This window comes from Phoxinus phoxinus, assembly GCF_949152265.1.
Source record: "Phoxinus phoxinus genome assembly, chromosome: 7".
Classification (NCBI taxonomy): Eukaryota; Metazoa; Chordata; class Actinopteri; order Cypriniformes; family Leuciscidae; genus Phoxinus; species Phoxinus phoxinus.
This window is the reverse complement of record NC_136882.1, coordinates 6295075-6366614: the sequence shown is the minus strand read 5'-3', so window position 1 is coordinate 6366614 and position 71540 is coordinate 6295075. Positions and strand designations below refer to the sequence as shown.

Below are 71540 nucleotides of genomic sequence, written 5' to 3'. Positions count from 1 at the left end.
AAGGACGTTGAGCCTAATTCAGTAAGAGATGAGACAAGTTGCCTATACTGACTGAATAATATATCGAGCTGATAAATCCAGTTTGAAATATACTGCAAAATGGTCGGAAAGACCAATATCAACAGGAGTAGGCAATTCTCCTGTAATCAGTAATCAAGTAATCAAGGAATTGGTTAGATCAATATGTGTATTAAAATCTCCCATAATAGGTATTATATTAAATTTAAAAACAGCAGAGACAATAAAAACATATAAAAATAAAAATAAAATAAAAACATAAAAACATCCTTAGTATATGGAGGTCTGTAAACTGTCACAATGACAGTAGATTGTGAGGCAGAAACACTCAAAACAAAACATTCAAAGGACGTAAACTTTGGTAGAGACACAGTGCTGAAATTAAGTTTAAAGTTAGATAGCACAATGATACCCCGGCCTCTACCCAAAAGTCGATGAGAATCAAACAGTCCGTACCCAGGGGGAGTAATAGTGTTAAAACAGAGTCCATCATTTTGTTTATGCCAAGTTTCTGTTAAGAACAATATGTCCAGGTTGTTGTCCATAATAATATCAGGCATGTGAGATGCCTTATTATTCTCAGATCGAGTGTAGAATAGCGCTGTGTTTAATGGACAAGAAGTCACTGATGAGGGTGTATTAAAATCCAAATGAAAATCCAAACTCCAAATTTATTAGATTAACTCCCCAGTAAAAGACAATGTTTTGGCCTTCCGCCGCGACTTGAAAACCAAAAAATAGAAGACGAGGATGCAAAACAATAGCCATGACCAGAACTTCGATGAATACATCTCGTCGATCACAACAACCCACCATTACGGCAGAGATGATACGGAGAGATGGAACGGGAGATTGACAGACGGATCGGTGCAGCTTCTGCAGTAATGCGGTCGATGTACCGGTCTGTCGTGGTGAAGAAAGAGCTGAGCCGCAAGGCGAAGCTCTCGATTTACCGGTCAATCTACGTTCCTACTCTCACCTATGGTCATGAGCTTTGGGTCATGACCGAAAGGACAAGATCCCGGATACAGGCGGCCGAAATGAGCTTTCTCCGCAGGGTGGCTGGGCGATCCCTTAGAGATAGGGTGAGGAGCTCGGTCACTCGGGAGGAGCTCAGAGTAGAGCCGCTGCTCCTCCACATCGAGAGGGGTCAGCTGAGGTGGCTCGGGCATCTGTTCCGGATGCCTCCTGAACGCCTTCCCGGGAAGGTGTTCCGGGCACGTCCCACCGGGAGGAGACCCGGGGAAGACCTAGGACACGCTGGAGAGACTATGTCTCCCGGCTGGCCTGGGAACGCCTCGGTGTCCCCCCGGAAGAGCTGGAGGAAGTGTCTAGGGAGAGGGAAGTCTGGGCATCTCTGTTTAGACTGCTGCCCCCGCGACCCGGCCCCGGATAAGCGGAAGAAGATGAATGGATGGATGGATGATACGTGTCTTTCCAGATTAAACTTTTTGAACAACTGGCCCCAGATGTTTAAGCCAGATGCTAAAATCACACCAACAAGAAACTATGCTTCTAACCACAGGTCAAGAGCTTTAGTTCCAACCATTCAACTTTGCTAATGTTCGTTGGCACTACAGTTTCAGGAAACACAGACTCATTGAACAATGCTGATAATGACAAAACTTGCGACCATACAGTTGTCTACGATGCTTTCGCGAAAAGCACCCCTGACTAACTGAAGAAGTTACTGGAGCTTTAACCATTATGATACTTCCTTAAAAAAATACATTTCAGCACAGCACTTTAACAACCATAATGAAATGACTCTTCACAACCTTATGACAAATTAACCATGGTTTTATTATAGTAAAAGTGCAGTAACTATGGTTTTTGGGCGAATTAATTACTATTTGTAGAACTAAAGTTTTACTAAAAATGCCATGGTTAAACTGTGGTTAGTGTAGCAAAACCATGGTTAATTTGATTGTTTAACAGATTTGACTAGTAACTGATTTATTTTCTTAAGGGAATAGATGCTTTAGAATGTTAGAGAGCTACATGGCAATTTTTCTGTTCAGTAAAATAACTTACTCACCTGTAGAGTAATAAAAATTAAAATATTTTTGGAGATGGCACTTTTACAACATTTCAAATTCTGCCATTTTTACTATCTCCAAAAAGACAATTCCAAAATTACTCAACATAATACAGGTATGACTGTTAAATGTAAATACATAGGTACACTTAATATTATGTGAAATACATTGATTTGTGTGGATGTAGTCTGGCACAAACAAATAGCATGATTGTTGAAAACAACTTTGCAGGTAATACAGAGTGATTGGAGATGTTATTTGAGGGGCACAATGTTCCAATGGCTCTGCATGCTGATAAAACCATAAAGGGAAACACTTGCCGCCCTACATGAAAACTGTCCATATATTCCACATTTCTTGGCTCACCAAAACATCTTCCCATTACATATTCCTTCTCTTGTACCTTAGCTTACTTCTTAACAACACATATTTTGCCCTCTGAGACCCATGCTCAGCATGGATGCAATTCCTTTGGGGGAGTAAAGAGCAGAACACCGCTTGATGGGTCCACTTCTTTAATGCAAACTCCATGGCTACTGGCAACACTGTGAACCTCACTACTCAGTGTCCTCGTATTGCCAGGATCAGTCACAGGGCAACCCAATCTCCATGTCATGATCCTGGAAGCTTGTGTCGTAATCCACAGGTTAATTAGAGAAAATGAAACAATAAAAACTGCAATCAGACAAACAAAGCAATGTGTATAAGTAATAGATTGATCTACACAAAAGCATATTTAGTAAATTGGTTTGATTATTATTAGATATAACACTAAAGCTTCACGAACACCGCACTTATGTTAAGTACATATTTGGGAAATGCATTTCCTGCAAATTCCTCCATCAATGTCAGCTTGCTACCTCCGTAAAAATCTTCTGATATGTGCAGTACAACCGCTGCTCTGCTTAAGTGATATATCTGTTAGACAGGCTATTAACGAAAGTGTTTTTCTTCCTTTTTCTTCAAAACAAAAAGTTCCATCGTAATGACATAAGTGAGTTGTCTTTGTCTTTAAGAAGCAATATACTGCTCACTGTTGATATACGCTTTTCCAGCTGATGACACTCAACTGTGCACTCCCCCCCTACAGTGTTCCGCTGAGGAAGAAATGAAGCATTATACCATGGCATTGCATGAATGCCTCTCCTGAGTGGGACCCATTAAGCTCCTGAATGGACACAACCTCTGTTTTTCTCTGCCTGGGCCAAGTATCGCTGAAGCAGAATTTTGACGGGTCCATCTGCCCTCACTGCAATGTCAGGACTCTCCGCTGAACTCAGATCTTGCTGAACAGGTTCTGCTGAGAGATTCCACCATTGCCGTTACAGAGTCACAAAGGAAGAAGAAGTGGAAACCTCAGGTGGACTTCAGGGAAGCTCTCACCAGCTCAGTGCCCACATTCCCCTCACCCTCCTGAACTGGCCTCCCTTCCTGTAACTTTTGCCTGAACTAGTCTCATAAATTGTATTGTGTTTTGTTACTCTTTAAACAGCATTATGGTAAAAATGGAACACTACAGCAGTCTTCTTATCATTCTGTACATGACTGCTTTTTTCTTTGGGGGTTAGCTAAGGTGCTCCCCATTCCTCTTCCTCCAAATTAACTGACAGAATTGCAGTTTCTCTCAGTTTAGCCCAAAACACTATAGTGGTGATCTCTCCATATTCACAATCTTTTTATTTAGCCACTGTCTACAAAACTTTAGATCCATCACTGGAAGCCAAAAAATAACTCCCTCCTGCTAAACATTTATCCTTTGAATTATTGAGCCTGAGATACAAGTCTGAACAGTTTTTTAAAAACTATTCCTACTCAAGCAAGGTGGTATTTGACTCTGGTCAAGCTTATCCTGTAGGAACAGACTGGGAGTGACCTTGGATGGTAGTGACATGTCCAGTGAATTATGGGTGTTGAAGATTTCCTACCTATTTGACAAAAGGGTAGACAACAGCCCATTTTCTCTGTTTTCTGTCAAATGGACATCTGTCACACCATATGAACTCACTCTAAAATCTCAGTCAGAGTCTGGTATCGTCTTTGCTTACCTGGACTACACAAAATGCTCTGTTATCTGTAGAGTACTTACCTCAACTCCAGCATTGATTCCTCTCTGGGTGTTGCACTGTTTTCCACCATGTTGTCTCCAACATCTCAATCACTCTTCAGTTAAGTCTACAAACATTGACTGAACTGTTACTTACCTGTGTTTTCTATGTCCTGCAATAAAACTCCCTGCAATTGACCGTTCGCAAAGAACCTTAGTTACTGTTGCTATGTCCGACAAGCCACGCCGCTCTCACGCCACACCATGTTCTCACGCAGTGAAAAATACATCGCGGAGCAGAGAGGACACTGACAACATGCTGACAGACAGGACAGACCAGCTTACTTTTCGCTACTTTTGATATTAAACATATTAAACAAAGTCTCAGCTTTCAAATTTTGTCATTTTTTAAAAGAAATGTAAACAATAAATACCGTTTTGTGGCTCTTTAATGTGCCGTGACAGATCGCTGTGTTGCCTCAGTTAAAGCTGCTCGTGAACCGATCATCTCTTCCTTCTAGTTCATTTATAGCTTCAAATAAACATGAATGAACATCAGAAGGAATGTTGTTTTAACCGCAGAAAGGAGTCAGTACACTCTGCTTCTCAAGTTCAAATCCTCCCATGTTAATCTACTAACTCTCTTGACTGCTTTGTCGGACAAAATGGCGGATGGCGAAGTATGATTGGTCAGATCACCTGTCAATCAAGATCCCTGCGAAGGGTCAATTAGGTTTGCTGATATCCCCGTATCTGTGCGGTCAGACCAGACCAAACCATGGACTCTTCCACCACAGACCCCTTCCTAGAACTGGTACAAGCACTCTCTTCACCCTCCAGTTCCAAAGCTCGACCCGATGGAAGTACCTCCTACACCCAGCATGTCGAATCTCGTTTCTTCGATTTACAGTTCTGCCATGGTCAATCCAACTCCCTACTCTGGAATGGTGGTGTGGCGAATTGGCAGAATTGGCTGCTGATGGTTGTTGTGTTATTTATGAAGAATATGGCAAAGTTATCATCTGTTAGAGCTGATGAAAGAGGGGGAGGAGGAGGACAAAAAAGAGAGGAAAAAGTTTCGAAAAGGATGTGAGAGTCAGAAGAATTGTTAATTTTGTTGTGGTAGTGTGTCATTTTAGCAGTTAACATAGTAGGAAAACATGGTGCAAACAGACCATGGTGTAAAACAGCAAAAAAAAAAAAAAAAAAAAAAAAAAACTCAAGACACCAACCCTCTTAGCTGCATTGCAACAATACTAGATCCATGACTTCAAGAACATTCCTTTGAAGCAGAGAAAAAGCAGCAAAGTGTGCCAGAGAATACAAGTGATGAGGCACACACTCCTTCACTTTCTGACATGTTTAATGAGATTCAGAAAAGCCCCTGATCCACACCAGCGCTACAAAAAGTGCAGCTACACAACAACTGGAGATTTATCTAGCTGAACTATCCTTCATTAGAAGCGACAATCCCCTTGACTAAATGTGCATGAACAAAGATCGCTTTCCATTACTTGCACAGATTGCACGCAGATATTTATCTGCCCCAAGCACCAGCACAGAGAGTGAGAAACTATTCAGTAGGAGTTCCATCCATGCGCTTTCTTTTCTGTAAATTCTTCCCAGCACAGCAGAACTATGATATCGGCAACTGGGAACAGCTAGCCATCAGCTGGTGCTGAAAGAGTGGTGTCACTAGTTTGAGGGTTCCCATCATCCATTTCTGATCACCACCACCTGAGGACCAATGGGAAGCCAGACGGCTTAACCGTCACCAGGCCCAGGGGGCTCTTTCCTCCACGCAATTTGATTTCACTGTTACTTACCCACCAGGTCCAATTGTCCTCTCACATTTTTATGCTTCTCTCACCATTCCAAGCCCAAGTCTATCCTACCTTCCTGAGCCATCATGACCCCATCCAATGGACAGGATTAATTCAAGGTGAATACAATGCTTCTATGCTATAAGTGAAAAAAAAATTGAGATTCTGAAACCTCTCTGATTGGTAGATCTCACATCGGGTCCTGGCGGGTCGTGATTCATAGTTTTCAGTCATGTGACTGGCACAGAGACCTGGGCTGGGTTTCCCGATAAAGATGTATCTTAGCTCTTAGAGCGCTCTCTACGTGCAAGGTCACGAATGCTCGCCGCAATTCCACGCGCGTTTCCCAAGAATGCACTTAACATGAACGCGCAAGAATGCTACTTAAGAGTCGCTGTCCATGTCCGAAGAGCTGAAATATAACCTTATTTGGAATCGTATTCTGAACGTTTAACCTAATAATCGTCATCTGTTGTGGATTAGCAATCAAGACAAGTTTATATAAAGCACTTACCTACAGGCGGAGGCACTGACAAAATGGCTGAACAAAAAAAACAAGAAAAGATACCTTTCAAAAAGATGAAATTAATGTCCTTTTAGAAGAGATAGAGCGAAACAAAGATGTTATTTTTAACAGATTTAAAGGACACCAGACAAATAAGGAAAAACAAAACATCTGGGAGGACATTGCTACCAAACTAACTGCAGCCAGGGCTGTTCAAAGGTCAGGGAAGGAGGTCCCTGGAGGCAGCTGGAGAGGGAGAAGCTAGATGTCTTGAAAGACATTAGCCAATGCCTTCAAGAAGCCAATGAGAGGGACAACAACTTTAAACAGCAGCTCATTGAGCTCAAGAAGGCCAAGCTGGCCTTAGAAGAGAGGAGGCTTGCACTAGAGGAGATGAGTTTTGCAAGGCTCTTAATTTCTATGCCAATTGTCTTGCCAGAAGACACAAGTAATGTGATTTATTGTTCAATGAGGATTCATGAGGTTTCAGTCATTTCTTGTGCAATGTAAAATGTTTTCTATATGTAGTTACTCATCCCACTGTACAATGTCTTTTGCAGGTCCTGGGGAACTGAATGACCCAAATTAATAAAACTATGCAATGTTGTTTATTAATGAAGCTAGATGCAATGTTTTAATGTCCATGTGTTTGTTGAACCATGCACACAAGGCCTAATGGTGCGTTCACAACGGACGCGAATAGCGCGTCAGGCGCGAGTGATTTTAATGTTAAGTCAATGCAAAGACGCGTTACGCGCGTAAAAAAATCCTGCGGCGTGTCAAGTTCGCGTGAATGACGCGTTTGACGCAAATTCGCGTCTGCCGCCCGAGTTGAAAAATCTGAACTTCTGCGTCAATTCGCGCCACGTTAACCAATCAGGAGCCTGCTTGCTTCACGTGGCATAAAGTGACATAGGATTATGATTGCTCCGATGTGGGACTGCAGGTCATCAAACTGGGCGCGGGACAGGCGGAAGTACCGCTGAAAGCGGTCGTCATCCAGGCGCAGTTCCTGGAGCAAATGGTGAAAAACTCGCCAAACTGGGTTCGCCTCCGAAGGGTCTGGTGGACCCAAATACGGCGACGATGATCCCTACGCCACCGTTCTGCTCTCCAGAGCAAATACAGAGTGGTGACTCTCTCGATAAATGATCTATCAACAGCACACATATCTTGTAAAAAGATGGCCGTAAACGGGTTTCGAAACTTTTGCCTAATTTTGCTTCAAACTTATGTTTTTACACGCGTCAATTCCGCTCTTGACGTGCGAATGGACACAAAGTGGTCAAGCGTATAACTAGAGAATTTGAATTTGACGTGCTATTCGCAATTGACGCACAGTTAGGCCATATGAAATACTATAATTATTTTTATGAGTTCTTCCAAGTGTTTCTGAAGTAAATGGCTAATGGTTGATGATTATTTTCAGACATAAGCATTTAAGTTTCAATATTATTAATATATAAAGTCTATATATTTAGCGTGATAGATATCAGAAATATATGTACAGTATGTACTTCATCTAGCCAATACATTTCTACAGGTACAGACAAAAAAGACATGTTTTACCAGTTCTGTTCTATGTATTCATATTTATAAGAAGCACAACTTTTCATCATTATGAACAGAGAATAGATTAAAGGAAGATGTAAATTTCTAAGCATGCCATACCTTCACTTTCTTCAAGGTAGGGCCTAATGTGATTACTGAAATTGGTGATAGGCAGTGGGATATGTGAACATTATCACAGCCTGATAACCTTACATGGTTCCTTCAATTAAGCTAGGATTAGTATAGAGTTTACACCTCACTAGACTTGCAGAGGAAATCATGGCTGCACTACAGCGTGTTCTTCAATTGAGGGTCAGAGAAAGACAAAGACAGAGACGACCACGAAGTATATTGGTGACTTTAAATGCCTTCATCAGACAGCATCAAAACCCCTTGGATATCCTTGATGACATGGCTATAATTAGGCGATACCGTCTGCCAAGAGGACAAATAGCCCAACTGCTAAATAGCATTGGACCTCAGCTGATGCGTGCCACCAGGAGAAATTTTGCCTTGTCCCCTGAAGTTCAACTCTTATCAGCCTTGAGATTTTATGCAACAGGCAGTTTTCTCCAGGAACTTCGTAAAGGGCTTGGACTAAGTAAGGCATCAGTTTCAAGAGCTGTTCAAGCGGTCGCCAATCCATTACTTCCACTAGCTGAAGAACACATTAAATTTCCAGTATCAAGAAAGGACATCACAGAAATACAACAGTATTTTTTAACACATCACATCCCACAGGTCATTGGAGTGATCGATGGTACCTTGATCCCTATCCTTACACCATCTGTGGATGGCCATGTTTATATATGCCGCAAAGGCTATGCATCTATCAACTGCCAGGTGATCTGTGACCATAAGGGTTTGATCTCAGACATTGTGGCAAGGTGGCCCGGAAGCACACACGACTCCTTCATGTTCACCAATTCATCTGTGGGTCAGGAGGCACAAAACTCACAGGGACAGTGGAGGCTGCTTGGGGACAGTGGTTACCCACTGAGGCCATATCTCTTCACGTCTGTGCTAATCATGAATAACAGGGAGAAAATTTTCAACGAGGCACACCGTGTTGCACGTAGTATTGTGGAACGCACAATAGGGAGCTGGAAGATGCACTTTCAGGCAATTCACCAGTCCAGCAGTGGTCTTTTGTTCGCTCCACAAAAGTGCTGTGCGGTAATAATAGTAACAGCTATGCTGCACAACATTGGGACCACATGATGGCCAACCAAGAAATGCCCAGTACATGGCTGGTTTGCGTGCACGTCAGCAAGTCATTAGCAGTTTTATTTGTAATTCATCCCTATTTTGCCCAGTCTTTGAAGCATATTTCCCACATTACTTCTTTTATGATTTTTTTGTTCATTCATTAGATGTGTATTTCTATATTTTTCTTCTTCTTTTAATTATTTAATTATAAATTCATTTAAACAAGAAAACGAGTACAATAAAATGCACAATAAAGTATACAATCAAAACCTTATATTGTACTCACGTTGCAGTGTAATCTGTAAAGATAAAAGTGTAATCTGCCGGTTGTCCTGCAGGTGACCTAATAAATCTGGGCCCGGTTCCCCAAAACGTTCTTATCGCTAAGTAGTTCTTAACCTATTCCTTAACCCTCTCTTAACATTATGGCACGATTCCAGACACGTTCGTACGCTAAGTATATCTTCTGTAAGTCACACTTTCGTAAGGTTGGTCTGGACCATTCGTAAGCTCTCTCTTAGCGTTGTTTGAGCTCAAGACGCTAGTCGCCGCCACTGTGCAGCAGTCTTTAGAAATCAGCGCAGCGCAGTACAAGTCAAACTGGTATGTTGACATTGTTGTGGCTCAACAATGATTTTATGTTATGGACATTTTAAGACTAATAATAAAATATGTTTGCAATGGATAGAGGCCTATATGAAGTTGACTTTATTTGGTATAAGATCATGGTGGTAATTAGCCTAGGCTATTTCGTAATGTCATTAAAGCATTTAAATTGGCGACACTTTTTAAAATCTGGCAAACAATTTGGCTCTAAATGGCTAAGATCTATAAATGGGTAAGCATGGTGGTGTCCAGTAAGCGACCAACTATGGCAGCGATCAAACTTGTATTGAATCAAAGATGGCGCCGGTGTTGGAAAGCCGTTTAGTCCATGTAAATGTTTTTTATTCGGCAAAACCAACGCTATCTCACGACCAATTCGCACAAATTTGTACGAGTGATTAAAAGGTGGCTAATTCGTACGAATTTGTACGACCTCACTCGTACGAATTTGTACGATTTGTCTAAACCCACGTGACGGTTGGGTTTAGGGGCGGGGTCAGGGGTCAGGGGTAGGTCATTCGTATGAATTCATACGATTTTGGCAAATCGTAAAATATGTACGATTTAGCAAAAAACTTACAAATTCGTACGAGTGAGGTCGTATGAATTGGTACGAATTAGCCACCTCGTAAAATTCGTACGAATTGCCGTGAGATCGGGTTGGCAAAACTTAAGCCCTTTTGACATTTTGCCTGACATCCTGCCAGGATCTTGGTGTGCCTGACGACTGGATCTTTCGCAGCGTATTCAAAGATGTTGTTTGTTCACAGCCAGGAACAGCACATCTGTGGCATCGTAATTTCCCTGTACACAGACCCACTCGCTGTCCGTCGACTGAACACTAGTGAGGCGCGCGGCGCGCGGGCGCAACAATGATACGAAATGAGCGTAGTTGTCTTGCGCTTAAAGCGTAGTTGTCTTTTGCCGGAGGCGGTCTATATGCAAACGCTGGTACGTCACTTCGTACCGTGACGTCACTTCTTACCATGGATCCAGAACGAGCTGTATTTTAGAGCTTGATTAAATAAATGATTCGTTTATAATGGGGAGGACGTCTTAAGCTATGAAACTTGCAGGACGTTTTAATGGTACAAAGACCTCTTATATACCAAAAGATCAAGGCAAATTTGGTTTCTCATGTCATGACCCCTTTAATTAATAGTCTATATTTTACTGATAACTTAAACTATGTTAAAATAAATGTTACTGGAATAATTTGAGGAATGTTTCATTTGCATAGAACGTGTTGTCTTTCTTAACGCCGTAATGCACCTTCGCGTGAAGTGGAAAATCGATTCCTGAGCAATCGATGCCAACTAATTCAGCACCTTCACCTTCACCTGACAGCGCCTTTGTAACGTCGAACGTAAGAGTGTTAAGAAGCTTCCTAAGGGACACTTCGGGGAACACACTTAGGAACATAAACTACTTTGGTAAGATATATCTTTCAGTCTTCTTAGCGCTAAGAGTGAGCGTTATCGGGGAACCGGGCCCATGACTGCGTTTCCCGAAACCTTCTTAACGCTACGTCGTTCTTAAGATACATCTTAAGCTGTACTTTATCGTTAATACGTGTTTCCCGAAACGTTCTTAGTTAAGTAGTCTTACGTTCGGAAGGTTGGTCTGGGCCGGGTTTCCCGATAACGATGTATTTTAGCTCTTAAGAGCGCTCTCTACGTGCAAGGTTACGAATGCTCGCGGCAATTCCAGCGTTTCCCAAAAATGCACTTAACATGAACGCGCGAGAACGCGTTTTACGTGCTACTTAAGAGTCGCTGTCCATTTGCGAAGAGCTGAAATATAACCTTATATGGATTCCTATTCTGAACGTTTAACCTAATAATCGTCATCTGTTGTGGATTAGCAAATCAAGACAAGTCTATATAAAGCACCTACAGGCGGAGGTCTTTGCATTGACTTAACATTGAAATGACTCGCGCCTGACGCGCTATTCGCGTCCGGTGTGAACGCACCATTATGGTGCGTTCACACAGGTGTTGCACCAAAAACTGTGACCCATCAGATTCTGTGACCCAAGAGGGCGCTGCTGCACATCTTATGCTCGTGCGTGGCAGATAATCAAGGACGAAGAAGAGCGTCTACGTAAACTGCGCAAGAAAACATTACATCTATGAATGCAAGCCGCTGCTGAAAGCTGTATATTCTCAGGTTTATATTGCTTCATAATGAGAAAGTAACGTTAATCCGCTGTGACAAATTGTGAAATGTGATTTTTTTTAAAAATTCTAATTCCTTCTGACTGAATGCACGAGTTGCATTTGTAATTTACATGTTTATCTGAAAATAAATATCTGAAATGTTTCTAAACATGTATTATTTCTTTCTGATTCAATGCACGAGTTACATTTGTAATTTACATCGGGGCTGTATTGTATTGTACAGAGGTCACAATATATGATAGGCAGCCATCAAAATATGTGACCTCAGTGTAACTGTCTATTAAATGAGTCAAACGTCTAAATACTGTTTTGGGGTTGATATAGCATCCATTCAGACTAATATAGACACATGTTTTATTAATTAGAGTCATCACAGACTCAGTACCACATAGGTCACAATATATGATAGGTCACAAAATATGATAGGCAGCTGTCAAAATGTGTGACCTCACTGTAACGGCCTAATAAATGAGTCAAACTTCAAAATACTGTTTTGGGGTTGATATAGCATCCATTCAGACTAATATAGACACGTGTTTTATTAATTAGAGTCATCACAGACCCAGTACCACATAGGTCACAATATATGATAGGTCACAAAATATGATAGACAGCTGTCAAAATGTGTGACCTCACTGTAACTGCATAATAAATGAGTCAAACTTCAAAATACTGTTTTGGGGTTGATATAGCATCCATTCAGACTAATATAGACACATAGGTCACAATATATGATAGGTCACAAAATATGATAGACAGCTGTCAAAATGTGTGACCTCACTGTAACTGTCTATTAAATGAGTCAAACGTCTAATTAATAAAACACGTGTCTATATTAGTCTGAATGGATGCTATATCAACCCCAAAACAGTATTTAGACGTTTGACTCATTTAATAGACAGTTACAGTGAGGTCACACATTTTGACAGCTGTCTATCATATTTTGTGACCTATCATATATTGTGACCTATGTGGTACTGGGTCTGTGATGACTCTAATTAATAAAACACGTGTCTATATTAGTCTGAATGGATGCTATATCAACCCTAAAACAGTATTTTGAAGTTTGACTCATTTATTAGGCAGTTACAGTGAGGTCACACATTTTGACAGCTGTCTATCATATTTTGTGACCTATCATATATTGTGACCTATGTGGTACTGGGTCTGTGATGACTCTAATTAATAAAACACGTGTCTATATTAGTCTGAATGGATGCTATATCAACCCCAAAACAGTATTTAGACGTTTGACTCATTTAATAGACAGTTACAGTGAGGTCACACATTTTGACAGCTGTCTATCATATTTTGTGACCTATCATATATTGTGACCTATGTGGTACTGAGTCTGTGATGACTCTAATTAATAAAACATGTGTCTATATTAGTCTGAATGGATGCTATATCAACCCCAAAACAGTATTTAGACGTTTGACTCATTTAATAGACAGTTACAGTGAGGTCACACATTTTGACAGCTGTCTATCATATTTTGTGACCTATCATATATTGTGACCTATGTGGTACTGAGTCTGTGATGACTCTAATTAATAAAACATGTGTCTATATTAGTCTGAATGGATGCTATATCAACCCTAAAACAGTATTTAGACGTTTGACTCATTTAATAGACAGTTACACTGAGGTCACATATTTTGATGGCTGCCTATCATATATTGTGACCTCTGTACAATACAATACAGCCCCGATGTAAATTACAAATGTAACTCGTGCATTGAATCAGAAAGAAATAATACATGTTTAGAAACATTTCAGATATTTATTTTCAGATAAACATGTAAATTACAAATGCAACTCGTGCATTCAGTCAGAAGGAATTAGAATTTTTAAAAAAAATCACATTTCACAATTTGTCACAGCGGATTAACGTTACTTTCTCATTATGAAGCAATATAAACCTGAGAATATACAGCTTTCAGCAGCGGCTTGCATTCATAGATGTAATGTTTTCTTGCGCAGTTTACGTAGACGCTCTTCTTCGTCCTTGATTATCTGCCAAGCACGAGCATAAGATGTGCAGCAGCGCCCTCTTGGGTCACAGAATCTGATGGGTCACAGTTTTTGGTGCAACACCGGACGCGAATAGCGCGTCAGGCGCGAGTCATTTCAATGTAATGGTGCGTTCACACCGGACGCGAATAGCGCGTCAGGCGCGAGTGATTTCAACGTTAAGTCAATGCAAAGACGCGTTACGCGCGTGTAACGCGTCTTTGCATTGACTTAACATTGAAATCACTCGCGCCTGACGCGCTATTCGCGTCCGGTGTGAACGCACCATTACGCGCGTAACGCGTCTTTGCATTGACTTAACATTGAAATGACTCGTGCCTGACGCGCTATTCGCGTCCGGTGTGAACGCACCATTACGATGCACTTGGGGATGTACGATTACTCCAGAGTACTCGTAGTTCTGCGAAGATTTTCAAGTGCTACTTAAGCTACGATGCTTTTGGGAAACAGACCATAATATTAAGATCAGTCGTACGATCGTTTTTACGATCAACTTAGGCACGATGCTTTTGGGAAACGCAGCCCTGGGGTGCGTTTCCCGTACAACTATATAGCTCACTGCTTAACTACCATAGTACGATGCATCGTTGGAGAAATCAACTAGCTAGTCACGAGTGTTTCCCGAAACCGAATGTCGTAAAGTATCGTTCAACCACGTTGGTTTATGACGTCTCGCACGTGGTGGACTAATAACTTTTTTTAATTAATCTGTTTGAGATCGAATTAACGCTAGATTTCGTCATATAAGTTACATATATGGCATCTGAAGACCATTTCAAATTTTTCTCAGTTACTTTGCTTTATTACCAGACTCAATATTTGGCTCGTTCTTACATAGTTGAGCACGTTCGCACATGCGCAGTCTTCAAAAACGGTGCTTTAAATCTCTTGACAAACTAAAAGACGTAAATTACATTTGTATGTATTCTAAATAAAAAATACGGGTTGTACTGAATGTCAGCTTGCTTATTTTGCTAAAGATAAGGATTTATTCAGTCTACATCTCATGTAAACTAGAAACTATGCTTCTAACCACAGCTCCAGAGCTGTCGTTGCAACCACACAAGTTTGAGATGCTGTTTGCGAACGTTCGTTGGAACGATGGTTTCGGGAAACACCAAATCGTTGAACTATGCCGTTAACGACGGAACTTGCGATCATAGTTGGCTAACGATGCTTTCGGGAAACGCACCCCTGGACCACTTAGCTTTACCTTATCACTGTTGCAGGTTTATATACGAATACAATTCTAAAATTTTAATACAGTGTTCAATTAGGCTAATTCAAGTGTTTTCATGCAAAGAATAAAATTGTCATTACACTGATTGTTGTTAGATTTTTAATTATAATATTATAATTTACTTAATTATATTATTCAAAGGTACCTCAGCTGGCAAACCATTAAAGGCTTAATAGTCTATTTAAAGGGAATGATTGTGGTGGGGAGTTTGGGCAGCGATACAGCGAATAGTTGTTCTAAAAGACGGCGCTGTCCGCGGAGCGCTTTCAACGGCCAGTGATAGTTAAACGAGTCCTAAATGCAATTTCAACTATTTCTGAATTGCTTCTTTTATAAAGAACACCGCTTTCTCACATAATGCAGTGAATTAGCCCCTGCACGAGAGAATAATTTATTATCGAGCCATCCATGGGTGCGTTTCCCGAAAGCATCGCCAACTATGGTCGCAAGTTCCGTCGTTATCAACATAGTTCAACGATTTGGTGTTTCCCGAAACCATCGTTCCAACGAACGTTCGCAAACAGCATCCCAAACTTGTGTGGTTGGAACGAGAGCTCTCGAGCGGTGGTTAGAAGCATAGTTTCTAGTTTACATGAGATGTAGACTGAATAAATCCTTATATTTAGCAAAATAAGCAAGCTGACATTCAGTACAACCCGTGTTATTTATTTAGAATACATACAAATGTAATTTACGTCTTCTAGTTTGTCAAGAGATTTAAAGCACCGTTTTTGAAGACTGCGCATGTGCGAACGTGCTCTACTAAGAACGAGCCAAATATTTAGTCTGGTAATAAAGCAAAACAACTGAGAAAAAAATTAAATGGTCTTCAGATGCCATGTCTGTAACTTATATGACAAAATCTAGCGTTAATTCGATCTCAAACAGATTAATTAAAATAAGTTATTAGTGCACCACGTGCGAGACGTCATAAACCAACGTAGTTGAACGATACTTTGCAACATACGGTTTCGGGAAACAGTCGTGACTAGCTAGTTGATTTCTCCAACGATGCATCGTGCTATGGTATATAGTTGTACGGGAAACGCACCCCAGATCAACAAATGCAGCAGCATTGCCACGGACAGCGCCAGGTAACGTCGCACGTAAGAAGGTATATCTTAAGCATCTTCCTAAGGTAGGCCTATGGTTCGGGGAACACGCCTAGAAATGGTATACAGTTGGTCAAGTTATACCTTAAGAGTCTTCGTAGCGCGCTAAGAGACAACGTTATCGGGAAACACAGGCATGGTCTAGGCCTACACAAGGGTTTTGGATTGTTTTTAGATTCTTTTTTTTTTTTTTTTTGATTATGATGAATTTTTTTCAAGCGTCGGGCAGTATAGTGGGAGATTTTATGAATATCCCACATCAGATTTTAATGGAATGCAGCAATCACTTAATAAATATTAGCATTGTGAAAGGTATGTCCCATGATCCATCATTCTTTCTTTTACAGGTATAGCTTTACTGCTGTGGTATGTCAACAAACTACAGGCTTCTTGTGAAGGCACTACAGAAAAATAATTGCAGGTTGTCTGGTTTCCCTTCCAGCTCTACTTGTGTGCTTTTGAGTGGCTCACTGGGCCCAAAATCCCCAAAGTTTGGTGAACTCAAGTACATAGTAGAAGCGATATAGATCTATGAGTGTTCTAGCGGAATTGAATGGTAAAATGCATTTTTTTTCTCCTCTTTCACAACTTTATTGTCTTCCTCACTTACACTCAAGGGCAAGAAAGTTAAAAATAAACCATTGGAGCCCTCTAGGTATGAAAATGCTATAATTACATTTTTTTTTTTCTTTGAAATGGTTCACCTGTATCCCAATTACTTTGACAAGACAGTTTACTCCTATAAAAAAGGACCAGTAAAAGATAATAGTGGCACACCTTACTTTTTTCTTTTTCTTTTTTCTTTTTTACATTATATTACAGAGCCACCTAGTGATTGAAATGTATTACAGCAGCCATTTCTGACATTTATCAAATCATGGCCTATCACGCACATCACTAGTTCAGCGTTTTTTTTTTATTATAAAGAAATGAATAGTTTTATTCAGCATAGACATATTACATTGATCAAGTAAAGACATTTAATTTCTACTTTAAATAAATGCTGGAATTTTGAACTTTCTATTTATCAATGAATCCTGAAGAAAATGGCTCATTGTTTCCAAAAAAGATATAAAGCCGCACAACATGTTTTCAATATTGATGATAAAAATAAATGTTTCTCGAGCATCAAATCAGCATATTAGAATGATTTCTGAAGGATCGTGTGACTGAAGACTGGAGTAATGATGCTAAAAAATTCAGCTTTGAACACAGAATTTTTTTTTTAAATGATACTGTAATATTTTCTCAATATCACTGTTTTACTGTATTTGATCAAATAAATTCAGCCTTATAGTTACACATTCACACAGTAAAATCACATGAGAAATGTAATTTGTCTGACAGAGCATCAAGCACATGCCTAATATGGTTATGACTATAATATAACGTTTGGTCTAATATGAGACATTTCCACTGCTGTGCTGCGCAAGTAAGTTTTTGATTGTATTTTAATACGCTTTAAATAAATAATTATAGATTATTAAATGTATTAAATATATAAAATATATAAAATAGAAACATAGAAAATATTTAAAACTTGTTAAAATGCCTCAGACTTAAACTAGGCTTCCTCACGGACACGTAAATGCGTCTCTATAGCACCCAGCTTGTTTATAGTGCAATTTAAACGCGAAAATGAGTTTTTACGTGCATAGGATAGCCTACACAGTTTTCGCGTGCATTTGATACGCACATCATTGCGTGTAATACACACGCACCCCACACCCCTAATTCTACCCAAACGTATAATACACACGCACCCCACACCACTACTAAACCTATCCTAACCAACCCATGCTTATCCTATGCACGTAAAAACTTATTTTCGCGTATAAATTACACGATAAACACACTGCGTGCTATACAGACGCATTTAGTGTGATCGGGTTGCAAAACTACACTGTGGTGTAGTCCAAGTTCAGCTTAACTATTTGCATGTCACATGGTGACAACTATCCAATCGGGTACTAGGTTATCTGACCTATGTATTTAGTCCGGAAAATAAACATAAAAGCTTAACTGTCAACGGAGACTGTTCTCCGCTAACAGATTTATCGGGTTTGAGTCCATATAAGACGATGAGTTAAATTACAAATCATATACACTGTGTGCAACTAAATATGGAAGTGCTAGTGGGATTAGATGAGGAGTTCAGTGTTTACCCGCACTCGAGCCGGTCTGCGTCAGGAACGCTGTTCTCTTCAGCGGAACGACCGACTTCTATAAACTCCGAGTCTCTTACTCCTTACGTTTCGTTTCCAGCCCATATTGCCCCAAATTCCTCAGTCACTTATGGATGTAATTTCGGAAACAGTTGTTGTTATTGCTGCAAAGTACCACAGAACGCTTTGTTTCCGCCTAGTTTTGTGAAACAAAGTGCAAATGGACAGTCTGAACCCGTGGATAATGGTGATGCCTCCAGATGGTTTAAGGAGTTCGCTCTCTACCAAGGTTATTCCTACCCAAGAATCCCTGCTTGTATTGATTTACCTATAGTTCACAGAGCAGGAGATCACACACACGAGACTTGTTGGACAATGGAAGACCACCAGCCATGGGACTGGTCAAACAGTTGCAGCAGCAGTCAACTTTATTGCTCCAAAGACCAGACGCAGAGCCCGCATATCTGGAAACCATCATTGGCAGGTAAAAGACTTGAGTTCTGCTCTGTGAATCACTCCTCGCCTTTCTTCATTAGTTGGGTATAAAGTCAGAACTATTTTTGGGACACATTAAAGAGGCGCAAATCATGCACAAATTCTCTGATCGAAGGATCAAGAGATTTTCTCATCTTGTGTTCATTGACAGAGGATATCCTCAATTTAAAGTATTTTTTTATTTATCTATAGGCTACACGCTACGGTTTGGCACCGCCTAATGCCAGTATCAATATAATGAAATAAACGAATCATTGAAACCAGAAGTACAGATTTAGTAGCCTACGTTAACCTGAAATTATTCATGACTCAAGTTAAAAAGCAAAGGCGTTGTTTTAAACCTGATTTGAGATTATTTTAATGCAAATCTGCATGTCGCTTTTTAGGGTCAATTGCGATTTCCTAAATGTTACATCATTGTTAATCTTGGAATAATGTAAAGGTCTTGTAACAGATTGCTTGATTAAAATGACTTGTATTTCCCCAGAGGGAAGCGTTTCGTTCTGTCGGCGCGGGAGAAAGAAACGGGTTCCTTACACAAAACTGCAGCTCAAAGAACTCGAGCGGGAATTCACCAACACTAAGTTCATTACTAAAGAGAACAGACGGAGGATCTCTGCTTCTACCAGCCTGTCTGAAAGACAAGTAACTATATGGTTTCAAAACCGTCGAGTCAAGCATAAGAAGAGACCTAACAAAGACCTAAACGAATGTTAATCCTGTTAAATATTAATTCATGCAATTGCTGATGATAGGCTATAGGGAAGAGTTCTCTTTAGTAATGGCTATATGATCTTTTTCAAATACCTATGTTCTCAAAGTCGCAGTTCAGATGTCCAGCTTTGAGTATTGAGATTGTCATTGTATGTCAGATATAGGCTAAAGACAAATCTTATTTTTTCTAAATAATTTAAATATTGTTAAACCATTTTTTTTGTAATTTTGTAGCAGTATAGCCTGATTTCTACGCTTGATCCCAGACCACTGTTCTTTCCATGCTTTCAAAATGTGCAGATTGTGTACCATATTTGTTTATATAACCAGAGTTTGCAACCAGAATGCAACACTGACGTAAATAAACGAAGAAAGAAAGAAGAAAAAGTTTCATGACATATTTCACATGTTCGACTTGGGGGAAACACATTTGTTTTTGTCGGTGTTCTCTTTATCCCTCTACAAGTATAATGAAGTTGTTCTATACTGCAAATAAAATAATATCGTCGACATATTTCGTTAATTTCAACAGTACGACCGTGACTGGTTTTCCCGTAACACAGTAAATAGCACGAAAGCCGCAGTCTTTTGATTGCATTTGCCTTTGCATTATTCAGAGAGATATGCATGCATTTTATTTTGTTTATTGTCATTGCAGCAACACTATACATTCAACAATGAAGCATTTGCCAAAAAGCGCTTTCCCATTCCATGCCACGTGATTGGTTTGAATTTAGTATTTGACAGTCGACCTATAATTTTATGTTGGCCTACTTTGATTATAACGAATGAATTGGATTGCTAATTCTTAATAGAATGGATTTCACAACTGTTGCGACTTGCAATGGTGCGTGTATTTTTTTACAATGATGTCCGAATGAGTTAATGTGAAGAGTCAATATTAGTCAGGCATAGGCTTAAGCACGATATTCAGACTTATTACGTTGGTTATTTATCGATAGATTGATAATCAATTATTGTCTTTTTTTTTCTCGAAAAACAAGACAATTAGCAAGAAAAAAACAACACAATGCACAATTTTCGTTGCCGTTTTTTATATATATATTTGAATCATCTTTTGAAACTGGGTGTTCTCGTTGACCTTGAGACACATTGTTAGACTAAACCTGGACTTCAGTAGGTCTCATGAATAATACTTGCCACAAATTCATGAAGCTGCGTCGCCATCTATAGGTCAGCATGTGCTTTGCATTAAGATAATTTATAATCCAAGAAATAGTTTGTATTAAAAAAATTTAAGCATTTTGAGATTTTTTTTCAACTGCTATGAACATTTAAAAGAGAATATGGCGCTGTGATTTTTTTAATAAATATGTAATATAAAGGTAATCTTTCACAATTGGGAAAAACGTGCAATCCAGAAAAGACTTCCATCGCAGGACTGAGCAATCTCAACACAATAATAATAAAAATTCCTAGCGGTTTTATGTTTTGCCGAATTGGTTGGCGAATTCGTTTAAAAGTTTAAGTGCCGTCGTTCTTACACCCTTTGAAGAACATTTTTATAGTTCTCTGTCATGCTGATTTCAGCTGTTAAAACGACGCTGTTTCATCAAAGTATCGGCCTTTTTAATCGAATTTTAAAAGAATTAGACTGTCAAACGGATGTTTCTTCTTCTGTTTATCTGTCTAATTAAATGCACTTGGACTTGTTTTTGGTAAATCTGCGTCTGGACTTTGACCTTGAACTATACTGATGTAGGCTACTACCATATCCTTTCCATGTAGGCTTAATATTTTTTTAAGGTTGAACGGATGAGAGTTCTGTGTTTTCAACACGCAACAGAACGTGACACAGTCTAAAGCAATCCCATTTTAAAGGTTTTCATGCATTTACTGGACTCGTAAAAAGTGGGAGGTTGTACTGTCTCCACTCTTTCCGGAAATTGCCTGTTTACAATAGTCATTTTGTCTGCTCCTTCATATGTGCACTTTCTTTAAAACGTGTTTCGGATCATTTGGACAAACCTTTAGGTAAGATAAGAATGACTTGCATATCCTGAACTACTCTGAAATGTTAGAAACCGGCAACAAAGATTATTCGACGACATCTAAATGTTTAATTTCTTTCACCGACAGTCCTCGGCACCTCAAGACCAACTATCGCCTTGAAAGTTTCTCCTCAATGTATTTTTTAAAACGAATTTAGATATCAGCCAATCAATGGCGAAATCTTAAAAAAATACATTTTGAATTAGTAGCTATTTAAAAATGTACAATACTGTATCAAAGTTATAAAATATCAAAACCTTTTTCGTTTAAACCAAAAATGTGTAAACATGTGTTCGTGAGCTTAACGTTTACGGATGGTCTTTTAAAGTTACGCTTAAAAACAGTAGACTTTTTAAATTAATTATAAGCTCTATTTGGCTTTATCCCCGTGTTTATTTCACATTTATTTGTGTAGCGCTTTTCACAATACATATCGTTTCAAATCAGCCTTACGGAAAATGCATGTTTCTACATTACAATTCAGAGTAATCTGTTATCAGAGGTGACCGTGTCAAAGAAATGTCCATATGTCAGAAATGTACAGTTCTGAGATAATACACTATAAAAAAGTAAGCAGTTGACTTAACATTAAAGTAAATATACTTCATGCGTAATTGAAAAACTCAGTTATGTGAACTTGACAATTCCCCTTAACTTATTATTTTCTTTCAATTACGCTTGAAATTTAATAATTTTAAGGCAACGGGTTTCTTCACTTTTTAAGTTAAGTCAACTGATTACTTTTTACAGTGTACAAATCATGCAGTTAGCTGTTTTATTTTAGCTGAATTAATTTAGACAGCAATGATCTCATTAAAGTAGTTATGAAGTTGTGATCATAATAATTAGGCTACAATATATAGAAAATTTGGCAGTTGTGATCATAATAATAAAGCTACATTATATAGAACATTTGGCAGTTGTGATTATAATAATTAGGCTACAATATATAGAAAATGTGGTGATCACAACATGATAATATAGGCTACAATATATAGAACATTTGGCAGTTGTGTTTACGAAATAACACAAACGCGGCTCTTTTGAAAGTCAGCCATTTCCTCAGAAATGCAGCATTGTAATGTTTTTTATTACAAATTTATGATTGTGTGTGTGTGTGTGTGTGTGTGTGTGTGTGTGTGTGTGTGTGTGTAAACAAAGTAAATTATAGCATAGTCGTTTAACAATTAAATATTTATTTGTATTTCGTTTTTCACAATAAGCAGCTTTGCAGGATGTTGCACCACAACAGAACGTTATGTATTTGTTTGTTATGTATTTAAAGCTGCTAATTAAGTTTCAAACACTTGAAATTGAAAGTCAGACTAACACAATCCGTGTTTGTCCCCGTAAGGCTCGTGTGGCACGAATCTCACTCTGTAGCCTTGATTGTTAATTAAATATATCTGAATGCTTATGTGAGGTATATTTTAGAGAACTGTCAGGGTTTTCTGACTACCTTTTACATTACAGCAAAATGCATTTTAAACAAATAAGAACAATTAAGGACAAATGTATATTATTGTTTTTTTTTATTGATCTTATGAAAAATAATGGCTGAAGTTACAGTTGCATCAGGAAAAACTGTTCAAGGAAAATAAAGCTGTTCGTTATTTCATATGCGTTTCTTTCTGACTTTGCAGCACAACTAGTCACGTGGGCGTGGCTAAACATTTGGCTTTGCATATCACGTGATGGTGCATTAACAAATCAACAATTACCTTGCTCGTATTCTTTAGGGGTAACTAAAACAGTTTTAAGACGCGTTCGGGCGAGCTCGTGAGAAATGTGCGAGCACAATCTCCTGAGCTCTGGCTATGTTGCTCCCCTTTTGAATTTTCACTCTCCCGACTCCCTGTACCTCCAAAACCTGCGAGGCAATGGAGTCCATCTATCTGGCCTTCCGCAGATGTCCTACAGTAGAAGTGAGGTGTGCTCGCTCCCGTGGACTTCTCCAAATGCGTGCACTCCTCCGGCCCAGAGCCGCGCCTACAGTGGCTTCGCTCAGCCGTTTTTCAGCAATTCAGCCGCTGTGAGCGCTAGCCTCAAAAAGGGCTCACTGGAGGAATCCGGGAGGTACTACTTCCAAGATGTCAGCCACAAATCAGAGGAGCCAAGTCGACCTAATGCAGCTTACGCAGGAGAGCAGAGCTCTGTCAGCAACGTAGTTTCAAACTTGGAAAGGCGACAGCAGAGCAGGGTTGAGCCGATTGAACTGACCTCCATTGACCAGCCAGTGACCGATGCTTCAAAGCCTCCAGTCCAACCATCACTGAGCAGCCAGACTAGGTCAGCCTTCCCCGATGGTACGCAACTTCTTCCTTGACCCTGCCTATGTCATTCTGTGACCTTGATTTCAGCGTTTTTTACTATGTAGACTTGTGTTTATTGTGTGAGATGGCAACACGATCTCATGAAAAGGCGTATCTATAGCACGAATTGTATTTACTGTGCAATGTATATGCAAAAAAAAAAAGAAGTTTTTTACGTGCATATGATACGCACTGTAAACCCATGTGCACGTAAAAACTTTTTTGCTTATAAATTACATGATAAATACAATTGATACGCACTTTCATGCTTGCTTTGTTCAGTTATAGACAAGCTATTTCAGCTCCTCTTCATTTTTCCAGAACTTTTGTTTTCATACAATACTGATTCCATATGCTCCACGATATAGATTATTAATTGTACGGGGTCAACAGAGTTGTGTTTGTCTTTAGATGGAGAGGCTGATTCAGTAACCTGAATAATGATGAGTGTATACTAATTTTTGTTTTCTCCTCCCCAGGACTACCATGGTGTCCCTCACAGGTGAGATCAAGAAAGAAGAGAAAACCTTACACGAAGCCACAGTTAGCCGAACTGGAGAACGAATTTATGCTAAATGAATTTATAAACCGACAGAAGCGAAAGGAGCTTTCGGACAGATTGGAACTGAGTGATCAGCAAGTGAAAATCTGGTTTCAGAATCGCAGGATGAAGAAAAAAAGACTTATGATGCGCGATCATACCTTCACTATATACTAGTTTTTTTTTTCCCTTCAACAATTGTAGGGTTTGTTTTTTTTAGGTGGGGACATCATTCATACAAGAGACTTTTCTTGCCAGTCCACCAAATCTGAAAACGATTTTCTCACGCACCCCCATGAAATGTAATTTAATGTTTAAGTTGAATATATTGAAATTGATATTTATTTGGCATAGAGTCGCTGCATTTGTGTCTGCTGTGTGTTTTTGGTGGAAAAACGAGAATTCCAAAGTTGTAATGTTAGCTTGCTTTATATAGCCTAAAATATAATGCTTTGTAGTTTAGAACAGCAGCAAGTTTAGAGTAGAGACGTGAATATTTAATTCATGAAAACATTTAAAACTACACTGGGCTGCTTACATATACCTGGGAGTCATTTTTAATACATTTTGATAAAACCTCATTTGTATCTTGCGATCTGAAAACGTACATTTTACTTTTGTTGCGTTTTTAATCAAAACTGATGTGTAATATTTATTAAGTGTTCCTGTTCCATTATATTAAACGTCTGCATTCTTGTGTGATATTTGTCTGTTTTAACTCAGTGGGTGATATTAAAATGCGCTAATAAAGTCCAAGCTCAAGTTCGATCTTTCTTCTGTGAATCTATAAATGTTTATATTTTCTTATTGAATTAAACCAGGAATTTAAATAGAAAAATAAGTGCTGTAACTGTTATGCATTACGGGTGTATATTTGTATAAGGGACGACTAAACTTAATTTTAACAGTGAATTTACATTTACATGTATAGCGTAGACTTACACAATGTGAATATGTGTTATTAATGTAGCTCTTTTTACGTTTGCTTTAAGAAATACGTTCAAACTATGGTCAAATGTTCTTATTTCTACAAATGAACTGATTATTCATTGGAATAATTTGAAAAGAGAGTATACGGAACAGGTAAAGACGTATTATTATCTTGGTTGCATGTAGCCTATGCGTGATACAAAGACAAAACTCGCCTATAGCAAATACGAAAACTTGCCTATATTTTAACACCAAGCATGATAAACATGTGACACATGGACATATGTGATAATCCCATGTATTATATACTTTGTAATTCCACATTTGTAATGCACATATTCTGCTTTCTATAGGCCTACTTCACTTTCTGTTTATTTGCTAGTTTTTTTGGTAAACAATATAGTACAATTTTAGGATATTACATTCGTTGTTACACTGGGTTGTTTCAACCCAATTTTGGGTAAAATATGGACAAACCCAAACGTTGGGTTAAAAATGTAATGTAAAAATTTAACCCAACAGCTGGGTTTGTCCATATTTTACCCAATTTTTTTTAGCATTTTTTAGAGTGTAGGCGTGCATGACAATTCGGATTAATCATTTAAGAGTAGTTTGACAAAAAGTACCCTAGTAGTAATGAGTAGCCTAAATAAAACCAGATAAATAAATATTTATTTTTATTATAGCCTATAGGCCTATATATTTACCTAACAAAATCTTTACTCTCTGCAGACTAAACTCACGATTATAGGCATGGCTGCACTGTATACTTTCTCCAAATGTGTTTAAATATTTTCATTAATATCAGGTAGGCCTATTATAATTATTTTAATTTAAAATAAATATTTTCTACCTATCAATGAATGAGTGAATGAATCAATCAACTAATCAATAATACAAAGGTAAGTTTGGTCCAAGTTATTTGTCTTGATAGTACCTTTAAAAGTTAAACGCAAGCGGAGAGTAAATATATTGTGGGCTCTGCCAGACGTCCTGCGACCGCTGTAGAAACTGGGGGCGCCAATACAAAGTTAAGGTCAAGTTAGTGGCTTTCTTGCACTGACTTTCTTTCTACTAAGAATACTTTGCGCATTTAAAAAAAAAAGTTAGCAAGAAGCAATTTTGAGCTCCCAGCCTCTCACATTGATGCGCTACTACTTAATAGCATACTATTAAAAAAAATTTAGCTTCATATTATTGTGAAGATTGTTTTATTTTCTTTCTTTCTTCCCTTTCTTCCCCCTTTTTTTTTTTTTTTTTTTTGCTGTTTAAAAAAAATCTTTGGACATCGACTGGTAAACGGATTCATATTTTTTTGGGCTCTAAAATGTTTGGGTTCTAGAACAAAGAAGCAACAAATGAAAAAGTCTTAAGTAGGCTATGGATCGCAAGATACAAGATAGGCCACGCGTTCTTTGTTAAAAACGCGCGATACAGTTTCTATTTACGAAAATAAAAATTAAATTGTAAAACTGAAAATTAAAAAAGGTGTTTATTGAGTGTTACCGCGCAAATTTACGTTCTCATTTCGAATCCACGAGCTGTGCTTAAATTAACTAAAGATAACATTATGGTTAGGCCAGTATTGGCATGGTACCAGATTAAAATAAAATAAAAAATAAACCAGTTTTTTTAAAACACCAAGCTGTACAAAACAATATAATAACGTTGGTTGTTTATTTTTTTAATAACCGGTGTTAATTATTATTTAATATTTTCAACGCCGGTGTTGTGTGTTATATTATAGGCTAGATATAAGACATGTAGAAATCTGGAGAAAAATTAACAAAACAAAAACGGTAAATATGCAGTTTTCAGTCTCTCGGTAGGAATGTAGCAGTCACTGTTTACCTCCACCCAGGAAAGTACACCATAGCACATCCTTTTGTCTGTGCAATAAAATGATTTGGCTGACGGTTATTGGTGATTGCCGGCTGCGCATTGTCTCAGACCACAGACGTTCAAAGCCAGAACAGTTGTTTTGTACTTGGCAGTGTGAATCAGTGTATCTCTTCCTTTTGATAACTGTGTTCGCTACAAGCTTTACTACTGGAATACTAAATCGGACTAAATGCAGATTTTACTTCAAGCTAAAACAGAAAGGTACAGTTCTAAATGTTATTACACTTTATTAGGCTAAACATTGCCCTTTGTCTTCTTTTTGGAAAAACATTCTTGTACAATGTTTACATCGTGACTAAATGTGTACTTTCCGTAGACTGTGTAGAATAAACAGAAAATCTGTTTTCACTGCATCACAACAAAGAACTCTTTGGTAAACTGCATTACATTTCTCTCGTTTTCTGTCTCACCTCTCAAATCTTATTAGCTTTTTCCATTTCTTTTTTTCTCTCCATTATTTCCTATGACAGCCTAGGTATAACAGGATATGAACTTTAAATTTCCCAGAATTTCTGTAAAATAGCATATTACAGGTTTAGAAAAGAGATGCAGGAATTATTATAACACGCGTATAAAACGTGTTTAACAATGTACCGTGCATTTTCATTTTAAGGCTTGCAAATCTCAATTTCCGGGTAGGCTATAAGGAGAGAGACTAAAAGAAAATTGCAATTTTGCTTCATAGTCAAAGTTTTCTATCGGCCGTGAGGTTAAGTGGTTGGGAAACCTAGAAAAATATAAAAATAAAGCAATTGAATAATACAACTTAATGTCGTGCATTTGAAAAACATTGTTTAACGTTGCGATTAAGGTATTTTATGTAATTACATATTGCATGTTTTTAAACAAAATATTTGACGTGGTATTTCTGTGATTGTTTACTAATGCCTTGGAACACATGGGGGAATTAACATGGGAGTTTCAAAAATGTAGGCAACCAATGACCTGCCTCATGCGGTTACCTATGAGTCGCTCATTTAATGACTGATATTGATATATGGTAATTTTTTTTTACCAGATCACATGACACAATTACCTCAAGAATCGATCAAGATGAATTGCACGTCAGCGTACGTTTCCGATTTTTTCTTCCTCGCGAGTCCTATCCACACGCATATGGTGCAATAGATGGGCAAAGTTTAACAGTCAAGCTGACGATTTTTCCTCTCTAAGGCTAAAGCGAGCAATGACCGACTACGATGATCGCGGCAACTGTGCATCTAATATGTATTTACCGTACTACGTTCATGATTTCTCGTCGGTCTCATCGTTTTTACCACAAACAACGTCGTGTCAAGTCAATTTCCCCTATTCTTCGAACATAGCGCAAGTCCAACCTGTTCGTGAAGTGACTTTCAGGGACTATGGACTGGATCATCCGAGCAAATGGCATTACAGGGGCAATTATGCTTCGTACTATTCAACGGAGGACATAATGCACCGAGATCTCATACAGTCAACAAACAGAGCGGAGATTATTTTCAAAAACGATTCCGTGTATAGCCACCATCACGGTGGTAATAGCTCCTCGTGCAATTTCTTCACCAACGTCGGCCGAAACGGGGTACTTCCACAAGAATTTGATCAGTTCTTTGAGACTGCTAACTCGGAGAAGCCCAACCCTGAGCAGTCCGAACAAAAGCCAGATACAAGTGTCCCCGGAGATGCTGCATGCAATGTGTCAACAGATAGCGCGGAGCAGACCAAACAAGACCCTACAGAAACCCTGGAGGAGGAATCCTCGATATCAACCTGCGATGAAGAAAAGAACAACGGCTCAAGTAGGTTCACGCGTAAAGCTTTTATGTGGCACTTTATAAGCATGCAAAAGTTTTTATATAGCTTGTAAGATTCTCTTTGCAGTCGTAAAAATATTTACTATGGGGAAGGCGCTTTCGTCGGATCATAGGCTACTCAAAACATTTCGTTTATGAACTGTTGTAAAGACTGTAATGATAGTCACGATTCAAATCGAGAAAGACCGCACTTTCTTAGATAGAAAGCCTGTTCTATTTTAGAAACCTTCAGGCTGTCGCTTGTTTCAGTGTTATGCAACATTATCACCAAAGATTTTAACTTAAAAGCGAAAGACTTTTAATCAAATCGAAAAAAACACCGACGGGTTACTCATGTGCGCGTGCGTTTGGACGCGATGTGTGTGTGTGTGTGTGTGTGCGCGTGCGAGTGTTGGCCGTTTGCGTGCATGTGTATATTTCATGTAGCAGTGTTAGTCTCGTTGTATTGCCTCTGTAAACATACTTTCGATTTCCGAGTGTTTTGTCTGTGTATGTGTATGCGGATTAAACTAAAGTTTTGCATGAAAACAAATTAGGCATTAGTATCCGATGTGTCGGAAAGACTCGAACTTTTAATGCCATCTGCAGAAACATCTGCCGTTCAAATTCATTGCAATGTAATCAAGTTGCGTTTCTTTCTGTAGGTGCAACAAAGTCCAGAAAAAAGAGGTGCCCATATACGAAATACCAGATCCGAGAACTTGAACGAGAATTCTTTTTCAATGTGTACATAAACAAAGAGAAGCGTCTGCAGTTGTCAAGAATGCTCAGTCTTACAGACAGACAAGTGAAGATTTGGTTCCAGAACCGAAGGATGAAAGAGAAAAAGATGAACCGAGATCGTCTCCAGTATTTCACTGGAAATCCATTGTTCTGAAAGTCATTACTTGCCGCTTCGGGAGACGATGGCTATCCTATTGTGTCATGATTGTGGGACATCATCCATTCGTCGGACACATGACTTATTTTCACGTCAACGCTGTATTTTACTATGCAAAATACTTGCTATCTAACATGAATTTTATCCGCAATTAAAATTCTGCACAAATTATCTACAACAATGTATCCGCGGTGAGGGAAATGATCAGTTATCAGGAACAGGTACCTCGACAATCTCTTCATACTCTGTGATAATTCCATTGAAATTCAGTAGCTTTGTATTTGTATTTATTTATTGTAATTTTGCATTCTCACATTGTAAGCAACCTTTGGTTACATCAAATCAATACGTAATTACATTGAGTTAGAACTGTGTATGCATTTATTCGTTTGAAGCATGTAATGTATCTATGTATTAAATAAAAATACAGCAAGTTATTTGCAGATTTTTATTAATTGTTGTGATGTCTCTTTGTGTGTATGGCAGTGCGCGCAACATAATGCATTATTTAACAGTTATTTATTTTCATTAAATAAAATTATTTTAAGGAGTTGCATTTCAAAATGTTAGGCCTACTAATTTTCCAGATGAATCTTGTTTTCGATTATTACAGATGAAGAAGGAAAGTGAGATGGAGAGAGAACAATTTCCAATGGTAACTTATATAGCCTAGTCTTTGACAAATTCCTTTACTTGTATGTTGTTTTACACTTAGGCTATTTACTAAACCTTGAACAGTCTAGACAGTACAATAAACTCTGGGCAGTAAATTAAATTGGGGCTATTGGACCCTCTATCCACTTCAACTGTGACTTTGCCCTGAAACACAAAGGGTGCAGATGTTTTCTTTTTTCTTTCTAGAGAGAGGAGAACTGAGCACTATGTGAACAGATAAGAGTGAAAATCTAATAATAGGCTACGTGTTATCTTACAAAAGAGGACTAGTCTTCGAATTGAACCACTATGCGTTAGACATCACCCCATTTCGACAAGCTCATTTGGCTGTTTACGTCAAATTTAGCACGTGAACACTAACCGTCTTGAACACAGTGGTTTACAAAGTTCGATTTCGTCAACAACTTCGAACGTCGAATGAAATATTGTAATTGAACTTCTGTAATGTCAAGGTCGTCACCCTTAACCTTATTGAATAAGTAAAGGCGCCTTTTTTGCGGTTCTCTTTGAAAAACTACGCCCTCTCAGAGCCGCCGCAGTGCAGCACGTCCAATATGGCCGCCGCATCCCCTCAATCCCACTGATCTGCCTTCAAAGGCCTTCACACTCATACATCCTATACTATAGGTTAAATACAGCACATAGCCGCCGTTAAGCCGGGTGAAATGCTGTGTAAAATAAAACCATATAATACAACCATATCAAATCCTCCATAATGTTTTCCCCCTACAAATGGGATTTAGGCAAAGGGGAACAATGCAGTAAAAGTCTACACTGTTTACGCCTCAGTGGTGTTTTCTTAAGATTAGCCTATGCCATAGAACCAAAAAGCTCCCAATAGACAGTTGGTGCAGAAATTAATTGTTATTTTCTCAGTGGATAGGCCTACTGTAAAGAAGGGGCTACCTCTGTGGAGTCAGAATATGCTGGAAATGCAAACCCGATATTTGCAGTGGAGGCAAACTGAGAATCTTACAAGCTTTTGTTTCCTAGATAGGCTATGTGTTTCCTAAATCTCTCAGCCGTATACAGGAAATTCCGTTTATATTTACAAATTAACATTGCATTGCTGTGAGTTTTATAATAGGCTACTCTGCCATAAATAATAAGGAATCTTAACATAGACAAACTCTTTATTTATGTACATTTTGTTGATACTGCTTGAAGCCACGAGAGGGCGAGCTCGCAGCGATGATCGGACCTTGTGCTGTGTGTATACAGCATGTAGTTTTCCTCAAAAACAATGACTATGATCTTGAGCGGGGTTATGTGATCTAATCTAATGTTTTAACGCCCGTTTACTGGCGGTATGTTATTATTGAGATTCACTCTTATTCTCAATTAAATTTACCCTGTTGCATCATATCCAGAATAACCTGAAAACCGGGAAAATATATTTTAGTCACGTAGCTACGGAGGATATCTTCATCTGCATTTGAGGAGACAATTTCAGGAAACATTTTCTTCATAGTCCCAGAGGTTAGCGTGCCTCACCCTTTTTTTTTTTGGAAACGTCCCTTTCAAGATCATACATTAACAGAACCACCACCATTATTAGTAATATTATTATTATTGTTATTATTATTACTATTTGTCTTTTTTTGTTGTTATCCTTAATTTAGCAATCGTATTATGACCGATTATGGCAGACATATTTTGTAAGGGTTTGACCATCTGTATTATATTTTTAATAAAGCTTTATTATATAGCCTAAACAGTTCGCTGGAAGACTGCATGCTTGTGTGTAGCCTACAAAATAAAAAAAGTGCAATGAAATATCCCTAATATCTCAAATGATACATGGATCATAACAGTAGCTAATCCACTACTTATTTGGGAAATGTATTAATCTGGACACGCATCTACATCCTCTTCTCGTAGATCTATTTGTTTATTTATTTATGTATTACACATAAAGGTGAACCAATAAAATTAAATAACCAAAAACTCTTTAGAAGATGTAGTTATAGGCTTTTTAGAGTATTTGCCTATACTTTCATAACCCAGATATTTTATGCATTTACCATAATAGTTGAATCATTCGACATGTTTCATCTTGAACAGTATAATAGGAATATATGTTCCTGCTTGGTGTTTATGTGTGTTTTCAGATGACAGTCCTCTGCAGTGATTTTTATTTATTTATTTGTTATTTATCTGGAAGATTTGTCAGCTTGCTATTTTAGTAAACCCACTGATTTACCGCGTATACATGCGTTCTTTTTTTGTCTTTTTGCTTTATCCAAATTATGTAAAGAAACCGTGCGCCGTTACGTTTACCTAAAATCAAGATTTCTATAAAGTAGTTAATGACTCATTATAGCTAATTTGATATTTTAGGATTTTGTGTAGATAACGAAGAAATTATTGGTTTGTGACGATAGATTACACACTTGTAACAAGCACATCGCAAATGATTAATTCAACGGCATATAAAGATAGCAATATAATTTAATTCTCCTTGCGCATTTTCAATGTATCCAGTTCTTAAGCAGAGATAATATGATATAGGCTATCCTTTATAAATGCTGTTAAATTCTGCAAACGTATTTGCGTAGGCTATTTAGTTATTGCGAATAATATACTCTACATGTTTTTCCCACAATAATTGTATAATGATGCATAGGCCTATAAGATGTTTTCGCTAAGTGAAAATGCACGTATTTCTAAAGTCAATGTGTAAATGCGTTTACAACAGTATATCGGCCTATTTTACAAGACAAATAGAATAAGGATTTATAAACTTCACTCTTTACAGATGAAATAACTGGATTAATTACACAAAACAGAAAAGCCGTTTCAACCTTTGACTTGCGCTATAGGCTATATTTTGGAAATATAGAAACGAATACCTCACATCCTTATAATGATAATGTGACTGATAACGTGATAAAATGCACTGGCTGGCTATGATTTAACAAGTAGGGTTTCTTCAAGGTTTCTTTTATTTAATTTTGAAAATAACAGCAAACAACAATCAAGGTAGGCTATTACATGAATTATTAAGTAGTAATAACATTTAAATTTCCTTTGCGTCTGACAAAAAGGTCAATGTGGGAAACATGCAAAATCATTTGTGTCTATTAAAACATAATTCATGATAAAAACAAACATAGAAAGGATGAATCACAATTTTGTTTTTCACTCTTAATCGAGTCAGCGGTGTTTAGGCCCGCGTCCCGGCTCATTTTGTTCTGCATAATCCTCTGCATTTTGCCTCGTGAACTACGAGAAATCTTCAGACATTTCCTATCTTGACCTTGAATTGGAATTTAAAGGTAGCTATACAAAATAGACTGTGCTAAATGCTATAATTGATTGTCCTTGTTCTTGCTCTTTGTTTAACAGCAGGTCTACATATGAGTCCAAGTTTTAATTTTATATGTTATCCTGAAATGGATTTAACAACGTTATTTCGGCAGTCTTGAAACCAATTTCAAGTCCTTGTTCTAGGTGTCGCTGTTGACCACGTCTGAAACTTCAAATCATGTGTCAATGCGCCCACGTGACGGGGAAGAGCCTGCGTCTCAAGGCCATTTTCAAATTTCATTGGTGAGAGTGTCATGTGGTTGCAGAGAGACTCGCTGGTTATACAGGGATTGTTTTGCTAGATATGTCAGCTTACAGAGGACACTTCTCTGCTTCTTAAAAAAAGAAACTCTCCAAAATGTCCTTTCCCAACAGCTCTCCTGCTGCAAACACGTTTTTGGTAGATTCCTTGATTGGGGCGTGCAGAACAGATTTTTATTCCAGCAGTAACATGTACATGCCAGCCACTGCAGAAATGGGAACCTATGGAATGCAAACCTGTGGACTCCTGCCGTCTCTTGGCAAACGGGGGGAAGTAAACCACCAAAACATGGGCATGAACGTCCACTCGTACATACCTCAAACTGATACCTGGGCAGATCCAAGCAGGTCCTGCCGATTAGAGCAACCGCTCAACCAGATGTCCACCTGCACATTTTCACAAAGCATTAAAGAAGAGACTAACTGTTGTATGTACTCCGACAAGAGAGCAAAGGTCAGTTCGTCGGAGATACCCGCGTACTCCAACCTGATCCCCGAATCATGTTCCGTTGAGAGTCCCGAGATCCCGGTCCCTGGATATTTTAGACTAAGTCAAACTTACGCGACGGCGAAAAACCCGGACTATGACAACGAGACGATGAGCCCAAACACTACGTTAATGCAGCTGAACAGGGTGACTCCAAAGTCGCAGTCAACGCCCTTTGTCGAGGTGGAAAAGAAGCTCGCGCTCGATCGGGACACACGGAGCTCTTCCCCGGCGCAGAGTCCAGAACCCAAACTCAGCTCGCTGGAGGAGAAGCACTGCTCAACCGAGGCGTCTGTCTCCAGCCCTGAATTGCCACACAGAGAAAGCAAAGGTGAGTACAATAAACGGATTAATCGCGTCTTGGTGTAACGCGAACGCTATAGCATCATAAAACCCAATATAAAACACAAACAGCCCGAAAGTCGTAATGTTTAATGGGAGTCTTTCTCAGGTTGCAGTAAAAGCTCTAACAGGAAACGGCGCTGCGAGGGCGCGTTAACATCAAATACCTTTTGTTGCAAGTGACTTGACATTCTTCTTTGGTCAATATAAGAACAGCATTGGTGAAATGTATTTGCGACTTAATCCATTCAGCACGAGAATGAATGTTATTTTGATGTAGACATAATTAATTGCTATTTATTTCATACTGACTGAGGAGCTCACTACACTCTTAGAATAAAAGGTTCTATATAGAACCTTAAAAGGTTCGATAGGGGCTTCGTATTTGGAACCCCTAAAAGGTTCTACACTCTTAGAAAAAAAAGGGTTCATTGGGGTTCTATATAGAACCTTTTCTTCTAAGAGTGTAGTCAAGTCCTATTTCTGGTGCAGTATCTGAAAACTGCATAAAAGTGCATTGGTTATAACATGAGGTAATGGCTTAGGCTATATACAAAAAGACAAGATCATGTGTTAAACCAAACGCAAACAACAGAAACAAAACATTAAAATTCATTCAATAAAATTAGGCTACGTTTTAGAGATTAATCAACACTTGAATACTGGTAACTTGTGGACCACGTGGACAATTATAGACATTTTGACTCAGTACGGTAGCTATAATGATCTGTTAGTGTAGGTTTATTTATGACAGTCGTTTCAACAAACGATTGCCGTCTATGTTTTTATGTAGAACGAAAACATGTCCTATTTTCCCTGTTTGTTTGGCTGATTGTGTCTTCTGACATTCTGTCCTTTTGTTTTTGCAGAATCCAAAAACGACACACCGACGAGCAACTGGTTGACCGCGAAGAGCGGAAGGAAAAAAAGATGTCCATACACAAAACACCAGACCTTGGAATTAGAAAAAGAATTTTTATTCAACATGTACCTGACTCGGGAGCGCCGACTAGAGATAAGCAAAAGCGTCAACCTTACTGACAGACAAGTGAAAATCTGGTTCCAAAACCGCAGGATGAAACTTAAGAAGATGAGTAGAGAAAATCGTATCCGTGAACTGACGTCCAATCTCACTTTTTCGTGAGCATGCAAACAAGTGCAGATCAAAAACTTATCCCCCTCATTTCGGTCAGTCTATGTTCTCCTGTATAATGATGACATGAGGGCAGTGTGCATTGTTTTGGCTACTTTCACGTTCCAATGTTGTGATCGTTGCTGAATACTTGTCATTTGTTGCTACATCTTTGATTGCATTTGAAATGTGAAAAGCCTGGTGTAATTTCATATCTTTCACAGGGTATAAAAGTGGTGTAAGGTCTTAATTTATAAAAGAAGATTATAGAAAGAGGCTGTTCCAAGCGGTTTCATTTTAGCGGGAACAGAGCAAAAATGTGGCGCCAAAAAGCCATGACTTTGGACATGAAAGCACATTCGAAAGTGAAGATCTCCCATTTTTTCTCCAATGAAAACGTACATTTATCTGAAATAATTACGTTCAAAGATTTCTGTATAATAGATGTTTAAATATGTCTGTATAAGTGCATGTTTGTGGCATGTGGTCAGTGGACTAATAAATTGATAATGTCATAATAGTGTTTTGGTGTTTGGTATAGCGTTTCTAAACCACAGCTTAATAAAGATCATGTACTGCCCCTCCCCCTTACAAACACACACACACCCAAAGATAAATTACAAAGATATTTTTTTTTTCTTCTTTAAAGATAAATTAGCAAATAGGCTACAAACTATTTTACAAATAGAGGTAGGCCTACATGTCAATTGACGTTTATTTGAAAAACGAAACAGACATTGTATGTTCTGGTTACCAAAAATGGACTGTTGTGTTCTGAAAAACAAAAAAACAAAAACGTTTTTGTAAGCCCAAAAAATTAATCTTTTTTTTTTCTCTAAATAAAACCTTAACGTAATTCAAAATACGAAAATGTAAACCTATAACCTTCAAACTTCACCGTTAATATCCCAAATTTCAAATTATGATACGCCAACAAAAAAAAAACCAAATGAGGCAAACCAGAAGCACATTTTGTGCATTTTGTTTAAAAGTTGTCAAGCAGATGTAAATATTTGTGTCTTTTAATAGGCTACCGATCCTTCCACGCGTCTAAAACAAAAAGTATATTTCTAGCATCGCCCACTCACTCTCTATAATGTGCGCACACAAACACAATGCCATACACATCTGTATAGGCACATACTCAGATGTGTTCAAGTGTGTGGTCACAGATGAAAACACAGATTATCATTTTGACCGAAATTGTAACGGCTGAGCTCTCAGTGACAACTTGTCGACAAATAGCTAACATGACACCACGTTGTTTTCTTCACACACATTATTTTCTCAAATTAAGAAGAAATATGTAATGCATTCGTCTATATTTTATATTTTACTTGTGTGTACATTTCCATTGACTTAATCCATTTTTACACAAATTATCTATTCTATTTTACCTATTATAAACATTTATTATTTTGGTAGATTAACATTTTTACCGTCAGTAATTCAATCTCGGCGTTGGCTACATTGTTATCTAAAAAGATAAAAATATTGCTATATTATTATTGTTATTAATGATAAACACGTCAAGACACGTTGAAATGCCAAGAGTCTGTTTTATTAAGGGAACATTAATACATAATCAAATGCACCTCATAAAATTTTTATTGATACACATAAAATACTATGACTCTCTTTTGAATAAGTACCAAAAATATACAAATGTTTCTTCCTGTGTCAATCTTACAACACCTCACAGACAGCATCAAACTTACAAAGACCGCATAACAGATCTTAACACTAAAGTAGTTTATAAAATATGAGAATCTGTGAGGCTGTGGTGGTTCGTTGTTTTACAGCATGTTATTACATTTATTTTACGAGGACTTGCAACTCGGTACTCTATAAAATACTTTACAAGGCTAGACTATGACATACCTTATGACGAAATTTTTGCAAGATTTTACACGGCTGGAATCGTTTGTTGAGGTAATAGTGAGTGCAAATAAATGGGTGCATTAATCTGACCTTGTTATAAAAAAAGAAACATATTTTGTTTAAAGAAAGATGAATGCATAATATCATTACTATAGTTCAGATAAAAATAACTTGTCTTTTTTAAGAGTACAAAATCAAACATACCGTTATCAGAGGACTGATTTACTCTCTGTATTAGTAAATATGATCACGTGATTCATGCAACCAATCACTGAAGATGAAGGCAGCAAAAATACTATGATTGTTCAGAGGCAAGGTTTCGGAAACAGAGTAACGTTTTATATGAGTTCGAAGGGATCCAGAAATGTCGACTAGTTCAGCTCTCAGTAGCTATTATGTGGACTCTATTATGGGACACGAGACGGAGGATGTGTACGGAGCGCGTTATGTCCAAGGTTCACACACCGCGAGGCCGTCAGGTGTGGGCGAAAATGCGGACTTTTCCTCGTGCAGCTTCGCTCCCAAGTCAGCCGTGTTCCCAGCGTCCTGGTCCTCGGTTCACCAGCCCTCTCCTGCTGCAGTGTCCGGGATTTACCATCCATACGTCCACCAGACCCATCTTTCTGACAACAGATACGTCCGCTCCTGGATAGAGCCCGTCGCGAACCATATCTCTTTATCGGGGTTCCACTCCAACACTCGGCTCAGCGCTACAAAGACTGAAAGTTTACCCTCGAAAAGGACTGAAAGCGCCGCGTTTGAAGCAGAGACTCCGGTGGTTCCCGAGTTTCGCTGCAGCGCTGTATCCGTAGACAAAACTACTGAAGAAAGAGTTGAAAATGATACTTCGAGCCACGGCGAACCTAAAGACGAAAAACAGCAACAACAACAACTTGACCCAAGTAAGTAAAATGAATTGCCCTGTGATTTACAACTGCCCAACTGTCCTAAACTGGAGGTTTTACAAACCTATAAAAGTGTCCGGGCTCTTACCACTGGCCTTCATCGGTGCAGTGGCCATTACAAAAAAAGAAACTTTGGAAATAATTGCATTCACACTAATGTTTAACACCAATTACACAATATTTTAATGGTTAAATATTAACCTCCGTTTCTTATATGGTCATGGCCTTTCTTGTGGAAGTTAAGCTTATGTGAATGGTTTTCTTTTCACATTGTTGTTATTCTTATTATTATTATGCTTTCTTTAGCATGTTTTTTTTTTTTTTCAGGCAACCCTGCTGCAAACTGGATCCATGCGAGATCAACAAGAAAGAAACGTTGTCCGTATACAAAATATCAGACTCTGGAATTGGAAAAGGAGTTCCTTTATAACATGTATTTAACGAGGGATCGTCGCTATGAAGTCGCACGAATCCTGAGTTTAACAGAGCGGCAGGTTAAAATCTGGTTTCAGAACAGAAGAATGAAAATGAAGAAGATGAACCGAGAGAGGAGCGGTAAAGATCCATAGAGGAAAGCGTGCTTCAACTCAGCAGCTAATGTGTTTCCCTTTAACATATGCTTGGATTAGGATACAACTTTTGTGATTTTTTGTTTGTTTGTTGAGATACTCAAGACTGAATTGGCATATATATATATATATATATATATATATGTGTGTGTGTGTGTGTGTGTGTGTGTGTGTGTGTGTGTGTGTGTGTGTGTGTGTGTGTAACTAAAAATAGTTAGGCTACATTTGGCGCCCTAAAATCTATTTCCCAGAACCATGGTGGAGCATTTCTTTCAAGATCTGAGAATTCAGTGTTTTTTTCTTTTGCACAGTAAAATGTAAAATTCAGCGTCAGTGGTTACGTATCATTACTCATAATAATAATGTATTATATGAAATTAGGATATGGTCTTGGATAAGCATCTGCTGATCTTTACATCTTTGTCCATAATGCATGCACAACATCTCCACCCTCACGCAGCCACATGAATAATTTACTGTGCCTTTAATTTCTTTCTTTTTAAATTGGACATCGTGTATTCAATCCCTTATTTCGAATATCTCCTTACTAAAATAGTATATTTCTCGTTGAAGCTTTTGTTGGCGTGTTAGATGCATCAAAAGGTCTAAATTATGTAAAACGAACTCCTTTTTGGTCTATTTTATGTCTTTTATTTTGGTCACAGTGAAGCTCAATTGTCTTCAGTGCTGTATAGGGAATTTGGGTGTAGACAAGCTTTGTTGAATACTCAACTCGTGCACTTACTGTGATAATATGTTTCCTTTTAGACCAATTTTTACAAATAAATTTCAAGTTCGACATGCGTATTGCTTATGTACTGATATTTTACATTTCAGTGATATGCGATCAGCCTGCTTTTCTTTCATGCTGAACACAATCTAGAGATTAATTGTTAGAGAATATTGCAGAAAAAAAAGTTTATGATTAGGAAAAGGTGTTGCAAGGAACCCCAATTTATCGTCAAACCTGTACCAAGAATTGCTTTAGAGCAGGAAGAAATTGGGTCCAATAAAGCTATAGAAGAGCTAGACGTCTGGTCTAAATGAGTTTATGGTATAGGACTGTTATTGCTCTTCTCTTTGAAACTAACCTCACTGTTTCTTTGTGTCTGTACTTGCACACAAAAACGTAGACACTTTTTGCGGGGCGTCTGGTCGATGTATTGATCGTGAGACTAAAGCGGCATCGACCCCCCAGTAGGCCTACACTGAAAGTCACGTTTATTCTCGAAATGCATTTCCACTCCTAAGGTTTCCACAAACCTTAAAGCTGACAATAGTTTTTGATGTTACAACCAAATGCAGCAGAGATTATCAACGTAATTCATTGCAGTCATGCATTCGTTACAACACTCATTTTAGATCATTAACCGATAGGCTTCAAAGTGTATAGACATGCCTTGAAACGCGAATGCAAAAAAGAAACAAGAATGCATCCCGCTATTTCAAAGAATGCTAAATGAATCAGGGGTGCACATTATTGCCACTAGAGGGCATAGTTGTTCTGTGAAAATAAAGGACTGTATGTGCCCGTGCACACTTATAAGAGCTTAATCAGAATTAAAACACGATCATTCAAGTAGCCTATCTAAATTAAGTTTACTTCCGAAAAGTTCATATTTCGGGACAAACATATGCGTTCAGTTCTCCCAGTTTATGTATGGTTAAAGCTGCATCTATAGCACTTTACAGGGTCTGTTCTGAATAGATGTAGGGTTGAGAAAAGGACAAGAACAAAGGAATTTGGACAGCTCCATGTATCCCAGCAGGGAACACCGTGTGGGCAAATATATTTCAGCTCAGTTTTAGCTAAACGGATAAAACTTTAAGCCTAGCCCTAGTTTATTAATGATCCATAACGATTGAGCTAAAAGAGTTGAAATGTTAAGCGAGTTGTCTACAGCTTATTTCTCTGTACTTTCTCTTTGACATAATGTTTTCCTTTCGAATGAAAGTATACAATACAAATTGAATCATCAGGAAAAATGGAAGCTTTACTCAACACAACATCCAGCAACATATAGATACCAAAGCCGCTAAATTTGTTTTAAGCACGCACGCACAACAAACATAAACACTCCTATATATTTATAGTTAATATACATGTTTTGTGTTGTTATAGCGTATAAATAATAGGCCTATATGTAGGCTATTCACGCATCTGTCACAAAACAACTAAAAACTGAAATATGTGTTGAGTTATTGTTAGATCTGAAATAGCTGTTGAATTATTGGGAGATTGTTATATAAAAGCCTGTCGGTACTTCATGTTTCAACAAAACAGTGCAACCTTCTTAATAATAATAATCATCATCATTTTTATTATTATTAGTATAGTAGCAGTAGCCTAGTAAATTAATAAATGCAATGTAAACATACGCCGAACAAGACTTTCGCAAACCCCAAACGGAAAAAGAGAAAAACACAGGCGACAGTTAGCCTAATGTAATTTCCCTCTCCTTCCTCTCCCTCCCTGTCTCTCATGTGAGCTACAACTAAAAGCAAGCGTGTTTGGGGTCATGCAGGAGAAACCCTGACCGATGGATTTGGCTCTGGGCCTGTTCACCAAACAGGCTACACTATTCAATAACAGCAGCTCTCAATCATATCTGATTCCACTGGCATTAATAAGTAACGATCTGACACCATCACTTCTCACTTTGTCGACCCTTCACTACAGTGGGCGAAGTATTTTCTCCTGCGGATCAACATTTCCACGAGATGCTGAACGGTAGGCGTGCGATGGCGTATTTGCACTTCTGCAATAATTTCATCTGTTTGGGAAATCCGTCCAGACACAGAGCGCCAGTTATCAGGCGAATCCTGCGGGAATTACGTGTCACTGCGACCTCTCTTTATTTTACGCACACGATAACTTTCACAGACAGCGGGTCTTTACGACACTGCGAGAGGCCGACCGGGTCGCCACAACACCGAGCCTGTAAATCGTCCAGTAGTGATACTGGCTCGGAACCAGTACACCTAAATCAGCGCTTGCCCCCGTCTCTCAGATGTTCCCTCGGATGAAACTTCAAGGTTGTCTGCCATAAAATCTGTTTTCAGATTACTTTGATTATAAAGGCGTTGCCTTTCAAGACCCCCACCACCTCTCCATATCTCCCCATTATAGCTATTCTATGCAAACTGGAAATAAAATGATACAAATATGAAAAAGATATGTCTGTCCATCTATAGAAAGCATGTTCAGAAGCATGTAGCATATTTATGCAGGTATGCTAGTTTTGCATTAAATTGCCTGAAAAATTTTTTATTGCAGCTTTTGAATGATGTGTCCGAATAAGGTCAATAAGCTAATTTAGATTAAGAATACTGCCCAATAATTAATGTATAATAACCTAGCCTACTTATTTTTGAGAGTGTTAGCTATTTGATTTCGCATTATCAGCCATGAATAAAATGATTTATTAATGTTTCATTGGGCCTATATTTGCGGTAAAAAGTGCATAGCCTAGTAATAAAATATAAAATCGCAATTTATAGGTAATCTGTTGTCTATTGTAAAACTCCGTCCACTGAATTGCTAAACTATCAGTCGTTTTGACCCACAAGCAAAAAGTGGCAAATGTGTTTGAATTTTAAACGCCGATAAATTATCCAGATTTCTGAATATGCTGTTCATTTGTTCAGATCGTTTTGCTCAAAGCAGATTGTGAGAAACATATTCAGAACTGTGCATTATTGCTGTTTATAAAATGTATAGGTTAATGATAAATTATTCTATTATAATTCAAAAATATATTTTAGTTTCCTATCGATTCGAAATGCATTTATTACGTATTCACATCAAATAAAATATATTGTGAGCATCAATAGACTTGATTTAGATAGCACGCATAATTCTCATACATTTTATTGTTCGACGGTTCTTGTTTTTCTATAAATGTGTTTTTGTAGCTAATTAGGTCAGTTTCAGTTTTTATCTAGGCTTAAATTAAATAAAAATTTGAATTATTTTACTTATTCAAACAGCATTAAGAATGTTAAGCGTTTTTGTAATTTCTCTGTTTCTCTCTCACTCTCTCTCACTCACATTCCCTCTCTCTTGCTATCTCTCTCTCTCTCTCTCTCACACACACACACACACACACACACACACACACACACACACACACACACACACACACACACACACACACACACACACACACACACACACACACACACACGTCTGTGACTGTATTTTCTATGCTGAGGAAGTGCAGCTGGCTCAGTCATTATGCGCAAAAAACGAGAGGCTTTGCGGCAGCCCAGATTCCTTTTTGTTAGAAGACAATTTACAGCTTTGCAATAGATCTTTTTATGAGCCTGTTTCGACGGTCATTGGATGCCACTGGTCATGTGCAGGACGCAAACGTCTTCGTGACCCCTTTTCCTGATTTCCCAAGCGATTTTCCCACTGCATTCTGTGGCTTAAAGGCTACAAATCCAAATACACAGTGTTATCATATATTTTCTCTCTCTCTTTTTTTTTTTTTTTGCCGTGCATGTCTATCTGTGTTAGAGATCGAGAAGACAAACTCGAGGCCGATTGCGTAGACTGTTGTCAGATCAGATGCTAGACGACTGCTACACTTCTAAACAGTGCAACAATACAGTACTGGACGACTGATCTCCAACCAGCCTCGCAATATTCAGCAGCAGCGCAGGAGGAAAACATGGATTATAGGGCTTTGTTGGGTAAGTTTATTTTTCATAAGATTGAACATGCTATCGTGTCAGTCAGAAGACCAGCAGGTTATTGGTTTGCGATTATAATTTCAGATTGTGACGGCAGCATTAGCAATCTTATTAAAAACCTTCTTAATGTTTTTGCAGTATTTTTATTTTTTTTGAAGATAACTCAATTAGTTAATTCTGGATTGCACTAAAAGCTAGAAGAGTGCTGTATTTATTGTGTTCTTTAAATGCTGGTGGCCTTTCTTCACAAGATCTTAAAATGTGATTTTTACTCATGTTTGATTTGATCTGAATGTGGAAATCTTTACGAATAAATGCATACTTCCCAATAACTGATATTATTAGCATTATTATTAGCAGTAGTTATTGTTGTCGTTCAAATGAACCAGCAGCAAATCTTAAAAAATCCTGAAATAAAAAAATTAATACAAACCTTCAAATGATGACTATTCAGCAGTTACGTGTATGATTATTACAAGCTAATTCGTGGATTTACAAGTAGTTAACACAAATTTTCTGATTTTGATTTTTGATATTATTATGATTTTGATTTAAATTAAGGCTATTAACTATTTCGCCAGTGTCACATTTATCCACAGATTAATTCTATATCAAATAATGAAGTCTGAGTAGAATGGCTGTGAATCATTATTTTAATGCACAGATTAAAGATAGCATATAGAAAATATTTAATCTGTGTATAAAAATAATGATTCACAGCCACTCTTAATAAATATTCAGACGTTATTATTTTACCTACAATGAATTTGTGCATAAAAATAACGATTCTTATATATTCAGGCGTCATTGTTTTATATATAATTAATCTGTGCATGAAAATAAAGATTCACAATATAAAAGAATGATTCTGAAAGTTTGGAAACCTGTGGTGGACGGTGGAGTTGTGTTTTAATGTATGCCTCCCTTAATGGTGAGAATGGCGCAGTTTTTTGGGAAGGGAGAGCCAGGCTGTGCGGGACAAAGACAGTATTTCACAGTCAGCTGACAGGCAGAGGTATTTACAACCTCACTGCAATGCGGCAAAACAGACAGCGTTAGAGGAGCCTGAACGAGTTCATGCAACGAGCCTCACATTCAGTTCACTTACGTATGAACAATATATCTAAACTGCAATACAAACGCGAAATGCAGTCAAAAATACACTTTATATAGTCTAGAATTCTCCATGAATGTATGACCACGCGATCTGCACTTAAACTAGGAGATTCTCGCTAATTTAGCTTTTAAAACCACACAATTTTAAATTGTTACTTAGGATTAAAACCCAAATCACATTACATTAAATATGCCTGTTGTCTAAATATTAAATAATAAATATGCTCTGTAAAATATGGCAATAATATAAATTGTATTATTTATTCATGCATTATTTGAACAGTGATGTGCTATATAAAGTATATATCTAAAATAAAATACAAAAAGTATTATAGTTGTTCAGTTCTCTATTTCTCTATGAGCAGCTGTGCAAAAAGAAAAAAGAAAGGCCGAACACCTATGCAGTGTCTGCTTCGGTCGGCAGGCGGCGCTGTTGTCTAACACTCGGGCCCGTGCGTGTCCGCTATCTGCATCTTTGTCCTTGAGCTCATTTCCTGTGTCTGTGATTGGTGGTCGCAGTCATGTGACACAAGTCACACAGTTCCTTTATTAAGTGATAAGTGATAAGTTTTTAGAACGAAATATAAAGGAACTGCGTGAGAACAGTTGGAATTGTTATATTTATATTATACATATTGTATTTAAATATTGATTATAATTTTATCATTTTCACATGCACGCATTTCAGTGTTGACAAAGTTGTTTTTATGTTTTAATAGATGACGATAAAAATATCAAAATATAATTATAAAATATTTGTGATTGTAGACATAGAGTTTGAAGTCCTGAAACAAATGCATATGACATTTCATGCACGTAAATAACATTAAATGTAGGCCTATTTAAGTGTTAATTGACAAAAATGTAATGTATTCGAATTGAATGTTTAATCCCGTAAAAAAATAAAAATAATAATGAATAAAAAAACAGAAGTGAGAACATTTCTCAGTAAATGTTATAATATTCTTTGCTGAAACTTTCCCAATGGTCATTTGTGACTTCACATAAATCGACACAACCCGCCACGACGCTATTTTATTTCCTCTCAAAAATTTACAGTCAAAAAAAATATTCCCATTAGTTCACACGTCAGAGATTTCACGAACACCTCATTTGTCCTGAACTCTGGCTAAATAACGAGCAAACTGAAGTAACACAAGAATACGCTACACCAAATAACTCTATTATTCTATAAATACGACAAAAAACACATAGTCTACTATACTAGAAGAAATAAACTGTGTTTCGACAGCGTGTTTGTTCCCTGTGAGTGCAGTGAATGTGAATTGAACCCCGCGTCTTTATTTCCTCCTGAGATCAGAGTAATCGCCATTATTGAATAAGTGCAACTTTCAGGATTATTTATGGCACCCGCGCGCTGTCATGAATGGCTGTGGGGAAGCACGTGATACCATTAAACTTTGTTTTATGGCCAGGGAGTTGACAAGCCAAAATATAATTCACATTGTATATTAGAAAGGTCGCTCAGACGGGTTGGAAAAGATCCCAGAGTCGCTGCGGAGGAACGCGTCTCCACGCGAGCTCTGATCATGGATATATGCGCTTTTCGCGACGCGCCGGATTCTCGAGGTAAGCTTGTGTTCTTCAGGCTACGCGTCGCTGAACTTGTGCGTGTTGGATTGTGCCATGATGTTTACTGTGGTCTCATGTCCACCGAAGCAGCTCTCTCTGATCTGTTGCTGTGAACTCCTCTTGTGTTGTTGTGCACAGTTTTGGGTTGGTTGGATAACTAGAGAAAAAATAGTTTGTGATGAAGATGACGTAAATGTTGCGCAGTAGTCCGGCTTTGGTGCAAATGTGGCGCCACGTTATGAAATATTACTTTTAAGGGCTTAGCTTGTATTAATTAAATTATTTATTATTATTTATTATTACTACTATTAGCTATCGTTGTTATTTCAAGAAGGTAAAATATTACATAACATTATTATATTATATTAATTTATATTAGGCTATATTATATACATTTTATACGAAGGCATCAGCATTTTTTTCATGAATTGCTTTACTTTTTATTATTATTTGTTAATAAGGAGAAAGTAAAATAGATTGCTTATTAAATGTGATTTTCTTCCATGTGTGAAATACACATTGATTTAAATTGAGAGTTGTGTTTTGATTACCACATATTTATGTCGAAACTGTTTGAACGTGAGGTTTTTTTTTTTTTTGCTTTGAATTGGCAAATTATTTTTGACTTATGTGCCCCTGTTATGTATCTCGCTCTGTTGCTATTAGATAGTGTACCATTAATTTTAATCGAGATCAGTTATTCGATGCACGCGCTTTCGTGACTTGTAAGTGAACTCTATAATAAGCAGGGTTTCTCGGTGTTATTGACAAGCTCTCTAGCGCCCCCACGCAAAGAAACTCTCATTTTGACCCCACCATTCATACTTTACATTAATTTTCATCTCTGATACAATGGCTGGTCAGAAAAAAAGATCGAAAGTCCTGTTCAATTACATTTTCTGAATTCAGAATTGCAGAGATGCGCAATTTAATGTGAATGTTATAAAGTATAAAATACATAATTTCTTCACTGCTTTCCAACCATACAATGTGAGTAAAACAACGAAATGATATTAATTAATTTTAAATCAAACTTCAGTCTAATAGCATATGAAGTTTAAAATATAAGCCTATAGGCCTATATTTGTAGCTCATGTAGGCATATGACCAATAATCAGGATATTTTGTATTAAAAGGTTTTAAATTATATATTTCATTCGTTGATAGCAAATTAAGCTAATTTCCTTGTAAGTTTAAATTATTATTATTATTTTTAAATAATTCACTCATTGCAAAAAATGTCGATTAATAGAGAAAGACCGTCTCAACCCACACATCTGAATAAATCTGCAACTTGGTTAACGTCGCATGGGGGAAAATAATAGTTAAAACGGTTTATATCATGGAAACCTCTATGTGCATGCATGTGAATTATATAAATATATACAAATGGAGATATTTTCATTTAAAATCAGAAGTGACTGATTCTTTTGTTCATCAGTAACTCGGCTTTGACCCGCCTGAACGAGTCGCAAAGCGAGGTGAAACTCGGGTCACGCAGTCTAACACACACAGAAAAACACGTATTAAAACGCACATTGTCTTTATGCTTAGTAAATATAAATACATACAGAAATTAATTCATAAATTGAACAGCTAATATTGAACACGCATGAATTGCCTGCTAAACAGTAGAAAGAATTCCATCTCTTTTAAATCACTAGCCTATTATTTTGCTAAAAAACGCTATAATCATCTGTAAGTTATAAAACCAGAATCCATAATATTATATCAACATTAGCAGACAGTTAATCAAACAAATCAATGCAAATTCATAAGACTTTTAATCTGCTTGTTTTAAAGAAATTATGGTAAATTCCAAGCTAGGCTATATGAAAATAACTTAAAGTTAACGTCGCTATAAAATTTAGAAGTAACAATACAAATACATAATTATTTAATTCCTAAGCGGGAAAACGTTGAGCGTCCTTGATTCTTATTTTTTGAACGGATCCCAGGTTTATTATTTGTTGGCTCTGGTGACCGGGTGGGAATGACCACAGGAGCTGCTTATCTGAGAAGGTCATGTATTATCCATGAACTTTTCTTCTTTTTCCGCTACCGCTGTCGTCTTACCAAAAATAATGAAACTTTTGGATGTGTGTTGTAAATGATTCTGCTTGACCTCTCGACCTTTAGCCTTCCTTTATAAGGGTCTTCACGTGCAGCACACAGTTTTAAGGCTATACCTGATCAACGACAGCATCTGGCACTAGAGCCCTCAATCCCGTACCTGGATCTGGATGAATATATTGCGTTCAATTGTATGTGGTGTTGTTAGAGATACAGAATGAAATAATTAGTAATTGAATTAGTTAGATTAGTTAACTTAAAAAATATGAACGCATTAGGCTATGAGGTCTGGAAATGGAGCTGATACGGGCCTCTGAAGATGCTTGCTCCCTGTTAAACATTAATAAAAAAGTATTGAAAAAATACGGAACTTTTTTAAAATTATTATTCATTTTTTTTAAATCAAGGCAAACTTTGAAGAAACACTCGCAACACTTGATGTTTGAGATAGAATAACGGCTTCATTGTATATAGATTTTTGTCCAAGACATTTTTTTGTTGAGCGAACACATGTCGTCGTCTATATATACCCTGTAGAACCGAATTTGTGTGAAAGAAAGAGTCACAGATTCGGTTCTAGGGGAGTATATGGTCGATGCAAGAACTTCGAATAAAACGTCGTCTTATTTGAGTGTTCGACCACTGAATGCTTTTGCCATCTAATGTACGGGCAATATAGCCTTTGCGATGTGCTTTGGGAAATGGCAGCTGGCAGCGAAGAACCACTTCCGTACAGTGAAGAACATCAAATGATACGCATATAATTACATAATATGATTATGTGGTTGAACTCAGGAAAAGCATGGATCATGTGTATACTGCGCAAACCTGCTCTTACTGAAACAAGTCTCTTTAACATTCATACAGCGCTTGAATCTTACTAAATGTGCATATGAATAGAATAGAATATTTGGTTACTTTATATTAAGGTTTCCTTATTACAGTGCTTTATACAGTAACTATTACAGCGAAGTACTAAGTAAAAGTGATTAGCGTGTACTTACTATATAATTAGGGTTAGGGTTAAGATTTGTTTTAGGGTTATTTGCACGTAACTATGCATAATTGACTGTTATTATAGTAACTACATGTCAAATGTGTAACAGCAACACTGTAAAATAGTGTTGCCGAATACTTTTATTGAAATTTTTCCCTCTTATAAGACAGAGAGCACTAAATAATATTAGCAATATCTTGAATGGATGTTAACAAACTTTGCACATCCCTGTACTATGCCCCTGGTCTTACCTTAAGAACTGGCAAGCGGTTATTGTCTTTTCTGTGGTGTTTGATTATTGATTGGCACGCGCATTGATGGCGAACCAGGGCGCGCTATACAGCGAGCTGAAAGGATGAGAAGCGCTGGAATGATGAGACTCCAGTAACTTCTGAGTGACCTCTACATGACAAAGACGCTCTCCAGCAATTGTCTGCTGGCTTTATGTGACTCTTTTTGTGCCTTGGACCGTTTTTATCTTTTGTCTTGTTTTGTTTTTTACCACTTGGGTTGAGTTTGATTTAGCTTAGTTGAATATTAATTTACCAATTGGGCTTCATGCACATATATGTGATGCAAATACATGCTTTTATATGATATGGTCGAATGTGTGCACTCTTAAAAATAAAGGTTCCAATGTTTTTTTTGTTTTTTTTTTGTGCACTTATAGAAGAACCTTTCAGTTAACAGTTCTTAAAATAACCTTTTTTTTTTAGTGTGAAGATCATTCTAATAATTTAAAGAATCGTTTCCCACTACAAAGAACCGTTTGTGGAATGTAAAGATTCTATGGATGTTGAAGGTTCTTCATGGAACCATCGATGTCAATAAAGAACCTTTATTTGTAAGAGTGTGGGATCCTCCCATGTGATGATGTACATGCCCACGTGGTTTCAAAACAGATTGTGTTTCTTCTTCTTACACAGACCGGGTATTTAATCAGTTAAATTTTATATTATATTATCACCATCCTAATTGAGAGATAATGTGAAGTTTGTGAAATTCACTACTAGGTGTGCACAGCTTCTTCTCTGTTGATGAAGTCCCTCCACCTCGATTGGCCAAGCTGGTCACATGGTAGCCTAACTTTATTCAGTTGACAGCAAGTAGGAGGGCTTTATGGAGGGAGGAAAAAAAGACAACTCGAGAAAAATTAGTATTTCCTACCTTCAGAAATTAATGGCCATGAGTTCGTACATGGTGAACTCCAAGTATGTGGATCCAAAATTTCCTCCTTGTGAGGAATATTCTCAGACCAGCTATATACCTGAAGAGAGCCCGGGCTACTACAGTCCGTCGCAGGACACTGGTTTCCAGCATCCCGGACTCTATTCACGGTCAAACTACTCTGAGCAGCCTTACAGTTGTAACACTGTCCAGGGCTCATCGGTTCAGCCGCGGGGTCAAGCGCAGGATCAAGCCGGCCAACACAGCCCTTTCCCCGCACAGACTGAGCAGTGTCCCGCGGTCCAAATATCCGGACAACCGCAAAACACAAAGAGCCAGAACGGGATAACAGCCAAGCAGCCTGCTGTAGTTTACCCATGGATGAAGAAAGTGCACGTTACTACGGGTAAGATTCACTCTCTTGTAGGCCAGTCCTGTTCTGCTGTTTTAGCCACAGTTAAAACCATTCAGTGAAATATTTATGGGTTCCTCTGAAGGGGCCGCCAATTACACCAGCCATAAATTTTTATTGCTTAGGAAATAGGCCGCTAGCTGTGTTGGCCACTACTGCAGTCCACTTGGCCCAAAGCTTTGAACTGAATCATTTAGTAATGATAAACTTTGATTAATTCACCTAAACTAAAATTAGACGAGTTCTAAGAATTTGTTCGATCAAATTCAAACGAGCGGGCATTGTTTTTATTTTTCAAAAGTTCAAATGAGCGATTTTTGTTGTTGATAGTTGGGTTCTTTTTTTTTCTAACAGAAGTGTGTTTTTGTCTTTCTCAGTCAACCCGGATTACACAGGACCTGAACCCAAGCGTTCTCGGACAGCCTACACAAGACAGCAAGTTCTCGAACTAGAGAAGGAGTTTCATTTTAACAGGTATCTAACGAGACGGCGTCGCATTGAGATCGCACACACCCTCTGTCTCTCTGAACGACAGATTAAAATCTGGTTTCAGAACAGAAGAATGAAATGGAAAAAGGACCACAAACTCCCCAACACGAAAGGAAGATCGGCGTCAGTTGGGAATCAGCATGCACAACACGCTCAGAAGGACAACCAGACAGAGATCACAACTTTATAAGTGGATATCTCTTTCTCCCTCCCTCCAGATGTACAGATCAACTGTATAGACAATGCTTTATTTGACATTGCATGGTAGCAAATCATGACATGTTGGGTACAAGTGCCAAAAACTGAGAAGAAGCACACACTACGACTAAATGCAGCGTGAAAACTGCTATGCGTTAAATATTTCAATTTCCAGTATTGTAACCGTTTGTAACTGAAGCAAAGAGGATGAGGATTTGAGGTTCACATGCCACAACGAGGTACAGTAAAACGTCAGAAAGCTCACGCTATTTTACACAAACTTGCCAAATTTTTCGAAGAGCATGGTTCTTTTTAGTGACACTATTCACAATTTAAAACAAACAAAAAAATCTCTGTATTTTAATCACCCCTTTTCTCTTTTTAAACTCATTGTGGCAAGTTTACGCATATGGCGCGTCAATTTATCTTAACTTAATCATTAAAGAGAACTCAAGCAAGGAAATGTCCAGCGTAAAATAAATTATGATTTTTTTTTGTATTTGAGTCAACTGGGTGCAAGTAATAAAAACTAAATAAAATTAGTTAATGATAAGGAACAAATCGTTGCCTGAGAAAGTATTTATTTGTAGACTGAAAAGCTGAAGAAATTTCATTCTGAACCTCGCGTGTGCGCGCGCCTTTTTAAAGGTTTACTTTCTAAAAGACTATTTCAGTCAAGTAATTTTTAACTTGTTCGTGATTTTTAAGAATTTCGTTATAGGTGTTTTACAATTGTTTATTGCAGCTTTTTAAAATGACATATTTAATCCAGAAAAAACGAATATCCCATGCCTTACTTCACTATAAATCCCGCCCGACATCTTTGTAAACAACATTAAAGAACAGTATGTCTTCCGAATATTACCTGAAAGTCTTGAAAAGCCGCTTTTTATTTTCCATTTTAGACACGTTTAGCCCTCAAGATGTTTGAACTTTATATTTATTAAATATGTTAAAAGCTTTATGTTCTATGAGAACGTACTTATCCGTTCCATAATTAGCTATCGAATTCAGTTTTTAAGTTCTTATATATGTGTATATATTTCTGTATATTGTGCATATTTTCTACAGGCATATTTTGCAGTAATTAAATAAATATTATGCAGAGAGGTTTCACTCAAACTGCGTCGTATTGTGTTGAATCTAGAAACTCACGAGATAGGACAAACACGTTTTATCAAGCACTTTCATACACACTGTTATTTTTATTTGATTTTTAAAGGGATTGGTGTCGAATCTGGAAATGGCTTTCCAACAGTGATTAAACTCAGACGCTCTGCTATCTTTGTGGTTTCTTTGTCTCCTTAAACAAAAACACGAGCCATACATGCATTGCGAAGGAGTCTTCACACTGAAGCCTTCACGTTGTGAGCATGAAAAGGTATTTTTACAGAAGTTCAACAAAAGCCTTGCGGGCAGGTTCATCCAGAGGACAGAGTTTCTGTTGCATTAGACGCTTTTGAGCCGCGAGCACTGACCTCTACACCCGTGACCCGATGGACCTTCAGCCGCTTCTCTCAGACGCTTTTTGCACACAGATGCACCAAAAAAAAAAAAAAAAAAAAAAAAAAAAGTGTATGTGTGCTCAGTAGTAACATTTGCTTTTTAAACGGTGATTAAATGTCACACCGCGTGTAACTTTTTCGAATTTGTTATCAGATTCTGCATAATCCTACACATTAAAAAAGGGCTATGCTGCACCATCAACGTGGTATGTTACATTGATTGAGATTACGATAAAACTACAAATCATAAATAAACCACCATATGCTTTGCTTCATTAAGCGAAATATATCATGTCAAAGCTTTATTGATAAACCGTTCATGTAGGCATAGTGGTTCCTCTGCTCTTTATAGAGAAAATTATGAGCAAGGAATAGGCTACCATGGTTGTTTTGCATAAAAACAGAGTTCCATCTTTTAAAAATGAATCCAATTTCTTTTTTGTTCTCAGCGTTGTCCATCAGCACCGAAATTGGGTGTGCTTGGTTTTGTGCGTGCGTTTAGCTGTCGTGTATTATACTTAACTATGTATTTGGGGATGCATTTGTAGCCAGAAGTGAGCTAAACCTAACAAAATCTCCCAAAGCCTCCTTTTGGGGATGTCCTCATTTGAAACAGTAAAAAAAGTATAGTAAATGAAGTTCGTGGGTTATGATTAGGCTAGTATTTATAACTTAGTATGTAACAATAAAAGAAGTCTATGCAATGTTCCCATTTTGATAGTTTAGTGTGTGTGTGTGTGTGGCCCGGTATACCCTACGTTGTGGGTACCAAATATCCCACAAAGATAGTAATACCATTCATTTTTGACCTTGTTGGGAAATTTTTTTGGTCCCCATAAGGAACCAGATTATAAATCATACTGTGTGAAAATGTAAAAATGCAGAAAGTTTTGTGTGACGGGTAGGGTTAGGGGTAGGGTTAGGGACAGAATATACAGTTTGTATGGAAAGGCCCCCTATAAAACATGGAAACGTGTGTGTGTGTGTGTGTGTGTGTGTGTGTGTGTTCGTGTGTGTGTGTGTGTGTGTGTGTGTGTGTGTGTGTGTGGTGGAGAGAGGTTGCGCTCGCAAGAGAATATTTGCTATTATTTTATAAACTTTTTTTTAATTGAGGTTCACATTTAATGTGAGTAAATGTGTGTGTGTGTGTGTGTGTGTGTGTGTGTAATGTAAATTATAAATTACCAATGCATTGTCAATGTAAAGACACTTGAGTCAGAGAGAGAGAGACAGAGAGAGAGAAACAGAGATTATAATACCACCAACACACCTCCAGGACAAAATGTAAAGTTTATTGCAGCTTCAATAGGCAAAACATTAACAAACAATCATGTTAGATGTCTATATATATATATATATCATAAAAAGCCATTGAACCCTTGTGAAAGCTCAGGGGGTCTCTCCATTGTCTTCCAGTACGCAAGGCATTCTGAGTATTGACCTGGATGTCTGAACAGAATAAATGGGAGCCATACGCGGGTCCATTTGCAATGACTCTGCACCGACTATAGCCTACCGCCGCTCGCACAATGCGAACTCAAACGGCCATTTTTGATTTCCAGCTGTTCGGTGAAAATGTCTTCGCCCATCGAGACAAGCCGTTAAGATAAATCAACCTGCGCTGTCGACATCCCAAGATAGAATTCGGTGTACGGTTCCGTTCTGTATCTTTTTTGTTTGACCACGTGATTGTCTAAATAATTAATGCAGCACGTCCCCTAGAAACACGGCGTCGTCATTAATCGCGAGGACTCTATCAGACTTGAAAACTGAAGAGATCCAAGAAAATAATATCCAAACGGTCCTGTAGTCACACCACCGCAACCTGCACATTCGTTCAGCTTTTCAGCCAATGGAAGATCGGTAGGTAAACATTTAAGATTAATATTTGCTGTAAGACATCGAATAAACATATCTGTCAGAATTTTGATAAATGGTGTCCTTTGATTCAGTCTTCCTCGCGGACTGACTGAAACAACTTCAGGCTCATTGTGATTTTTCTTTTTTTTCCTTTTTATTAAATAGCTTCAGCATGGAGCATAATTATGTGTCAATAAATAAAAACTATCCAGTAACAACACTTTTACTTTTGCAGCATTAAATGCAGCCTAGTCAATATTTTCTTATGTAATGTTATATTGATGCATCTGTGTAGCGATACAAATGTGAAGTCCAGTGCGAGAGTGTTTAGCTTAGGGCTTTAACGAAGGCCTATTTGTGATTTATAATCCGTCATAGATGCTGTTCTTTACCGGTTTAGTGGTGAGCATTTGTGGAGACGTGGTTTGATAAAAAAGGACACAAGCTTGAATTCATTGTAGAAGTCTATCTGGAAATTCATCACATACTTATTGGCGTGAAGAATTGCTTGAATAAGTGGATTTTGCATCCTGACAAACATTAACAAAACAGCAAATAATTATATAAAAAAGAGATGCATCCAAATACAATTTCATTGGTGACAAAACTCCACTTGTTTTTAGTAATGGTGCATTGTGATCGTAGATCTATCCACAAAGTGTTGGAGCTGTTGGAGAGGGATGACGGTGATCTGCATCGTTGTAAATCATGCTCAGTAATTCCTGAAAGGGTGAGAGGCTGTTGGGGGCCGGGCGTGGACTGTAAATCTTTCACTTTTATTAGCCCGTGAACATATGCTGCAAGGGGAGAAGACTCGCATCCTCTCCTCAGGACAATCCTGCGCTCGGCCGCTTTCCCAATCGTTTCATCTCCATCTTTCCATCCAGTGCATATCCATACAGCACAGCCATAAAGCCAGCATTCGGACTCAGACTACACATCGCCTAACCGACTTTGCATTTAACCGCTTAAATGTTATGTTAAAAAAGAAAAAGGTGAAGGGTTTTAATGTATTTTAGAGGCGATTAGAAAACACAATAAAACAAAAATGTATTTTAATGCACAATTATACACTCTTAAAAATAAAGGTGCTTTATTGGTATCGACGGTTCCATAACATTCATGGAACATTCAAGGTTCTTTATAGTGGAAAATAGTACTTCAGATTTTTAGAATGTTCTCCACACGAACGTTGTTTAATTTTTATTTGAAGAACCGATCACTGAAAGGTTCTTTGGGGAACCGAAATGATTCTTCCTATGACATGATGCCAAAACACCCATTTGGAACCTTTATTTTCCAAGAGTGTAGTAAAAATCCAGACATTGAAAATACCTATTTTTACACTTCATACTCACATATGGGGATCAATACACACTCTTGCTTTGTGAGAAGAACAATATAGAATTTGGGATGATTTTGATGAATCTCTCTGGCTGACGAGGTCATACATTGCTGTCATTGCCTAAACCATAATAGTCAAACAATATTTCAGTGGTTTCTTAAAGCCGGATTTTCTTTTTCAAAACAGCGAGCAAAAGTAACAACTGCATATTTAATAATCTTAAATAAAAAATCATAGGCTAATGTTGCTGCTTTCAAAGATTGTCCGATCCACAGGCCCATAACAATGCGTTAAATAATAATAATAATAAAGAAATAAAGAAAAATGAAGATATTTGATAAGGCAATCAAGGCAAAAAAATAAAATGATTGCGCGGATTATCCAAAAATGTGTCTTTCAAATGAAGACAACGTAACGATAAAACAAATGTTTTGTGCTTCGTTTAAACGTTTGTTTTTATTATTCTTTTATTATGCCTGGGTTGCAAGGCTATAATAAACAGCAATAGCATTTGCCTTATAATGACACACTCCGATACGGTGGCTGAGATCTTGTGCAAAATCCTTGTACAATGATGTGCGGCTGGAGGGAATGTTAGTGCTCTTGCTTTTTAAATGTATTTGTGAGGTGAAGCTGGTTGGAGTAGCAGTCTCAATCAGGACAATCTGCGATCCGGATCACGTGAACAAATATGCTTGTATTTTAAGGCAGCGCCTTTATTTGTCATGATAAGGTTTCCGAAATATAGAATGTCGACTCGTTCGGTGAGCCTGCCTCTGTAAAACCTTCATTTTTTTTTTTTTCAATGGGAAGTTGATTGCTAGTAATATTTCGTTTTGGAATAAGAAGACCTTCTTGGCTTTTTATTGGTAGCTGAGTGAGTGGCTCCCATTCTTTCGGGAATACTGTCTGCATTGGTATATGGAAATGACTGGAAAAGAGCGAGATCAGTTTTAAGACAGTACTGTCTATAGACAAAGGGTGAAGGATATATCCGAGCAGCTGTACTGAGATATATTGAGACTAAGAAGCACGGCTATATAATAAATTGACATCACAGGTAAGCAATTGCACGGAAAAACGTAACCTTTAAGCGTGGGTTTACATTAGGCCGGCGTAAAAATATGATTTATTCCATTCAAAGCAGCTGATCTTTATTAATGTCATCGCCTACCAACTAAGCAAGTACGATTCGAAGACATAGAGGTAAAACTGCAAGACTAGTTTTTCAACTATGCGCAACCTTGTCTTTTTTTTTAGGTTTTACATGTAAGGTAATTTCAGTCATACAGCTTTAGTATGTGCTATTTCATTTAACTTATTCTGGTAGCTGAGTTAGCCATGCACAGGGTAAAACATCTGTGTCATACATTGTGAGATCGTTAATCACTTTAATTTGTGTTATAGTCAATGCGATTTTAGACATGACATATGTGGGTTAGGGGTATTCTTTTAAACATCCATGTTTCCATACATTTAGATCAGTCTCTCTGATTTAGATTGCAATTTATACCAAATTATTTGGATTCAAAACACTCTAACGTTACATGCATTTTAAATGGAAACTATAATTCGCATGCAATATAAGAGAAAAACATAATTTAAGATGAAAGAATTAATTAAGTGTAATGTAAAGTGGATTATTTTGCCACATGAAGCAAAAGCATGCTATGCAATGACAATCTAGAACTAATATTGTGGTTTATAATATCAGGCTTATATATTTTTTTCTTCTCCAAATTAAATTTGGTGTTCTAATCCCGTTTTGCAATTGAGCTCTATTTACGGAATGATTATTACACATAAATAACATATTTTCAGACAAGCGCTTTTGATTAGCCTATTTATAAGTAGTTATTGTTTCATTTGCATTTCACAAAACATTCAGTTCTGTCTTTTGCTTTCTTCTTCATTTCACAAAACATTCAGTTCTGTCCTTGCATTCTTCTTCATTTTGCAATATCTTACCAATACGTTGAGGCTCAATCACAAACGTATATGTTTTCGATTCTACTTGATTTGTGAGATGAATCGGGATTTCCCCCCCACTAAGCTGGCATTAATGCACACATTATTTCCATTACAACTTCACTAGGGCCTACAATTGTAGCCATAAAAAACAATTTTCTTCAAAAATAGATGCATGCAAATTAGTAGCAGATATATACACGTATATATTTACAGGCCGACTTCCAGAGTCCATTATTTTTTACCGCCCATTGTTCTATTATAAGTACCAAACTTACCGTGGGAGTGCGTGGGCGAAAACACGCTCGCCTGATAAAGGCAGACCTTGTTCGGCTGACTTGTTCGCTACATTTATCCTATTAAGGCTTTGAACGTGACACACTAGTTTAAAACACAGGCTATGCATTCTCTTGTTTTAGTTACATTTGCCAACGTTGCGGTCCATCGCCAAACAACCATAATAGTAATAGCATTATTAATCCCATAGGCTAGTTGAAATGTGTTGTCCTCGTCTCATGTTTTCGAAAGGATTTTCAGAGTGAAACAGAACAGCTCGTCTGTCTGGTAGGATGAGGATTAAAATCTCGTCTTCAGGCTCGCGCTTTGGTTTTAAAAACACCGATGAAAAAGTTGTGTGGTGTGGATTGCATTGTGACTTGAGTCCCTTCCGTCCGTTGTTCATTAATCAGTGAGTTATTGGAGAGGAAGCCAAAGGTCACCCAAAAGGCTTATGAGTGCTAAATATTTTGGCCAGCATCTCTTTGTGTAAAATCGCTTATGTCGGGTTTTTTTTCCCTCTCTCTCTCTCTCCCATGCAGCTACATCTTTGACTTATCTCAAAACCAGTCTAATCTTCTAGGGGGGAAATAAATTAGTTCATTAAATAAATGGGACATAATGTAAAAATGTTATACATTTGTGGTATCATCGCTGATGGCCGTGAATTCACATTCAGAATGAAAGACTCAACCATAGTCATTTTGCAAACGTAACTGGTATAACGCACAGAATATATTAGAACAGCCCTTATTTATTAAACAGGGAGCTGGAAGAAAAAAATGAACAACAATTAAAATCATTTGTATTCTTTAGGTCGCCGTATACATTATGAAGATTGCTTGAGGAGGAAGAGGGGAGAGGAAGCCACAGACTGCGGTAAGAGATGTCTATATATTTAAGTTTGCACTGAAATTAAACAATACTATGTATTACTCATAACCTGATGTGCACTGTCTTGTGACTCTATATTTCATAGCTTGCAACACAGCCCACAAAAACTTATGGGCCAGAAAAAAGAATAGTGTTAAATTAAAAATCCTGTGTCGCTCAGAGCTTAGACAACAAATTGACAATTTAACTTAACAATTATTTACTTGGTTTTTCTCATGCAATTTCAAGTTTAGCCTACACTTACATATAGAGCAAAGCAATGCGATCTACAAAAAACAAAACAAAAAAGCATGCATGCAAAACAACAAAACAAATATTCCCATCCGAACTGCAACTCTTCTTAATTTAGAGTATCCTTTACTAAAATCCACGGCTATCCGCGCAATTGGTCAAAGTGTGCTCCATTACAAGTAGTTAAAGAAGGTTGAAGACAAGAGTGTGTGAATTAGTGCAGTCGCTGGATTTATACCGGCGGGCTGTGGGCTCTGCTTGTAGCGGGACATTCTTGCCCCCAGCCATCCTCCTACGCTTAGAGTTTTACCCCTCTGATGGTCCCAAGTCTTGAGAAGTGCTTTTCTTCTCGCCCCTCTGTGAGGCATTTACGGCTCTAGCATGACCACTCATAAATTTAGTCGGGCTCTACAATGACAGGTGCATTGATATGTATCGTGTGGAGCTTCAGGCCGTCTAATAACTACTGTATTGAGCACGAGATACAGTCACTTGGGCGAAAACCTATCTTGAAAGAAAGAAAGAAAGAAAGAAAGAAAGAAAGAAAGAAAGAAAGAAAGAAAGAAAGAAAGAAAGAAAGAAAGAAAGTCTGTTTGGTGTGGTGTATTGAACATTGGGCTCTCAGTTTATGGAAGGACTTTGCTAACATTTGCTACATTCGCATTCTTGGTAATCCACATGATTTTGCAACTCATATCGGTGGGAAACAAGCCTAACATCGAAGCTATGTCCTAATGATACAGATTAAGTAGCAATTTTAATTTTAATTTTAAATCGGTATTATAGAGTGTTCCAAAAGCTTTACAACAAACTAATATAATAAAATAAACATTATACATTGTGTACATGTATCAGTTACGATATTATAGAAATGACCAAAATATAGGCTACTAGATGTTTTGTTATTTGCGTTCTCTTAATCTATATCTCGGATGTTTATGCATTCTCTCTACAAAGATTGTATTTTCGTATAATGTTCACAAACAACAGCAAGGAACAGACCAGTTATATCAAACGTAGCAAAAATCAATCGATTAACTTTATTAATGTGAACCGATCAAACTATTAGCCCGTATCTCTAAGTGGTTTAACTACGTTCAAATATGTGCAATTCCAGGACAAACAACTAATTTCCCCCCGTTATGTTACGAGTAGATATGTCTTTAAAATATACGAATAGATTTAATATAGAATGTTTTATATTCTATTCTATTGAACGACCCCCCAAAATGTCTAGTAGTGAGCAACGAGTCGGGGAAGAATGGGATATTGTTTGAGGAGAAATGGTGATTCTCCTTCTGCCGTCTCGTTTCACTCAATGGGGTACTTTTAGCATAAGTTAAACTTTAACCATCTTGTGTCATTCTTGCCTAGAGTTCTGAAAGTGAAAAGATGAAGGGGTTTGGCTTGTCAAGAATAAAAAAAAACACAGAGAGAGAGAGAGAGAGAGAGAGAGAGAGAGACAGAGAGAGAGAGAGAGAGAGAGAGAGAGAGAGAGAGAGAGAGAGAGAGGAGAGAGAGGCCTTGCAAAAAATGGCTGATCACAACATGAGATCTCTTACTGTTTATGTATGGTGAATGGTGATTTGTTTATGTTTTAAACATTCTAAAACATAATAAAAAAATAATAATAAAAAAAATGGTGCAAACCTATGTCCAACTTTTCCAAGCTGATTTGCAAAGAGGCAGGAGACAATTTTTCTGTAGAGCAACATGATTTGACTCAAGGCACTTTCCCAAGATGACAATAAGAAACTAATGTTAAGTTTAATAGTCCAGCTACGGAAGCCACATAGAATGAATACCCCCCCCCCCCATTTGCAGTGAGGTCTGGTTCGCCTACATGATGTTTAGACTTGAAAGGGAATGTACATCTGTAAATGCAAATATCGATGTGTTTAAGTGTTTGGAATCTCACATCAATGATTGTTTCAAGTTAAAATCGCAAAATCTTTTGCTAAAATTGATTCATTTTCTTTTTCACAGCAGGTCAAAGGACAGAAAATCTGTGGGAAGCCCCAATCACGTGATTGACAAGTCCATGCAACTGGACAGGAGTTCACAGGCTCTCTTAGTTTGAACCTTCACAATGCAGAAAGCCACTTATTATGACAATGCTGGACTTTTCGGAGGATATTCGTACCCTAAATCTGACTCCTATGCATATGGTTCCACACACCAAGGCTTCTCATCCTCCAGCATAGAGAATGACTATCAAAATCCAATCTGCCCCATTCAGACCACATCAGTCCGGCCACCAGCACATAAAAACGGAGACATCAATGGAAGTTGTATGCGACCAAGTGCCAGCCAGGGCAACAGCCAGCCGGAGAGCATCAGCGAGCAACAGCAGGCCGCTCCTCTAGCAGCCAGCTCGCCCAGTCCGAACACCAACTCTACACAAAAAAAGAAATCTCCCAGCTCCACTGGCTCCAGCACTGCCACCCCAGTCATCACCAAGCAGATTTTCCCATGGATGAAAGAGTCCCGCCAAAACGCAAAGCAGAAAAGCACCAACTGCCCAACCACAGGTATGTGTGTGGCCAACCCCAAATCCACCCAGAACCACACTTGCAGACAGCTATTATCATTATGACCTAGTTCTTTTTGTTTGTCTTTCTTTGGCCTTTAAGTGATGTAACACAATTAATCCATTGCACATTTCTGCTCTCTGTGTTCAGGAGAACCCTGCGATGACAAGAGTCCACCTGGCCCTGCCTCGAAGCGAGTGCGCACTGCCTACACCAGCGCCCAACTAGTAGAACTGGAGAAGGAGTTTCATTTCAATCGCTACCTGTGCCGTCCCAGAAGAGTGGAGATGGCCAATCTGCTCAATCTCACCGAGCGCCAAATAAAGATCTGGTTTCAAAACAGGCGGATGAAGTACAAAAAAGATCAGAAATCTAAAGGCATAATGCATTCCCCCTTAGGACACTCTCCGGACAGAAGCCCGCCGTTAAGTGGCTCGAATCACATTGGATATTCTGGTCAGCTTCCAAACAGCTTAAGCTACGACGCGCCATCTCCGCCGTCATTCGCCAAACCGCAACAGAACATGTACGGGTTGGCAGCCTACACGGCGCCGTTGGGCGGCTGCTTACCGCAACAGAAAAGGTACCCGGGAACAGAGTACGAGCACCACAGCATGCAGGGCAACGGCAGCTTTGCCAATGCGAATTTACAAAGTAGCCCTGTGTACGTCGGGGGAAACTTCGTTGACTCAATGCCAGCTTCGGGCCCCATGTTCAACCTCGGTCATCTTCCCCATCCCTCATCCGCTAGTGTGGACTACAGCTGTGCCGCTCAGATTCCGGGTAACCACCACCACGGACCGTGTGACCCGCACCCCACATACACAGACCTCAGCTCTCACCACGCGTCTCAGGGAAGGCTGCCCGATGCGCCCAAACTCACGCATCTGTAAGGATCCCAGGCGCAAAGTCGCTCTTTTATTACCTCACTAGTTAAACTAATTTATAAAACTACACTCTGAGAGAAACATACCGTATTATCCTGTATTATTATGATTATTATTATTATTGATATGACTATTACTGCTATGATTGTAATTATTTTTAAAAATAGCTGTGGTCCATTTCTCTTGACTGTTGACGATACACGCGGTTGTTTGTTGTTTGGTTCTTGGAAGAACCGTATTGGCAAAATGAGGGCAATTTCCATAAGGTGTTACTTGAAGGTAAGTTCTGTAGATTTGACAGTATAGGCATCCGTCTTTATAGAGATGGGATTTGTAGAGGAAAATAACCATTGCGTCTTTGTTCTTCTCACGGGTTCTTCCTGTTTTCCGTTATTTATTATTTCCCTCCCCAGCGTTTATATTGACTGAGTATTATATTTATTATTTGTCGTTTGTAATGCACATTATTTATCTTCTCATGTATATTATTTATATAACAGTTGTAGAATTTATTTTGAGCAGAAGCCGTTGAACTGGTGCAAAACAAGGTGATACATGTGGGACTGGTGTATTTCTTTCTTCATTCAGTAATAAAATATTGTGAAACTGAAGAATTAACAAGAATCTCGAAATTGTAATTATTGTTATTATAGGCTACATTGGGGATTTGGCAATCTTTCATTATTGCCGTGGTTAACAAACACCAGCACGTAACGACACACTCTCACGTCCATTATAAATGTTATTTTGTAAGTTGCACTGTCCATGCATAAAGTTATGAAATGGTAGCGATATGGAAATGTTATATTTTATTGTGTTAAACATTTTGTAAATAAAGTGCTTAAGCTAAACAAATGCAATTACAAATGCTACATCAATATATTCATTCATGCATTTTCATATTTAGGATTTAGGATGAATTGAAATTAACATCTTCGTATTATTGTGTGGATATGAATAGATTTCCAACTTGGATATCGCCCAACTTACAAGGCGGAGGCGCCATTTTGGAAACATAAGGATAGTAAACAAAGGAGGCACCTTCTCTCTCTCTCTCTCTCTCTCTCTCTCTCTCTCTCTCTCTCTCTCTCTCTCTCTCTCTCTCTCTCTCTCTCTCTCTCACCCCCATCCAGATGCGCGTGAATGTGCGCGCACCCATGTCACGGCTGTCCACAAAACACAATAGCAAACCTCACCAGGCATTGCAATTATTTAAAATTTGGTAATATTACATTAAGAGAGGTGCATCACCATATAGCCTAATTTGAAACAGATTAACGAATGTTTTTTATTTTATTTTTATGATTTGGGAAATTGAGAGAATTTACAGATAAATTCCCCACTGGTTACTATAAATACCTAAATGTAAATATGATGCCATCGTTTGCTACTGGTGCGATGTGAATATCTAGATTTAAAATATAGGATTTTTTGTCTTGAGCACTATTGTTATAGCAATTTTTGAAGATTAAAGTATTGCTAATCATGTTTTTTAATAGATTGGGATCCCAATGGCAATTCTGATACAGAGCAAGTGTTTTGTCTTATAAACAGTTTGATATAACATTAACCTACACCACTGCGCATGCATTAATACATATAGGTCTATGTATTTTAAAATGCACCTTATAATGTGGTAATGAATAGCCTAAAGCGGCACTGCCTTTGTAAGCACTGGCAAGCCGTCTCTAACAGAACAGGCTCTTTCCCGGCTTCCCCTAGCGAGGCATTTCAAAGCTCATTAATCAAAAACTCGTCGCTTTCAGTCTCGCTACTGATTCCAGCTCCTTATGAACAAAGCTTTTTGCTTTCTCAACTGTGGAAACACATTTCAAACTGCAAGAGGCCAAACTTTGTCCTGAGAGAGAGAGAGAGAGAGAGAGAGAGAGAGAGAGAGAGAGAGAGAGAGAGAGAGAGAGAGAGAGAGAGAGAGAGAGAGAGAGAGAGAGAGAGAGAGAGAGAGAGAGAGAGAGAGAGAGAGAGAGAGACTGTGACAACACACTCTGGCGTCAATGGTATTGGTATGGATGAGAGACAACTCAAAGCTGGAAAGAAAGATTGAGCTGCAAAGGGCTCAACCACTGAGGGTAAGGACATATATTCCCACAATATCGGTTCTAAATAAAATATCGATCTATTTAATCACTAGAAAAAACAAAACAAAACATCGCATAGGAACCAAAATGTATCATGAACACAGATTCAAAGTTTTCCAATGGTGCACAGGAGGAAAATGTGTTGAAATGGAAAATAAAGGTCTCTTATTATACATTGTGACATTAGATTAGTTTCCTGTGGCTATATGCAGGTTTGTTCATCCTAATGGAAGCAATTTCTTCCACTTTTATAATTAATTGTTGGTTGCGAAAAGTGAAATTATACCTTCTGACATCAGAAAGCAAGTATTTTCTTTGATGATCATAATTTTTATCCGTATAAAAAAAAAGAAAAAAGATTGTATATGAATTTATATTTCTATTTTGCCTACTTATAGACAGGTATATGAGGATTTTACATTTCCATTGCATTATTATTTGTTTTTATTTGTTTTTATTTTTTATTTTTTTTATTTACATATACACTCTTGAAGGTTCCAAAAGGTTTTTTTCTCAGTGATTCTATAGAAAAAAACATTTTTGGTTCTACAAAAAAAACCTTTCAGTGATCAGTTCTTGTAATTTCTTCTTAATTTGAAGAACATTTTAACAATCTATAAATAATCGTTTTCCATAAAGAACCTTTTGTGCAATGGAAAGATTCAATGGTTGTTAAATGTTCTTCATGGTTCCATTGATGCCAATAAATAACCTTTATTTTTAATAGTGAATAGGCAGAATTTTAATAAATAGGTAGCCTACATGGAATAAATAGGTACGTGTTCTGACACACACACACACACACACACACACACACACACACACACACACACACACACACACACACACACACACACACACACACACACACACACACACACACACACACACACACACACACACACACACACAAAAAAAAAGTTGTAATAAAAAAGTGAGTCCTTGCATCTTTCCTCTTCTGCATTTAGGGATAACATGCACAACTTGAGAAATATAAATAAAATAAATAGATTGCCTATAAATAGTTGTGCCATGTATTATGCTGTTTACAGAGAGATTAGGACATTCTCAGCTCATTTGGACCATCATCTGGAAGTCAGATCAAAGAGCTCCAGATGCTTCTTATTTTAGGTAATGCTTTTTCATATATCTCAATGACAAACCCACCCACAAACAGGCCTATTAGATTTGACTGGAAGGCAGTGGAGTTCATTGTCTATCGAGGTCTAAAACACCAGTCATCATTTGCGGTCATATGTTAAATTTTGGATTTAATCCCGCGCTTGGCTTGTGGATTCAGAAAACCACGCTTTGCCTTCATTTCCTCTAGGATTTCACATGCAAGTTCTGAGAAAGCTGGCTCACATTATTAGTTATGGGCTTTGAAAGAAGCAACCAATGAAGTGATCCCACGTCTATTTCTAAACAAATGTGACCAATTACGCTTTATTTCACTCTGTATCGGCTTAAAATAGGCGCTCGATAACACGTTACGGAGAAAGAGTGCAGTCGCAGTTTGAGTGCTGCAGTTGTCATGGGTATTTGGTAGCTTGAGCTCATCAATCACTGATTGTGCACAATTTTCCTCGACAGCAGTTCCGAGTCTTCCGAGGGGAGAAGCCAGATGCGCTGCGTCTATCTTCAGCTCAAAAGAGACAAAACCCGCAGAACCAAGCACTCAATTCATCACACGATATAATGATGAGAGAAGCATTTCTTTTATTTATTATTTTTTACTTTTTATGATTGTCGTAGGCTACAAAGCACACAAGTTGAAATGCACGACAAAAATATCAAACATTACATTAATTTAGATTAAAATACACTTCAGCGTGGTAGGCTATATTACTTCATGCATTTTAATTGAATAATGCCTTTCTGTTAATAGCCTGTGCATTTGATTCTGAGGCCCCTGACAATCCTGCAAAACAATTTCAGTTTGCCAGCAAAGCAAATAATTTCTTGCAAAGATGTTGGGAGGTGGAAATAAAGGGGTATATAATAGTCCAACGATATATACTGAGCACTATAGGCTCGACACATGGCTCGCTCTCGATTGGTCAGAGGAAGGGGAGGTCCCTCCCCTCGTTGTTGTAGGCAATATTTACATGTTGAGCCAGAAAGTACAGTAATGAAGACAAGCGACGCGAGCTATCATTCACCGTTGAAAGTGCTGCTTTAAGAGAATGATGACCTCGTTCTTCAACTGTTACCCAGGTGGGAACTTTATGACTTTCACGGCCAAGCACTGTCAGGATCAGAGGAAGACTGCGGCCCGTCTTACCCCGGAGGCACCCGAGAGAGACTGGCGAGGAGCTTTCTGGATCATCATGTCAACACCCGATTAGCCTCGGACAAGGTTCTTTTCAAGTGCGTTATGAGAGAAATGCTAGTGAGTTGGCTCATATGTTTAAGATGTAGTTTATATGCTGCACGAAAACCCCTCTTCAACGAGCATCGCGACAATAACTCTGGAGAAATATATAGTAAAGGCAAAGCGATAAAACAACGTTTGCATGTTATTTAAATATAACGCGCAGTGTGGCGGTTCCCAAAGTTTCTCTCAGCCCGGGTGGGTCGCGGCAGCCTTGGAGATGGGAGCAAACAGGAGACTTGGTTAGCCTATCACGTTCAATTGGAAATACATATCTTAAAATCAGTACGTTTTGTTGGGATGATGTATAATAAATGATGTCCGTATTACATTGTCTTTTTTTGCAGGTAACAGACATGCAAACTGGTTGACCAACACTGCTGTCCGCACTAATTTCACCAAACAACTCACTGAACTGGAGAACGAGTTTCAGTTCCACAAGTACTGGGCACTGGGCAAATCTAGAAGAACTGCGATACATCTCGCTGTGCACCTGAGAGAGACTCATCTGGTTACAGAACAAGTCCATGAAGCAGAAGAAGAGAGAGAAGCACCTGAGCGAGACTCACAGAACAAAGCAGAAGAAGAGAGAGAGAAGCACCTGAGCGGGACTCACAGAACAAGTCCATGAAGCAGAAGAAGAGAGAGAAGCACCTGAGCGAGACTCACAGAACAAGTCCATGAAGCAGAAGAAGAGAGAGAGAAGCACCTGAGCGAGACTCACAGAACAAGTCCATGAAGCAGAAGAAGAGAGAGAAGCACCTGAGCGAGACTCAGAGAACAAGTCCATGAAGCAGAAGAAGAAGAGAGAGAAGCACCTGAGCGGGACTCACAGAACAAGTCCATGAAGCAGAAGAAGAGAGAGAAGCACCTGAGCGAGACTCACAGAGCAAGTCCATGAAGCAGAAGAAGAAGAGAGAGAAGCACCTGAGCGAGACTCACAGAACAAGTCCATGAAGCAGAAGAAGAGAGAGAAGCACCTGAGCGAGACTCACAGAACAAGTCCATGAAGCAGAAGAAGAGAGAGAAGCACCTGAGCGAGACTCACAGAACAAGTCCATGAAGCAGAAGAAGAGAGAGAGGGAAGGCCTGCTCTATCACACTGCTCTCGCTGTCACGATAAAAGCAAGCCTAAAAGTAAATCAAACCACCAGTTCATCCGATTCTCATGGTGTGGATTTTACTGTCTGAATGCCCTTATTGATTTGCACACTGTAAAAAATGATAAAATCAATAAGTTATGTCAATGTGTTTTTACTTTGCTGTAACTCATGAAAATAAGTTAAGCAATTTAATTTTTTTAAATAAATTATACAAGATTCAACTCATTTTTACAGTTTAATTTACGTTGAAATGACTTAAACATCCAAGTTGATTGTACTTAAAAAATGAAGACAGCAAGTTCTAGTGCACTAATATATATATATATATTGTATACACACATATATATACAGGTATATATAATATTATGTACAGGATATAATATTAAGCAATGTGATATAAAAGTGAATTTTTTTTAAACTTACATCTTTCGATGGAGCTTTCATTTTGAATTAATGTTTACATTATTATTGTAACCAAAGAGTTATAATTCTCACACTGGTATGTATTTGACAAGTGATTAGACCATTTTAAGCTCTGGAGTTTGTTGTTATTGCCAACTCATATTAATCAACTTCTATAAAAAGTGAATCATTGTGTGCTCTTTCTTTCTTTTCTTTCTTTTTTTTTACGTTGAAGTCATAAACTAATGATAAAAATGGGTTTCCAACCCCAAGTGTTCTTGTAAAGAATAATTTGAACACATGAACCAAGAGCCGAATATGAACATGTCGGTGTGTCTGTTCACACTGGTAATGTGAAGTCTGTCGGCATGTATTCACTGCGACACTTTTGCATTCAAGATATCAGGTGAAGAGATTAAAATATTCTGACAGAATTAATGGTGTGTTAACAAATGGCAAGCCTGATCTTCTTTCAAAAATAAAAAAGAAAAGGAGGGGAAGATACAATTGTAGTTTGGTGTGAAGTAAAACATTCTATAGAAATAACTCAAGAACTTCAAGTCCTTCTTGATCCCCAGTGCCCTGAGTTTGATATAACAGGAGTCTATAGTGTTACTCAGGAACAGCACAGTCCGTATCAATGATGAAATAGCAAAGCTTGACTGGTGGATAGTTGGTTCTACAGGAAAGAGTATTTTTGGCCCGCTCATCCTAAAAGTCGTCACAAAAGGTCAGACACGTCTGCTGGATGTGCTGTAAGATTGCTGAAACAGCAACTGTGTGATGTTTAGTTGTAAAGCAATGCCCTTTCACCAGTGACTCTTTATAGCATGAAAAAAAAGAGCATGAAAATGAGTGAAAAGCCTAATGTTAGCAGGTCTCCATACATCATCACATTACATTATGGCCTCCATTTGGGGCGCAGCATCATGCTAGAGTTGTCGGAAAATAATGAAGACTAATAGTTACTATATGAATTTGCACACACAAACACAGCCATATATAATAAGTATTCATTATATAGTGTTCATAACAGTGTTATGACAATTGTTTGTAAATTGCAACACAAAATAAAAATTGACAAAAATGTATTCCATAGGTATATATAATATTATAATATGTATAAAAGATATTAAGCAATGTGTTAATAAAACTTAGAATTTTTTTTAATTTACATATTTTGATATATATAACACTTTACAATAAGGTTAATTAGTTAACTGTTAACTAAATTAGTTAGCATGAACAAATAATGAACTTATACAGCATTTATTCATCTTTCTTAATGATAAATTCAACATTTACTAATACTTTATTAAAATCTTGTTAACATTAGTTAATGAACTACCGTTAACTAACAGCGAACAGCTGTATTTCTATTATTTCTATCTATCAAATGTATTTGTTCATGATCATGGTTAGTTCATGTTAGTTAATGTATTAACTAATGTCAACTAATGAACATTATTGTAAAATGTTACCAAATATATATCCTCATATATACAGTATGTGCCATGTTTGTTTTTCCACATGTGCAAGATTTTCAGCATAGTGTATATCTCACTGACCAGCAGTTGATAATTTTGATTTATTTTTATCATTAGGATATTTAACCCAGCCGATGTCTTTCTCTCTCTCTCTCTCTCTTTCTGAGG

The 71540-nt window shown here is 37.9% G+C and overlaps 7 protein-coding genes across 14 annotated transcripts; all 7 read left to right on the top strand.

Annotated features, from left to right (window-relative positions):
- Nucleotides 1-18514: 18514 nt before the first annotated feature.
- On the top strand, nt 18515-19738 carry hoxd13a (homeobox D13a; the record flags this gene model as incomplete). Its single annotated transcript, XM_079619612.1, has 2 exons — nt 18515-19010; nt 19509-19738. The coding sequence occupies exons 1-2, from the start codon at nt 18902-18904 to the stop codon at nt 19736-19738; spliced, it is 339 nt and encodes a 112-aa protein (XP_079475738.1). The 5' UTR covers nt 18515-18901.
- A 3747-nt stretch (nt 19739-23485) lies between these two features.
- On the top strand, nt 23486-25361 carry hoxd12a (homeobox D12a). Of its 2 annotated transcripts, none has more exons than XM_079619745.1 (2): nt 23486-24054; nt 24540-25361. In XM_079619745.1, the coding sequence occupies exons 1-2, from the start codon at nt 23535-23537 to the stop codon at nt 24776-24778; spliced, it is 759 nt and encodes a 252-aa protein (XP_079475871.1). In that variant the 5' UTR covers nt 23486-23534; the 3' UTR covers nt 24779-25361. The 2 variants fall into 2 exon arrangements, with proteins under 2 accessions (XP_079475871.1, XP_079475872.1); XM_079619746.1 differs by having other exon boundaries at nt 23486-24037; nt 24540-25301.
- Nucleotides 25362-28458: 3097 nt separating this feature from the next.
- On the top strand, nt 28459-30562 carry hoxd11a (homeobox D11a). Its single transcript, XM_079619622.1, has 2 exons — nt 28459-29214; nt 29874-30562. The coding sequence occupies exons 1-2, from the start codon at nt 28620-28622 to the stop codon at nt 30104-30106; spliced, it is 828 nt and encodes a 275-aa protein (XP_079475748.1). The 5' UTR covers nt 28459-28619; the 3' UTR covers nt 30107-30562.
- A 3732-nt stretch (nt 30563-34294) lies between these two features.
- hoxd10a (homeobox D10a) lies at nt 34295-36838 on the top strand. Its single transcript, XM_079618896.1, has 2 exons — nt 34295-35172; nt 36053-36838. Exons 1-2 carry the CDS (start codon nt 34452-34454, stop codon nt 36325-36327), a joined length of 996 nt encoding a protein of 331 aa, XP_079475022.1. The 5' UTR covers nt 34295-34451; the 3' UTR covers nt 36328-36838.
- A 1607-nt stretch (nt 36839-38445) lies between these two features.
- On the top strand, nt 38446-40472 carry hoxd9a (homeobox D9a). The gene is made up of 2 exons (XM_079618501.1): nt 38446-39098; nt 39429-40472. Exons 1-2 carry the CDS (start codon nt 38561-38563, stop codon nt 39668-39670), a joined length of 780 nt encoding a protein of 259 aa, XP_079474627.1. The 5' UTR covers nt 38446-38560; the 3' UTR covers nt 39671-40472.
- A 3638-nt stretch (nt 40473-44110) lies between these two features.
- Nucleotides 44111-64768, top strand: hoxd3a (homeobox D3a). Of its 7 annotated transcripts, none has more exons than XM_079618862.1 (4): nt 44111-44368; nt 60184-60246; nt 62479-63023; nt 63174-64768. In XM_079618862.1, exons 3-4 carry the CDS (start codon nt 62582-62584, stop codon nt 63914-63916), a joined length of 1185 nt encoding a protein of 394 aa, XP_079474988.1. In that variant the 5' UTR covers nt 44111-44368; nt 60184-60246; nt 62479-62581; the 3' UTR covers nt 63917-64768. The 7 variants fall into 7 exon arrangements, with proteins under 7 accessions (XP_079474988.1, XP_079474987.1, XP_079474991.1 ...); XM_079618861.1 differs by lacking the exon at nt 44111-44368 and adding an exon at nt 46896-47074; XM_079618865.1 differs by lacking the exon at nt 44111-44368 and adding an exon at nt 46958-47074 and having other exon boundaries at nt 62482-63023.
- hoxd4a (homeobox D4a) lies at nt 51142-53959 on the top strand. The gene is made up of 2 exons (XM_079619034.1): nt 51142-51720; nt 52104-53959. Exons 1-2 carry the CDS (start codon nt 51267-51269, stop codon nt 52403-52405), a joined length of 756 nt encoding a protein of 251 aa, XP_079475160.1. The 5' UTR covers nt 51142-51266; the 3' UTR covers nt 52406-53959.
- Nucleotides 64769-71540: the final 6772 nt, after the last annotated feature.

What these genes read in the sequence shown, in the direction of transcription:
- hoxd3a (XM_079618862.1), top strand. Translation starts at nt 62,582, where the DNA reads ATGCAGAAAGCCACTTATTATGACAATGCTGGACTTTTCGGAGGATAT. An exon ending in CACCAACTGCCCAACCACAG is followed by an intron (nt 63,024 to 63,173) that starts GTATGTGTGTGG and finishes CTCTGTGTTCAG; the next exon opens with GAGAACCCTGCGATGACAAG.
- hoxd11a (XM_079619622.1), top strand. Translation starts at nt 28,620, where the DNA reads ATGACCGACTACGATGATCGCGGCAACTGTGCATCTAATATGTATTTA. An exon ending in AGAAAAGAACAACGGCTCAA is followed by an intron (nt 29,215 to 29,873) that starts GTAGGTTCACGC and finishes TTCTTTCTGTAG; the next exon opens with GTGCAACAAAGTCCAGAAAA.
- hoxd10a (XM_079618896.1), top strand. Translation starts at nt 34,452, where the DNA reads ATGTCCTTTCCCAACAGCTCTCCTGCTGCAAACACGTTTTTGGTAGAT. An exon ending in GCCACACAGAGAAAGCAAAG is followed by an intron (nt 35,173 to 36,052) that starts GTGAGTACAATA and finishes TTGTTTTTGCAG; the next exon opens with AATCCAAAAACGACACACCG.
- hoxd12a (XM_079619745.1), top strand. Translation starts at nt 23,535, where the DNA reads ATGTGCGAGCACAATCTCCTGAGCTCTGGCTATGTTGCTCCCCTTTTG. An exon ending in TAGGTCAGCCTTCCCCGATG is followed by an intron (nt 24,055 to 24,539) that starts GTACGCAACTTC and finishes TCTCCTCCCCAG; the next exon opens with GACTACCATGGTGTCCCTCA.
- hoxd9a (XM_079618501.1), top strand. Translation starts at nt 38,561, where the DNA reads ATGTCGACTAGTTCAGCTCTCAGTAGCTATTATGTGGACTCTATTATG. An exon ending in ACAACAACAACTTGACCCAA is followed by an intron (nt 39,099 to 39,428) that starts GTAAGTAAAATG and finishes TTTTTTTTTCAG; the next exon opens with GCAACCCTGCTGCAAACTGG.
- hoxd4a (XM_079619034.1), top strand. Translation starts at nt 51,267, where the DNA reads ATGGAGGGAGGAAAAAAAGACAACTCGAGAAAAATTAGTATTTCCTAC. An exon ending in GAAAGTGCACGTTACTACGG is followed by an intron (nt 51,721 to 52,103) that starts GTAAGATTCACT and finishes TGTCTTTCTCAG; the next exon opens with TCAACCCGGATTACACAGGA.